This window comes from Nicotiana sylvestris, chromosome 2 (assembly GCF_000393655.2).
Source record: "Nicotiana sylvestris chromosome 2, ASM39365v2, whole genome shotgun sequence".
NCBI classification, from domain to species: Eukaryota; Viridiplantae; Streptophyta; class Magnoliopsida; order Solanales; family Solanaceae; genus Nicotiana; species Nicotiana sylvestris.
Genome location: NC_091058.1, coordinates 215070954 through 215131901, shown reverse-complemented (window position 1 = coordinate 215131901; position 60948 = coordinate 215070954). Strand labels below are relative to the sequence as shown.

Below are 60948 nucleotides of genomic sequence, written 5' to 3'. Positions count from 1 at the left end.
AAATTTGTATAACTTTTTTGTGTGTATATATATATATATATAATTTTATATATTTTTTCGATTATTATTTTTATAGCGATTATACATTGTCATTTTTTCAAAAATTAACGGCATCTTCCCCGCATAAAACTTTCCTCTCTTATCCTTATAAAGCTCTTTTGCCACCTATTAAAAATGAATCTATAAAGTCGCACACAAAATTTGTGCAACTGTCGATTTATTATCACAATTCAAAATATATAAAGGTTTGATTCCCGAGCTGTAGAGGCAGGGCCGGACCGTAGCAGTATCAGGTTCATCTGAATCCATTATTTTTGACGTGAAGCAAAAATTTATATGTAAAAATTATTTAAAATAGAAAAAAAATACCATATATATTCACATAACTTTAATAATATAATGAGTTCGAACACATAAAATTCAAATTCTTGATCCGCTTCTGTATAGAGGTTGCTTTACATCTCGAGAAAATAATTTTTAATGACAACTTAAAGTTAGAATATAAGAAATAAATATATAAAGATCTTCGGTACTTTATTTACAAAGTTATTTTTTGTGATCTCCTGTGAAAAAGTCATATAATTTAAAAAAAAATGTTTGCAATAGACTATTAAAAAAAATCTTCCAAAATTTTTTGAACGGAGCAGTGGGACCAGTGTCAGCCTGTCAGGCGTGACCGTTATAGAAAAGTGTCTTTGCCACTAGATCTACATGTGAATACAAGACCGTTCATTCGGATCGGATCGGATATCGATCCATTCAATTTCGGATTTCAGATTTCAGATTTCCGATTGGATCGGATTTTGGATTGTGTTTATTAAAATTTTGGGATTTCGGATCGGATTCGAATTGGTATATTTTAATCCGATCCGATCCAAAATCCGAAATTATTAGGCAATGTGTAAATACTACACTTTAATTTCGGATAGTCAGTAATTCCTTTAAGCAGAGACTCTAAAAGCAAACAGCTATGCAGAAATCTATATTCTTCATATTTCTCTTTTCTATTTTGAATTCTTCTTCTCTAGTTTTTTCACAAGATGCATTTTTAGCCCCTATAACCAAAGACAATTCCACAAATTTATATTCTCTCTCAATTTATCTCAAAACTCCATTGCAAATCACAAATTTACATCTTGATCTTGGTGCTTCAATTAGTTGGGTTGATTGTATTCGTCGCTACAAATCTTCCTCCTATCAACACCTTCTCTATAACACCTCGCTTTGTGAATCTCTCGAGACCCTTGTTTCTGGCAATTGCTTCAAGAAACCCGGCCCGGGTTGTTTCAACGACTCGTGCGAGTATTTTTGTGAAAATTCAGTTACACGAAATGTTTTTATAGGGAACATACTACTTGACTCGTAAGTAATTTAACTATAATTGTTACTAATTTAAAGGAAAAAAATATACTAATTCATTTGTCTCAATCAGTTCCACATTTTTTTGTCACGAAAAGATTGATAAATTTCTATATTTATAGGAATTAACATGATTTAGTGTAAATTCCACTATAATGATGCCTTTAATATTTAATAAAAATAATACATGTTTATAACTATGATACTAGAAGTTAATTTCAAAAATATATATATTTATCGCCCAAAGCTTTGTATAAATATTAATTGCATTTATTAATTTGATGTAAATATTAAGTGCAGGCTCGCCTTATCCACCACCGACGGCCGGAATCTGAGTCGACTCAAGGTCGTCAAAGACTTTATCTTTGCATGCTCTAATACAAAAATACTCCGGGGACTTCCTACAGGAGTCACCGGCGTAGCCGCATTGGGAAGATTCAACTATTCACTTCCGTTTCAGCTCAGCAGAGCTGGCTCTTCTCCGGCGGTGTTCGCCGTGTGCTTGCCGAGTTCCGCGGCCTCCGGTAATGGCGTTGCATTTTTCAACTCCGCCGGACCTTACAACTTCCTGCCAGGAATTGATGTTTCAAAATCATTGATTTACACTCCTCTGCTTCTGAATCCGGTCGTCGGAACGGTGATATTTTACACGCGCCCATCCGACGAGTATTTCATCGGAGTGAGTTCGATCAAAGTGAACGGAAAATCAGTACCGTTGAACCAGACGCTACTGAAAATCAACGAGGAGAATGGATATGGCGGGACGAAGATTAGCACGTCGACGCCGTACACGGTGTTGCAGACGGCTATGTTCAAGGCGGTAACGGAGAGGTTTGTCGCGGAAGCGAAGGCGATGAATTTGACGGTGACGACTCCGGTGAAGCCGTTCGAGGTGTGTTTCCCGGCTAAGGCAATTGCATTCACGCGCCTTGGACCGGCTGTGCCCACTATTGATTTGGTTCTGCAGAAACCGGATGTGTTTTGGAGGATATTTGGGTCCAATTCGATGGTTCGGGTTAAGGCCCAAAATGTGGATGTTTGGTGTTTGGGCTTTGTGGATGGTGGGCCTGAGCCCAGGACGTCCATTGTGATTGGTGGGCATCAAATAGAGGATAATCTGCTACAGTTTGATTTGGCCCAAAAGAGATTTGGATTTAGTTCTTCACTCTTGTTCAAGAGCACCAATTGTGCAAATTTCGATTTCACTAGCAGGAAATAATTATGATTTCGATCTATATTTTGTCAGCTAAAACTTTGCATCTATAATTATGGCCAATCAGCATAATGGTCAAATTATTAAGAAAGTCATTTGTTCACCAACTAAGAGCCCGTTTGGATTAGCTGATAAGCTTAAAAGCATTTTAAAGTACTGAAACTGATTTTTTAATAAATATTTACGTGTTTCGATAGAAGTGCTGAAACTAATAATAAGCGGTTTATTTATTTGGTAAAAAAATAGTAATAAAAGATAAGAGACTTGAAGACATGGCAATCCCACAACAGGCAAGCTGGATGGTCAGGCAGATTCTGAGTGCCAGAACAATACTACAACAGGTACAACATAATTAGCAGATCAACAAGAGCATGGTTAGACAGTTCTACCTTCAGCTACTGGGGAATAGGCCTAGAGTCAACTGGGAAGTGTATGATGTTTCAAAACAAAGCTAGACCTAAAGCCATATTCACAATGTGGCTACATTTGCAGGGGAGACTTTTAACTGTAGATAGATTGATCAAATAGGGGGTAACTATGGATTCAAAATGTTCTCTATGTCAACTTCATGATGAAACTAGAGACCACTTATTTGTGGAATGCCTCTTTACTAAGGCAGTGTGGCAGAAGGTTTTATGCTGGATGCAAAGACAGGATGTAGTTCGAGATACCTGGGTGCAACATCAACAATGGATGATACAGAATGCTAAAGGCAGATCTTATGGAGCTCAATTGTATCGAATGGTATATGCAGAGGTTACACATAGTGTTTGGATTGAAGGGAATCTGAGAATATTTCAACAGAGAAGCAAAAGCGTTGATAGCATAGCTAGAGAAGTAGCCTACATATGTAATGTGAGAGCTACCAAAGATATAGTATGTAGGTTGAGATTGTTTCTTTGAGTATTTGATAGATATAGCTGCTGAGTTTATAAAGCGGGCTATGAATTGTAAAGATTATTGGTGATTAATAAAATGTTAATTACCTAAAAAAAAATGGTAATAAACTGTTCTTTTATAAAATGACTAAAATACCTTTAAATTTTTACAAAAGATTATAAATTAATTTTTTTTTTTGGAAAGAAAAAAATGAAATTTATTTTGGAAAAGGTATTTTGTGAATTAAAAAATAGGGGTATGCATTCGATTTTGACCCTTATCGATAATTGCTTATCGATTATCAATTTATACATATGCTTATCGTTATCGTTTCAATAAGGTTTCGATTTTTTCGATTTCGATTTATCGATTTTGGGGCTTATCGATTACACCAATAAGAAAATTTGCGAGATTACGGAAAGTATATCGAGTTTTTCAAAAATTCAAACAAGTCAAAAGACTTTAATTTGTTTAAACTTTTCTTGTTTACACTTTGACATTACTATTAGACAGGGTTCTGACCATTTATTAAAGTCAAAATTTGTTATATCAAAGAGTCTTTTCTGAAAATGAAATCACTCAAGTGTATTACAATTATTGAAAGAAATATTGTATAACAATATCTTTCATTATTGTTTAGTTTTATTTCGGGGTGCAAACTTGCTTTCAAAATTATGAGATGCGTTGTGTGGACCTCTTGGATTAATGAGGCAAAAGGAGCAGACGACCTAGCAAAGCATAAAAACAATTTTAATTTTTTTTGAAAGTTTAAGTATATATTATGTGCCTCCCTGTTTTGTTTTATTTTCCTATAAAAATTACTGTTTACGTACTATGTATCCTAGACGACTTAAATTACGTAATAAATTATTTTAGTAATAATAGTAATTTCCTTATCGGTTTATCGATAAACCGATAACCGAAGAGGACAAAATCGATTGATAAATCGATAAACCGATAACAAATAATCGATTCGATTTATCGATAAACCGATTCAAATGCACACCCCTATTAAAAAAATATTATTAAGGATAAACTAATAAAAGCTTTGATCAAACTAAAAGTGCTAAAAGCTGAAAAACCATAAGTTGCGGGAGATCTACTTATGACTTAGTGTTTACCAAATGCATAGATAAGCCAAAAAGTGCTTATAAACCAGTTTGACCAGCTTATAAGCGTAGCCAAACACCCTCTAGGTTGTGTGAGCACGTATTCCATGTTAACTTGGAATGCATGTTTCTCTTTCGTATTGTATCTTTCTCCTAACATCGGTGAACTCGCGAGCTGGCTAGATGCATGAGGCAAAGAGCTTGTACTACCCCGTTTGATTGAACTAACCCTTTTGGTGTGTTTTAATCCCATAGTTTCTTATATTCTATCTGTACAATATCAACTAGCCTTCAATTCCAAACTACTTTAAGTCAATACAGAAATCTTTTGTATAGCGGGAACCTTGCCGTAACCGGTAAAGTTGCTTGTCATGTGACCAGGAGGTCACGGGTTCGAACTGTGGAAACAACATCTTGTAGAAATGCAGGTAAGACTGCGTACAACAGATCCTTGTGGTCCGGCCCTTAATCCGGACCCCGCGCATAGCCGGAGCTTAGTGCACCCAACAGATCCTTGTGGTCCGGTCCTTCCCCGGACCTTTATACTGACAGTTATATTAAGAACTCAAAAAGAAAGAGAAAGTAGTAAATAAAAGTGAGATTATCATAATCAAACTCAACCGGCCCAAAGTGCATGATAGCAAAACAAGTCAAAAATGCAAGGGGGTACCTGCAGAATTCCAAAACTTCTATATCTGTAGTCACCATATACTCAATCCAAAAATTGTAGAAGTTGTAGATCCTCTGATTGAGGGCTCATCTAGCAAAAGTTCAAACCCCCTTCTATTATCATTTCAGCAGCAGTGCCCATAGCACCAACACCACTAGTTTCCAAAAGGGCCAAAGCTAACACTTCCTCGTTCAGCCGTTTCAATCCCTTGCTCAGCCTCTTTAAAACCTCAACATCCACCTCCAAAAGCCACTTTGGTGTGCATCCGACCATTAAGCCTATGAATCCTGAAACATATGCTCTCCATGTAGCCTTGTTACAACCAAGTGTTATTTTCCCATCTAGTGCACTCGCAAGAAACTCCAGATGTGCTCCAAGAATACTTGGCCTCCATTTGGATGCGGGTGACAATGAATCCACACCCCAAGCAAATGTTCCGGACAGAAGTGCAAAGTAAGCAAGGACATAACCCCTTAACCTTGCGACCATTCCCTCTGAGACCCCACCGTTGGGCTCTGATCTATGTGCTGATATAAACCAAGATGGTAATGTTTCTTTTAGCAAAGCCTGGACCAAACTTAAACCACCTGTAATCCAAACTAATGAAGCACCCAATGAAGCTGCAAGCTTGACACGGGTCATTGCTGCAGCAAGAGAGACCTGACAAAATGCAGGGAATCCACTTTCCATGTTATGACAAGAGAGAGAACTCATCGGATTTCTGGTTTTCTTGAGTTTCTCCAATTCCTCAGCGGGGAATCCACCATCCGCAATAATTCTGACAAAATGCATCAGAAGGGTGACGACCTCTTCTGCCATAAACATGACATTTCTGACAACTCTATGAACACGCAAGTAGAGTATACCAGGGGCAACGGGAGAAATACCACCAGAAAAGTGCGAGCCAAACCCATGACCAAGAAGTGAACCGACACCACCATTGCTTTCTATAGAAGATGTACCTAGACCTAGTGTAGCTGTAAAGCAGACCCGAAGCAATTGAACTACGGCATCACTGCTGTGGTGGAACACAGTTCGGGATGCAGAGAAAACAAGAAAATCACTCCAACGTCTAACCTTTTGCATCCATAGGGCAGCTATAACAGGCATACATGGCCAAGGACAACTTGTAGCCAGGTTACTCAATGCTGTGCCCACCAAGTTCAGAAAGCGATCAGTACCTCGTTCAAGCTTATATGTAATGGTGAGGCTCACAAGGACTGCCAGGGGCAAAGGAATAATAGCTGGAGAATTTCCACCTACAAAACACATAGCATTAGCTAAGCAATGGAAACGAATGAATGAGTAGTTAAATTCCCTGCACTTAATTACTCCTACGCACAGATGTGTTAGATACACAGGCAGAGCCAGGATATAAAATTTATGGGTTCTGAACTAGCCATCGAACCCATAGCCCACAATTAAATAGTTATACATATTTTAATGGATTTTTAATACAAACACAGGGTCTAAACAAAAGCTACTGGGTTCGAACCCTTAACTCATACGGTAGCTCCGCCCCTGATTAGATAGATATGGTAGTCTAGGTCTGCCACATAGCAAAGATAGAATTGATAAACCCTTGTCAACTATTTATCAGAAAATATAATTCGATATTTCAACAAAGGAGATTAGGGATCTAATCCCCCCAAACCATACTTTAACGTCACGACAAAAGGAATGGAAAAAGAAGGGGGTGGGGGTAGATTCGTGTTCATTCTGCCACTGTATGATTCATTTAGAAATTCACACGGGGCGATTAACTTGTCACAACGGTAACCAGACCCATAGGTTAGAAGAAAGAGAAGAGGGGAAGTACGTTTCTAACGCCACAGTTCCTCTCGTCTTATAAGAAACAGGTGTCAGATGAAATCAAACGAGTACACACCTACAGAGACACTTGGTACATCTACACCAGTAGCAGCTAGGATTTTCTTAATCTGTTGTTCCACTGTTGCTAAATTTGCAGCTGGACTTGGCCAATCAGTTCCATTCATAAAAGCAGGCTTCCAAAGACCCCGTGTCACTTCAGCTGAAAAGTAACTTGCAATTGTTGCCAAAGACGCAGGAAGAAAGTCAGCTAGATCCTTAAGACCTGAGATGGAGAAAATGCAGCATTCAATATACTAAGACATAGAAATCATTAACTTAGACTTGACAGCATCATCCACGTGATAAGTTCAAGTTTCTCGTGCGAATTTTCCTCTTCTTTCTATCCTTTTTCTCTGTGTTGCGTGTGTGTGTGCATATTGAATATAAAGGATCTATCAAGCAGTGGCCGTGTGTAGGAAGGAGACACAATATATCTTACATCAAAAGTCCTCTTCTTCTCATTAAAAGGAGGTTAACGACTTCACTCTTTTTTTTTTGTTGTTGTTGTGGGGGGTGGGGGGGTTGTGTGATATGCCTCATACCTCTGACAACTGGCTTAAGTGTTTCATCTCTCTCGCTCTCTCTCAACTGACAACTGGCTTAGGATTGCTTTCGAAGCCTAAGTGTAGACATTATATTCAAATGACAATTGCACTCTAATTTTATTAATCTTTACCAAATAGGCTAACCTGTGGCTAGTTCACGTGGTGACAATCGCCCGTGAGCACAGGCTGTCAGAGCAGCATCAAGCACAAATGGAACAGCTTCCAAAACATCCCATGCAGGTAACTTAAGATGAGGAGATATATCTTCGTTGCCAGACCCAGATGAGTTACTACTACCTGAGGTCGTTGGTGTAAGGGACTGACCAGCACTATTTATTTTTCTAAACATGAAGTTCAGCAGTGCTTCAACAATCTGATGAACAGGAGTTCCAGGGACGAGACCTGAGAGAGGTGAAGCAATACATGCTTGATTTTGCCGGTACCAACATTTTAGTTTCGGAAAAGAATCCATAAATATGGGTTCTTCAGGTAATCGACACGGAGTTCTAGACAATTGCTTGCTTTTGCTTTGACCTTTAAGCAAATCTTCAGAGCATGCCAACTGGGAGTTACGAACCAGCAATAGGTATTCAGGAGTTAGATGGGATCCCACAGGAACATCTCTGGTGACATGCTCAAGTGGTGGCTGATCAAATCTCCACAACTTCAGCAGAAGTGTGAACGCATTCGAGAAAACAGCATGTGAATTAATCTTTTCCGACATTAGAGTCCATGATATATTGGGAGCACAAGAACCGAAGGCTTCACAAATTGGCATCAATGCACCAGCAAGCTGTGGAACCTGGAGAAATTTTAAGTACACCGTCAGTAACAGAGGAAAGAAGTTTGGTTTCTCCATCTTTATCTTAAGCCCAGCTCTACTCAATATACTTTTCTCAAAACCTATTTTCAACAGAACTTTAGTTCTATAAATTGTTGTTCAGGTAACCTATCTCTATAAAAGTAGTGCAACACTGCAGCTGTATGCTAGCATCTGATTCAAGTCTATGTGATTTTCACCGACATTAACATATAAATGACATCAAACATAATTCAGAATAAGAAAAGTGCAGCGGAAGTTTAACCTACCAATCCATGCAAAGAAAAGATCTGGATACAATCGATAGATGATATACCAATGAGAAGGACATTCAAAACTGGAGCATAGCTTATCAAATGGCTTTCAGTTCCACAATAATCAGAAGGAACACAAGGTGAAAGCAACCTAGTGATGAATAGAACGGTATGTTCCTGCAAGAATGTAGATGAAAATACAGTGCAAATGAGTGTGCAAAACATAGAAATGAAATATACAAGACACCCAGTTTTGAACTTGAGAATGACTTTAGAATACCAGATTTTTTAACAGGGTACCTTTAAAAATGACTTTAGAAAATATCTGAATATATTTTCACTTCAAAGTAAAATCAAATATACTACAGATATAAGGGATTAGTGATGGTGGCTAGGTGAGTGTTCTTCCGCTCCATCTTTGTTGCCACCTTTCTTTATTTTTAACCCTTTCTGGGGGTTGCTGATCTAAACACAAACGGTAATGCTTCTCAACCTAGTTTACCAATAACATTTTCACTTATTTATGTTTTTTTCATCTCCTTTTTGTTCATCCAGTTAAGGTTGTTCTTTGTGCAATGCTCACAATGTTTGAGAGGAGACTTGACCTAAGGTAATGAAGGCTCTCAAAGAGGTTTTGCTGCTACTATAGTACAAAATACTGGTTTTAATCCCAGAGAGATGGGATGTGTTACCTGTATATTCCAACCACGAGCAAGAGAGGCCCCACAGAGAATAGTAGCAGCAGAAATCTTTTCTTCATCGGAACCATCGACAGCAATCTCATATATTTTCTCTATTTCTGCTAAGCTTCCATCAAATCCATGAGCTTATTAAATTTAGTTTTCATACCACTGGATAAATATCAAGAAAGAGCATCTGATATGTCTGGCTTCAGGAAAGAAAGGGATTTTCAACCGAAGATCAGCTTTTCTTTCTACCAGAGAGCACCAGATGTGAATACTTACAATTTGCAGATGTTTCTTAAGCAGAAAATGATATGCCCATTATTTTGAAGTGATAGCTCTTTTCTTATACATCTATAACTATAAACTTCGAGTATGACCTTAAAAGCAACCATATTAACCAGTGGCATGGCGTAAAACTACTGCTTAAATCTACTGAGGCTTTCTTTAAAAGAATATGCCCGTTATATCAAGCTATGAACAAATTTCTATATTGTTTAATTCTCTATATGGAGAAAAACTCCTAATATGAACTTAAAAGCAGCCACATTTACCAGTGGCACTGGGACACCACTACTGCTTGACCAAATAACCTTGGCCGATGATGGCGTGAAGTGAGCAAACTAGAAACAAAGAAAAGCTTTCTAATTGTCAACATCTGTCATACCTTGAGGCGGGTGCTGAAACCAATGCACTGACCATTGGAGGAGTTAGGAGAGATCCCTTCATCAGTGATGACCAGCCAAGCAATGGGCCTGAAATGCTACGAGGCACTTGATTGCATTGACCTTTTACGTATCCAGGCCATAAATAAGCAGATGTATCCAAAATGTTTCTAGCAATGCAAGCCTCAACAATAAGGTGCCACAAGTTCCCGGCTACAAATAGTTACAGATGATTAGCATACTTACTAGTTAGGAATAGGCTTTAAATTTGTTACAGAACTTTTAATTTTATATATATAAATAAAACTTATTTCCCTATTAATCTTAAATTATTCTGGCATGATGACGATATGAGTTGAGCTTAAAGAAATAAGTGAGGATTCATATCACCGACCCCAACTTTGTTTGGGATTGAGGTGTAGTTGTTGATTAGCATACACTACCACTATAACTACTTATGCATATAAGAGCAAATAAGAGATGCACTATTGATTAATTAGATTTTTCGACCATACCGTCTGAAAACAATCTGCCCAAAATAAATAAAAAAGCAAAGAATTTACAAAGAGAAACAAGTACATGGGTGGGGTTGTGGGAATAAAGAGGAAGCAAACTCTAAAACTTAGTCAAATTGAAAAGAATGTAAGATAGAATGCAGGCAGCAACTGATACAAGGCTGACAAAACACAGGTCTCACTTGAAATCTACTGGACTCACCACAATTGACAGGCATGCCATTCAATTTCATCCCATCAAAGTACTCACTTCCCATACTTAGCCCTGAAAGGAACATCATTGCTTTAACAGCAGCTTGGTTTGCCAACGGAATTGCCGGCAGTGGTGGGGTCAACAAGCCTTCATAATCATGCAGTTGCTGTAAGCTAGAAACCAAGGCCTGACAACGTTTTCCCGTGGACTCTTTTCTTTGATCACTAGAGGTGCTATCATTTTCCTCTTCAATGATGTTGGTAATTGCTAGCGGTGTAATAGACAACAATAAGCATAGGCAGGTATCAAGACGAGGTACTGGTCCCTCGCTCGAATCCCTTTCCTAAATTGACCCAAAAGAAGTTATTTAGACATTTTCAATATCAAACTGACGCTATTAAAAAACTGCAGTTTCAATTCTGATAAGCTGTTTCATTTTACCTTCTATACAAAGGAATGTAAATTCTTGGCTGACAAGGAAACCCCATATTTAGCCCTTAACAAATAAATTAGGCTAGTTTCTAGAACTTTGAAACTTGGAAGCACTTCTCAGCAAAATTGTGTTAGAAAATAAGACCTAGAGCTGAAGATGGAAAATGACAAATGGCTAGGAAGCATAGGTTTTCTATCATCAAGCCGACTAGCAGAAAATGCAAGTGATCCAGAAGCCATAACAGCATGAAGATATTGCCGTGAGCTTGTTTTGCATTCCCTAGGGAGGACTTCACGGTTTTTGGATATCAATAGCACCAAAGCCTCCAGAGAGATATTCTAAGATTTCTTAGAGCTGACGAGTTTGACACTAGAAGTTGTAAGTGCTGCATGAAAGAATCCCAATTTGTGGGCCTAAAGAAAGAACAAATGCATATTTAGCTACCACTAATATCTATTAGTCTAGCATAGTACCAGTATAACTGCTTATGTATATACTGGTATTTGTTTCATTTAACCTTCTATACAAAGGAATGTAAATTCTCGGCCGAGAAGAAACCCCATATTTAGCCCTTAACAACTTACTCTATTAACAAGCCTTAGGGCTGAAATCCATAATCCAAAAAATGTGTCCTGCCATGTTGTACGGTTAGTTGCCTGCAGAGCCTTCACCAGACCTGCAAAATAACTCCATTTTAGCAGGTCAGAACAGGGTATACTAAATCACTTAGACAATACTACAGTGTTGACCAGTTAGAGTGTCAGCGGAACTTGTAGCTGCCACTTGAAGTCCATCCATGGTATCTTCTAGAAAGAGATCAATTGGTAGCCAGAGAACTGATGTACTAGCAGCATCACGCCGACTAGCAGAAAATGCAAGTGATCCAGAAGCCATAACAGCGTGAAAAAATTGCCGTGAGCTTGTGTTGCATTCCCTGGACAGGACTCCAAGGTTTTTGGATATCAATAGCACCAAAGCCTCTGGAGAGATATCCTTGGAGTTTCTTAGAGCTGCCGAATTTGACACTAGAAGTTGTAAGTGCTGCATGAAAGAATCCCAATGTGTGGGCCTAAAGAAAGAACAAATGCATATTTAGCTACCACCAATATCTCTTAGTCTGGCATAGTATGCATTTTTTTAAGCACTACTTCTCATTTCATGGCTCAATGGAACTCTGAGAAAAAAAACATTAGTAAGAAACATGTTGCTATTTGATACAGCGCAAAACTTAATGAAGGAAGCTCTATGATCTTACATGTTCTTACGTGCCAAGTAAAGAATCATGGACGTCAATTTGTCCCCAAAAAGTTCACCAATTATTTCAATAGCCAACACAGTGTTCATTCTACATAATCCTTCACGATGTTCAACTCTTTTCCCAACAAAGCCATCACGATTGCTGATTTCCATTTCTTGAGTTGCAACTGGCCACCTAGACTTCTTTTCAGCAGTCAGCTCCAGCAATCCTTCATCGTCAAGTGAGGCATCAAGTAACTGCCATACAACCATGAAAACATATCCAACCACATGCTTTCCACTTTCAGATCCCTGAAGTTCAAATATCTGGGAAAGATGAAGAGTATCATTTATCGACTCCATAATCCTGCAATAGCAGTACCAGATAAGTTAACTCTTTTACTGAAATTCATCCACAAAAATTATACTAGTTCAAAACAACATCAATGCTAATTTGGAGAATTTGAATCAATAATGAATATTATTAGTTTTCAGCTATGTTGCGCGGACTCTCCAAAATGCTGCGGCACCTGTGACGGATCCTCCAAAAGTAGTGTCTCCAAATATACACTACTTTTGGAGGATCCAACACACGCCCGGCCACATTTTCAAAGAGTCCGAGCAACATAGGTTTTCAATCACATGGACATCTGTTTACCTCCCAGGAAATATAGGAGGACAAACAATGACCAGAGCATACACTGGAAGATTATGTCAAAGAAATTTTACTTAAGATATCATTCTCACAACAGATTGAGGCATAAATTAGAGGACCTCCTTCTGAAAGAAAAATAAAACATATAGAAAACCAGAAAATGAACATAAGAACCTCTGTTGACAAAAAGAGACTATTGAACAAAGAGTTATGCCAAATTAGCCAATAACATTTCAGAGAAAAAAAGAGAATACTCTAGGAAACATCATAGATTATGCTGTTATAATTTGAAGATTAGTGTCCAAGGGAATGATTACACAGCGAAAGTGAGCCATTTCATCCAAAGTAATTCAAACTAAATCTTTTAACTTATGGGACATAATATAGAACTTGATAATATGACTGAGATGAACCATGAAGTCTCAGAACCAAAGAAGGATTTTACACTACCACGAATGACATAAAATGACAGGCATTACCATGAAGTTTCAGTACCAACGAAGGATTTTACAGGGGCACCTACCACGAATGACATAAAATGACAGGTGTCAAAACACTGATCCTAGCAACAGATAATATAGTCTAAAGCATCTAGCGAAAGAAAAAAGATTCTTATGGAATCAAACTAAAGAGACAATACAAGAAAATGGCACAAAATAGGAGAACGAAACGTACTTTTGATAATTTGGACCATTACTTAGAGATGGTAATGAAGAAGCATATCTTTTCAGGAGTTCCATATACAGCCTGTATGCCATCGGACAGCTCCTTCGGGTAGGAATTACTCTGTAAAAGAAAAGAAATTATAAAATCAACACAACAAAGAAGACTCAATCAATCAATCAACTATGGCTCAATCCCAAACTAGTTAGAATCAGCTTATTTGAATCCCCTATATCAATTCCGCTCTACTCAAGTGCATTTCAATTCTCCGTCAACCTAATGCAACTCTCTCTCTTTTATTCAATCAGCTATATGAATCCCATATATCCATTCTGCTTATGTGTTGAAGTTTGTGACTATAACATCTAAAAGCTTAAGCTGTTAGAGAGATCACACTTTTATTTTCTTAATTATGTCTTTTATAACATAAGTTGTTACAAAGATCATGCTTTTATTTTCTTGATAATGTCTTTTCTTTTCTTAATTACGTCATTTAACACGCTCCTTATTTTCTTAATTGTCTTTTATTTTCTTAAATATGTCACTCACGTGCGGGCCTGGGCTAAGCACATGAAAATTCCTTTCCTTTCGTGAGACTCGAATCTAGGACATCTGCCAGCTCTGGTACCATATTGAAGCGTGTGACCATCTAATATAAAAGTTTAAACTGTTAGAACGTGCACACTTTTATTTTTTACAATTATGTCTTCAATGTGGCAATATTTCAAACATGAACCATTGCGGACAAGTGTCAGAGCCACCGGTCCTTATTATAACCATCCACTCTTACACCATTGAAACAATGCCCCCCCCCCCCCCCCACTCACACACACAAACCCACTGCTTTTCCAACATTCAACACATTTCGTTAAATAAAAAACACTAAACAAAAGTGAAGGGACAAAAAAAAAACCTTTGATTGTTCTAATACCATATCAAAATTGTGCAACCATCTAATCTTTTGCTTTTAAAAAAAAATTTATGTCCTCAACATATTCCGTAAAATAAAAAACACTAAATTTTCATAAAATAAAGGGGCAAAAAAGGGACCTGGTAATTAAAGGTCTTTTCTTTTGTTCAAATAATTTTCTTTCTTTTATAATATTGAAAAAATGGAAAAAAAATCCTTTTTTGGATAATTTTTGTCTATAATAACCAAATAAGATTTAATTGTTAAATGTTATTATACGTGTATAACAACCAATCTCTATAAAAGCCAGAAAAATATAGTAGAGAAATTTGACTGTACTATATTAAAATGTGTGACCATCTCATATCTCATCTAAAAAGTTTAAGTTGTTAGAGAGAACACTTTTATTTTTTCTTAATTATGTCTTAAACACATTTCGTAAAAATACAATGACACAAAATTTGCAAAAATAAAATAAAATGAAGGAGCAAAAAAATGGACCTGGTAGAGAGAAGAGCGAGAACGAACAAAGGAGGTACAATTCTAACCGTCAAAGCTTTCTCTAGAAATTTCCAAGCAATAGGAACGTTATTCGACCAACATATATGATTCACTAAAATTTCGCCGACGGCGACGGACGGCATGGATACGCCGGCGGAGTTGAGACTTGAAGAAAGTTGCATGGCCCATATCAAAGGATCGGTGTTTTTCTCCTGAGCTAATTTAGTTAGCTCAGTTACTCTATCGAAGATAGAGTGTACGGTTTCCATTTTCATTGCTTAGGCGAAAAAATGGTGTGCTCCGGCGAGTTGCGCCGGCTGTTTTGACGCCGGCGAAAAACAGAATAAGTATGGACTGAGTAATGAATATGGGTGGTGTGGTGGGTCTTCTTTTCTATCTAATATTTATAGGAGAAATTAAAAAATATCAACATTTAGGACTGGTCATTCAAAAATAGTCTAATTTTAAAAGTAATCGAAATTTAGTCACTTTTCATATAAAGATAAATTTGAACGAAAACATTATTCTAAACTCGAAAAATAGTATGCTGGAACTCCAGCATATTATACGGGAGTTCCAGGATAATTATGCTGGAACTCCCGTATAATATGTTGGAGTTCCAGCATAAGTACACTAGAACTCCAACATAATATACTGAACTTTCAGTAAATATAAATGTCCAGTATAATATACTGGAGTTTGGAGCACCGGTGCTCCAGTCTCCCGTATATTATACAGGAGTCATCAAAGCATATCGGTCTAGCATAATATGCTGGAGTTCGTACAAAGATGCACCGAACTCCCGTATATTATGCGGGACCGGTCTCTGTTGCAGCAAAATAGTGGCTATTTTTCACTGACTTCGTAAACGGTGACTATTTTTGAATGACCATTCCGAAAAATGGCTATACCGTGCTATTTTAACAATATTTATATATTTATAGTTATTAATTTCAAGAGTCAAATGACATAATTTTTGAAATACCTTTTAAATATTTTGAATTTATTAATTACTATGATGTAATTTTAAATATATAACTTTTATTTCAAAAAATATTAAATTTGGTGTCATAATTTATGGTCAAAATTAAAAAAGTTAGACTCTCGATTTGAATACAAATTTATCGCTTAAAACATATAAAAAAAATTGTCATTTAATACATGTCATAAATATTTGTGATTACAAAATCATATCACAAAAAGTAAAATAGTAAAACTGTGTCCAAATTAATAGGATAACTAAGGTGTGCCCATATTAATCTGAATACCTCTATTGTTAAAGAAATAATTAATAACAATGATAATTATAAGTTTTTAACATTATAAAGATTTATTATACTATTAATATAAATCACTTATTATAGTAATTTAGTTAAGTTTTTATTACATTACTAAGTAATACTTTATTATAGAGATTATATATAATTACCTTAACTCATTTATTCTGTGAATACTTTATACCTTGCTAGTGCATAAAATTTAAACTTTAATTTATAATAGGAGTTTAAGTTTTGTACACTGATAATATTCACTCAAGTCTAGTTTAATTTTAAAAATAAAATAATTTTAATATAAAATTTTTGAAGTCAAATATACGGGTAAGAAATCGGAAAATAGTCACTTTTAACCTCTCCAATTAGAGTTTAGCCAGTATTTAAAAAGTTATTAGCAAATAGCTATTTTTTTTACACGAAAAAATATTTGGACAAAAATACCCTCAACTAAAACACGAAAAATTCCAGACTACTTTTAGTTTTGCATTAGAAGGGGCTAAAAAGGTACTTTAAGTCATATGTTTGAATCTCAACTATGATATACTAGTATAATAGTATGAATATTGAAAATTAATATAGCCAATTCAACTTATTTTGGATTAACTCGCCGTAAAAGTAGGAGAAAATGCACCAATAGCCATTTTTAAGCCCGTTGTTTAAAATATATTCACAATTTACAATGTATTTAAAGATTAGTCAATTCACTCAAACTTTAGGACTAAGTATTCTGAATTTGAAAATTCAAGATTAAGTGTCTTGAATTTCTGAACTACTAATTTAAAACTCAGGAGATAAGATTCGAACTTCTAGACATAATTTTTGAACTTTAGGATAAGATGTTTGAACTTTGAGGTTTAAACTCTAGGACGTCAGATCTTGAAGTTTGAGCGAATTAACTAATCTTTAAATATATTTTAAACAACATGCTTAAAAGTGACTATCGGATATTATTTCCACGTAAAATTACCAGTACATTAGTTGGATACAAATGTATGCTTTAGTGGAATTTCGATGGACCTCATCACTTTTCTTTTTTATAATTAAGTACTAGTAATAGATTTGATTATCTCATTGCATAATTATCCTATAAAAATTAATTTAAAATATGTCCAATTTAAGCGTGTGCACTACGCATAATTGTTGACCTTTGATGAATTAAGCACATATGAAATCAGATTATGCAAGTACACCATGATTACTTTAATGGACCTTATGTGATACGAATTCGAATAGGTCGGACTCCAAAACGAGCACCAAAATTCAGATGAGAAACCAAAAAAAAAAGTACTAATAGAAAAATGAATGTGTAATTTAGGTTTTATGATTAATTATAAAAGATTTTTGCACATTCAATGTAATTTAGAGGCCAACATTTCTCGTTTTTTTATTATCAGCCAATGCTTAAAATAAATATCGTCTTTTAAGTATTTAAATATTTTTTATACCGTCATCGAATACATTCTAAATCTGCATCAATAGCAAAAATCTATATCAATTTGCGCTGAATTTGACCCGGCAAAGGATAGAGCAAGTGTCGCTAAGTTTAAGATAAACAAAAGCTAGTTAATTTGACTTTGTTTAGTTAATTACTTACATGATGATTAAGACAATATTATCCAATTACACAAGCAAATTGTTGAAAAATTATAAAATCAGAAATTTATTATTTTATTAGCCACATGTAAAACGGAATTCTTCTTGTCTAATTAGTTAGTTCCTCAAAATATCAACCTTGCTAAAAGAAATAAAAAGAAGAACTAACTAGCTTAAAGAAAAGGAGATGCTGCAAAACATTATGGGTGTGTTTGGTATAACGGAAAATGTTTTTTGGAAAATAAATAATAGTAATTTTATTCATTTTTCGGTATTTGGTACAAAAATTAAGGAAAATAACATCTTAAGAGTGTTCATAAATAATTTACATGAAGTCATAAACTTTCGAACCAACAATCTTCAGAACCCACAAATTTCATAAACTTCCGAACCGCTAAACTTTCGGGAAAAAAAAAACTGAAATCTGAAAAAAAAGTCTTTTTGGAGAGAGGAGGTGGGGTGGGTAGGTGTGGGGTGGGGAAGATTTTCTCTTGATAAAGAAAACAAATTCATAAGGAAAATATTTTCCAAAACATTTAAGCCAACCAAACATGGAAAATTGAAAAATATTTTCCAAAAAATGTTTTCCTTCGTACCAAACACACCCTAAATAAGGGTATCACCGCAAAAATGTATGGCATTTACATTCAATTATTTGAAAACAGAATATATATACACATGTGAATGATCATCAAAAGTTCAACAAACACTGAATTCTGAACTCATAACTTTAAAATTATGACGAGTTCAGTCCTAAATGACCTCTTAAAGGATAATTGAACAATCAAGTTAATTTACGTACTGAATCCACCTTCACCTCACAGAATACTGCACCAGTTCATGGGTTCTTCTCTGATGACATGATCAATAATAATGGGTTGGTACAGCGACGACGACGACGACGACGGATCGTAGCTAGAATAAGGAGAAGAGTTGCGGTAGCTCGAACCGTAATAAGGTCGATCAACCAAGGCTCTTCTTGAAGAATAATAAGAGCTTGGCTCACCCAACCCATTGGAGTTGTGGTGGCCATAAGGTCCATCTATTGCACTATAGTTATTATTATTATAGCCATAGCCATTATTATGGTTATGGCCATAGCCATTATTTTGCCCATAGTGACTTCTTTGAGTGAGATTTGGATGTCTCAATTTCACTGATATTAATTCTGCATGTTGTCCTGATCTTGACAATGCCATTAACAATCTGTTTGGATCCACTTCTCCATAAACATTTGCTATTCCTTGTTCTGCATCTATTGTCAATGCATATACTCCTATACAAAGGCAAATTCAAAATCAAGAATGAACAAACTTATTTGAGTAAAAAAGGGTCGCTCGGTGCACTAAGCTTCCGCTATGTGCAGGGACCGGAGAAGGGGCGGACCACAAGAGTCTATTGTACGCAACCTTATCCTGCATTTCTGGGAGAGGCTGTTTCCACGGCTTGAACCCCTGACCTCCTGGTCACATGGAAATAATTTTACCAGTTATGCCAAGGCTCCCCTTCAATAAACTTATTTGAGTATGAATAAATGTTTTTAATTTTTTTTAAGTTTCTACTTTATATATATAATTCAAGTCAACAATAGGGGATGTGAACGCATGTGCGTTCGCCTATGTTCTTAATATTCTTTATGAAAATTAAAAACCTCCTTCTTTTAGATAAGAATCAACTTCATTTTTTAGCGAAACTTAATTATAAAGAGTTTAGGTTTTATGCGCTGACATTATAATTTTTTTTTATATAAACCGGTCATTTACAAGATAAAAAAGGAATTAATTACCTCGTACAGAGTGCAACACTTCCATCATTTTCATCTTACAAGAATCGCAGTTGACATTCACTTTCAAAGTGCAACTCTACAAAACAACATAAAAAAGCAATTGAACAGAAATGCAAAAATAATACCAATAATAACAAAATCAACGAGCTTAATGGTTCCAAGTAAAATATATGATCGTTCTCAATATCAATAACACATATGCATCTAGAACTTTTGTTGAAGTTAGCAAGGTTCGATGACCCCCCCCCCCTTCTTCTACTTCAAGTCCGCCTCTGCATGAAGATCATAAAATCGCACTATACAATATTGGTGCATGTTTAACCAAACTTTCACAATTTACTTATTTTGAAAAGTATTTTTCGTAGAATAGAGTTTCGAAAAGTTTACTATAACTACAAACATACAAGAAAATTGAAAGCTAAGGATATAAAAAAAAAATTACTTACCACGTCTGCGAAGGGCTCCATGGAAATCATTTACTGGTAAGTATAAAAAGAGAGATTAGTGAGAACAAAAATATATACATATACTTATATTTAACATATACAAATATATGATGAAGAAGAGTGCTAGGATTTTAATAATGAGATGCAATTTTCAAGATTTTATCACGTCTGAAAAGGTAAGTAAAGATTTGGTTTCATTTGGAGATTGTCTCAAAATGGAAATTCATTAATTTGCAGCTTAAAAGAAGAAATCAAATATCTTATCAATATATTAAGTAGTATATTACTTCAATCAAAATGGTAGCAGCTTTTACAATAAGCCACGTGATATCCTATTCTAGATTAAATTTTTATATACACTGATAATATAAAAAATTTATACTATTAGATTATTTTAAAAATAGTTATATGTAATTATGAAAATTTAACACAAATAACTTGTTACAATAGGTTACATTATACTGATAATGTAAATTTTGTATTCCTCATTTTAATTACAATTAAGATCTTTTAGAATTGAGCAATTAAGATTGAGAATGTTATTGTTTATTTATTTACACATGGTTTACATTTATAGTGTTTGTTTAATGTTTGGAACAAGTATTCTTGCAAAGACTCGATGGTCAAAATGAGTTTAACTAATATTCATCGACGTTGCACCTTTTCTTTTCTATAAAGTATTTCCAAACATTTTAATTTTTAAACTTATTAAGGAAAATAATGATAAAGGTAAGTTGGACTCTAAATTTATTCTAGACCATATTTATCAAAAAAGGGTAGATCTTGAACCACAAAAAATTAAGAATCATACTTCACCATGTGAAAAATGCTATGTAGATGATTTCTTCATATCTATTCAAACCTAAATAAACAATGTATTTCTTCATATCTATTCAAACCTGGAATGTTACCCAGGTAACATTAACCTAGTATTTGCTACCTACCGCGACCACAATAGTATACCCAGTAGGCCAGTACTATTGTGGTCGCGGTAGGTAGCAAATACTAGGTTAATCAGTCGAGACACGCGTAAGCTAGACTGAACGCCACAATTATCAACAAAAAAAAAATGGAAATGGCAAAGAGAGTGCTATCCTGAGCAGATGTGAAGAAAAAGTATCGAAAAATCACGCTTAGAACTTACTCATCAGATCATATACAGCACAATCAAATAACGAGGAGTATTAAACAAAATGCAAAGAGCATAAATCATTATTAATACAAAAAAAAAAAAAAAAAAAAGATGTGATTTATGGGCTCTAGCTTAAATAGATGACCTAGAAGATATAACGAGGTAGACTCATTTGCTGGTATATTCAAATGTCAAGACTTGGATTCTTTTGACACTGACATAAAAATATTTGCATCAAATGAAAACTACATCAGCAATTGTCAAGTCTTGTATTTTCCACAATGAACTAATCAATCTTTCTTTCATCAACCTGTCTAGAGAATAAACAAGATTGAACCTAAAATCCCCCAAAAACATGAATCCTCAGCTTATTACTTTTGAAACAACGCCAGCGCCAACCGTTCTGCCACCCTCCCTCAAAGCAAATCTTTGTCCTGCAAATTGTACACAGATAGCATTGAAACAACCAGAACTGTTCTACAATATTAGATAAAATACTTAAACTGAGTAGCATTTCTAAAATATAAATCCACTTATCCAGGAGAACCGGGACACACGGGCTAAATTGAGAAGCAAGTATTCATAAAACTTTCCAAGAGCATGTTAGGATACAAGTCAAACATTTGGTAAGCTACCCAAAAGTATCACATCTGTTTTGCAACATCAGACACTGAACACCTCATTTTATTCTTTTCATATGCAAAGAGCCAAATACCAAAGGAACAATATTTGGTTCTACTATCCAAAAGAACATTTCTTGCCCAAAGACCAAAGGAACAATATTTGGTTCTACTATCCAAAAGAACATTTCTTGCCTGATCTAGTCACAAGCTTCAGCAAAGAAATATCATGATTGGTCCAATCCCTAAGTCTTCAGATAATATAATTCGCCAGCCCCATTGCGTTATTTTTTCACAGTATTATGTCCATGATGGGGTACCATGATAATCTAGATTACGAGCAACAATACGGGAGCACCAAGTCCGTGACGACCATGAATCCAAGTATTTTGAGAGAAAAAATTGATTATCACATCAGTAATGAGAAAAAACAACAGCGAAGGCAAATCCCTTGTACAAGCAACACCATCAGCCACAACAAGTGAGGTGATTAGGGAAAATAAAGGTGATTTTGTAAAGTTAATCTTCTGCACATTTCGAATATATTATTGTCAATCTTCGAGGGGGTAAAACAAGTATAATCAGAAAATTCTAGAAGAATACTTGCTTAGAAAACCAAAAGCCTGAAGAATTTATTACCTGCATCAAGGGGAACTGGAGACATCAGCTCAAAAGTCGCAGTAACATTATCCCCAGGCATAACCATCTTGACATTTTCAGGCAACTCCACTTTGCCGGTGATGTCAGCTGTCCTCATGTAAAACTGAGGCATATAATTTGAGAAGAAGGCAGTGTGTCGACCACCTTCATCCTTTGTAAGTACATATATCTCTGCCTCAAATTTCTTGTATGTTTTCACACTTCCGGGCTTTGCAATCACCTATAAAACAAGAGGCCTATAAAAGTTTGCAACATATGTATGTAAAAGAAAGTCAATTTATTTTCTTAAGAATTCAGATTCCAACTTCATCACAAATTACAGTATCATGCTTGAAACAATCACCACAAGATTAAATTGAATTTGACTAATCCTAATTTTCTGTCGTTAAGGTGGAAAACTGAACAAAGAATTCTCTTTTTAGGCTGATGATAGAGCGTGCACCTAAATAGCAATATTGCAAAAAGGAACCTGTCTGATTCCAAAATGCTTTTAATAAATTTCAAGTGATACGGATCCAACATGAATTCTATAAAAGTAGGGCAAGCAATAAATGAAAAATATAGATGAAGACAGGTAAGAAGTTCTATAAAGAAAGTCACAGAATTTCAAACGTACCATTCCTCGCATAATGTCATCTCGTTTCAAGCCACGAAGAAGAAGCCCAACATTATCACCAGCCTAATGAGAATTTTTTTTTAAAAAAAAAAAAGAGAGGAAAGAATGATCAGTTAATGCTGTAAGAAACTCTTAGAAAAGTTATAAAGATCAGGTTAGATTTTTACTTGCCCATAATCCAAGCTCTTCTTGAACATTTCAACACCAGTAACTGTAGATTTTAAATTTCCCTATAAAAGAAAAATGATATTAGGAGCATGTGTTACAAAAAGCACAATTACATACTCTATCATGTACCAGGTATTTAACAAAGGAATCAGAGCTCTTAAAACTTCAAAGCCAACTAAGATTGGCTCAAGCATCTTAATCGTCAGAATAGTAGATAACCTCAGTCAAAGATTATGAATAGAGCATGTCCTCAAACCAGATAATTATATAGTACAACTCATCTAATGCATTGCTTGTATTTTCAACAGATAAGGTTGCATAGAATTCTATCCAGTAGCCCATAATGCCGATAAGATAAAGAAAAAGTTATATTAATCAGGTGATGACATTGACAGTCATGATTTTTGTCGTCAACAGTTTCAACCCAAACAGGGAGAACAAGCAGACCCAATCTAGATTACTGCCCCTGGAAATTACAAATTATGAAGTAATAATTGCCTCCCCAAATAAAGAATAATAAACAAAAGGATTACATGTTACCTGCATCAGCCCTAAAATCTCCACATCCTCTCCAACTTTTATGGTTCCTTGTTCAACACGGCCAGTAGCAACAGTTCCACGTCCCTATGAACCATAAACAAAGAATCATAAAATAATAATCAATACCACAGAGTCAAGCACTGAACAAGCATTAATTTATTTTTGGATTCCAGCAGACTCATTTTCCTTAGTTTTGCAGTAAAGGATTTGTTTAATATTAAAAACATAGAAATAAGATCCATACGAATTAGAAACTTGAAAGCAAAGTTGAATTTCAAAAGATGTTTCTGCAAAAACTCTTGAACAATGACAAAGCTAAAGAACATTTATAGTTACCTGAATTGAAAATACATCTTCTATTGGCATTAAGAATGGTTTATCAAGCTGACGCACTGGATCGGGGATATATTCATCTACAGCCTCCATCAACTTTAGAATAGCCTTTTTTCCAATTTCTTCATTTGTACTCTGTAAGGCAGACAGAGCTGAACCACGAATGATAGGGATTTCATCCCCAGGAAATTTGTAAAAAGTAAGCAGCTCTGCGAAACAGGAAAGCTCTTGTAAGGAAATTTGGCAAACATGTTATGGCAGTTACCAAGATATCAAAATGCAATAAATTTCACATGTCCTGGAAAACCTGGTTACCTCGGAGTTCCATTTCAACAAGTTCTAGCAGTTCCGGATCATCAACAGCATCGACCTTGTTTAGAAAGCACACAAGTGATGGTACACCTACCTGTGAAATGTGGGCACAGTGTAAAATTAGAATTACCACATGGAGCTTTCAGTTATTTACTAATCTGTCCATGAGATGACACATATTCACCTGGCGTGCAAGCAGAATATGCTCCTTTGTTTGTGGCATGGGTCCATCAGGAGCAGATACGACTAGAATACCACCATCCATTTGGGCAGCTCCAGTAATCATATTCTATGCAAAAAGAAACTATGAGAAAGCAGACAAAATGGGAGCTTGCATTAGGGGGAAAAAATTATTATCTTGTACTGGAAATCAAGTTTTGACATCGACAAACATAACTTACAATACCTGAAACAGTATTATCTAAAGAGGGAATTCAAACAGATGCATTTCTAGCTGACATGCTTTAGCTATCACACACACTGTCCCAGAAATTGTTACTTTTAGCTTCTCACGATCCAAATTAATTAAATTTACGACTAACGACTACTTTTTGAGGGATATGGTAAATCCCACCCTCCAAAAACCCCCCACCCCTGGACCCAACAATGGATTTTACCTTTTTTCCTTTTGGCGACTCGAGCTCATAATCTTATGGATAACAGTGGAGGATGTCTTCTACTAGACCACCCTTCTCTTGACTAAGGACTAGGTAAGCACCCTTTATGTTCGAACTGCAAAAGTTTTCAACTAGTAGTACTTTTGATATACTTTCAAAACCTATAAGTTTTATCTTCAAAAGAATCAAACATCATAGAATGTCATTTAAAAATTGGTCAACATATGTAACATTGTAGGGGAGAGGGCAACAACATGTGCTTCTAAAAATAGTCTTTTAGACAATCAAGATCTAAAGATTGTACTTTCTAGACTAGTTTTCCACTAACAGACAGAGAAAATGACCACTTTCAATATGGTAACAAATGGGATTTATGACTGTTATCTTTTTGCTCAGACCTTACAACTAAAAATCTTGGAGAACCAATTACAATTTTCCTTTAAATGATTGCTGTTATACGACATCACAATCCGTGAAAAAAAACCACCCATGATACAGAATTATTTGCATACAAATAGTTTCTGTTTCAAGCAAAGATAAGCTTGATACTAAGTATTTCCTGGGTTGCTGGTAATAAGCATTCCCTACGCCATAAGCATGTTTTTTACAAGTAACATAAAGCACTACATAACAAGCACTTAAAATCATTAAGTACGATAACTGAGAGTTGTTCAATATGGTAACAGATGGGATTTATGACTGTTATCTTTTTGCTCAGACCTTACAACTAAAATCTTGGAGAACTAATTACAATTTTCCTTTCAATGATTGCTGTTATACGACACTACAATCCGTGAAAAAAAACCACCCATGATACAGAATTATTTGCATATAAATAGTTTCTGTTTCAAGCAAAGATAAGCTTGATACTAAGTATTTCCTGGGTTGCTGGTAATAAGCATTCCCTACGCAATAAGCATTTTTTTACAAGTAACATAAAGCACTACGTAACAAGCACTTAAAATCATAAAGTACGATAACTGAGAGTTGTGCGTCTCACTTTAACATAATCAGCATGTCCTGGGCAATCAACATGAGCATAATGTCTTTTAGCCGTCTCATACTCCACATGGGCCTACAATACATCAGTCCCAGTGTCAAAAGAAAAAGAATTAAAAGTGAGAGTGTCAACAAAAATGGCACAACATCCATACCGTGGCGATAGTAATTCCTCTCTTTTTCTCTTCAGGGGCTTTATCAATTTCATCAAAAGCAACAGCCTTAGCCTTCCCTTCTTCTGCTAAGACCTAGAAAAGGACAGGTTCTTCTCGTGTCACGGATTGATTAGATAACTGAATGAGAAAAGGATAAATGTAGCAGACGGAAGGAAGGAAAATAACAAGTACCAAGACTAACCAACCTTACCTTTGTAATTGCGGCAGTCAGAGTAGTCTTTCCATGATCAACATGGCCGATAGTTCCCACATTAACATGAGGTTTTCTGCAGGAACCCAGAAGATGTTATTAGATGAGAACAGAAATCGGCTGGTGTAACTTTCAATTTCTGTTTGGCATAGTCGACTGAGAGCATATGAGAACAACAATATGGGCCTAAGTAAAGCAGAATACGTGGGCGTTTGGACATAAGAATTGTAAGTGAAAAAAAAATCAAGTGAAAATGGTATTTGAAAATTAGAGTTGTGTTTGGACATGAATATAATTTTGGGTTGTTTTTGAAGTTTTGTGAGTGATCTGAATGAAAATTTTGAAAAACAAATTTTGAGAGTTTTTCAAATTTTCGAAAAATTCCAAAATTCATCTTCAAGTGAAAATTGAAAATTTTATGGTCAAACATTAATTTCGAAAAAAATGAAAATTTTTCGAAAAAATGTGAAAAAATTCTTATGTCCGAACGGGCTCTAGATATCAAGGATTCATATAGCAGACCGCAACTACTTTAGGGTTAATTCGTAATTTTGTTGATCACTTGGCATTTCTCCTTGATATTTATATTTCCATCCACCAGAAAAGAGAAACTCAAAAATCTCCAAATTTCTGGAACAATATATATCAAATCAGTACAAGTCTAGACACGAAAGGAATTAGCATAATTTAAGATGGAATTGCAGAAGAAGACTCGCATACATGCATACAAGAAGAAAGAAGCATACTCGCTCCTATTCAATCAAAACAAATAAAAAAATAAATGGGGGTGTGGTCAGTGTTGTGAAAATCGCTCACTTCAGCGCTTAAAGCACGAAGCGAGGCGGGCACATGGTCGCTTTTGCGTTGTGAAGCGTAGCAGGTGATCTGAAGCGTGCACTTCTGCCAAAAAAGCGAGAAACGCGACTGAAGCGAGAAGCGACAGTAGCGAGCGCTTCACTATATTAAGTGGCTGCCAACGTTAATTAAATAAAAAAAACTGTCTTTTTTCAAAACATCATCTAGCAACAGAGAAAAACAGCGACTAGGGTTCCCATTTTCAGCACTTTTCAAGTTCAAGCCCAGGTATGTGATTTCTTCTTCCTCCTTTTACATTTTCTTTCACTGTTTCAGTCTCAAACTAGCAGCGAAATGCTGCCAATTTTTTTTTCTTTCAGTTCTTCTTTTCTCATTCTCTTCTTCTTCTTCTTCTTCTCTTCTTTCACGTTTCAGTCCTAAATTGCAGCATTTGCCCAATTTTTTCTTACTTCATTCTTTTTCGTTTCAGTTCTTCTTAGTTCTTACTGCCTTTTTTTGTTTCAATATTTAGTTTTAATATTTTTTTTAAAAATTCTGCTTCAGTTCAAAAAAGCGAGCACTTCGCTTCTCGCTTCACGCAAAAAGGGGCTTGTCGCTTTTCCTCGTTTCACGCTCTTTACAACACTGGGTATGGTTAATCTAGAGGAAGTTTAATCTTAAGTTTGAGTGAAGGTGGCTCTTAAGATTAGAACATAACTAAAGAAGAACTCATAAGCTTATTGGACGAAAAAGCAAAACAGCTATAATGGCATTCTGTTAATCTAGTGAAAATTTATTTTTACATTCGAGCAAAGGTGGCTCCTAAGATTAGAAGACCAAATAATCACAAGTCCAGGCATTAAAGGAAAATTGCAGAATAGGAAATGGAATTACAGAAGAGCTCTGTCCAACATACATGCGTATCGAAAGAGAAGCTAAAAGAGCACAATGGGTGTTCAGGCACTCCACTAGGAATTTAATGATGTAATCTAACATTCTGGTGGAGGTTGGCTCCTCATAACAAAATATAAAATCTAAAAAATGTCCAAACTTAAAGGAATTTTGCATCGTTTGAATGGAATTAAAGAAGAATTGGGTCCACCATAGATGCGTAAAGGAAGAAAGAAGGGAAAGTCAGTACACAATAAACACTCACCCTCCCCTATATCACACTAGCCTGAGGGCACTTCATACAAGCCCTTCCTTAATTTAGCCTTTTTCCCTTGCTCTTCATACCTCCATGCAACCAGAAAAACTCAAATTGCCACAGTTTCAGGAAAAAGAGATCACACTATTACAAGTCCAGGCATGAATTGGAATTTGCATAACTAAAGTGGAACTACAGAAGAGCCCAATCCAACATATACTTATATAAAGAAACAAGCAAGCCTGCTATACCTATATGTGTGCTCAGGTACTCTATTTGATAAATCAACAGAGCCTCAATCCAAAGTTAGTCAGCGTTGGTCATATGTATCCTCCATATACATCGCATGCTAATGGAACTCGTTTCATTCTAATACTAGATAATTTTCCTTCGGAGACAAATTAGGTATTCTCACCATACACCAATGTACAAGTCTCTAAACAATTAAAAAAATTCTCTACAAAAGAAAATTTTAATCTTACAAGTGAAGGTGATCATGATCTCCACCATGGGTTCAACAAATGCAGGAGCTTCATTTGCATTTAACATTTCATCAAGTAAAACTGAGAACAAACAAGACTGATATATGTGTGGTCGATACTCCAATCAATCAATCAACAACGACTTAATTCTGAACTAAGCAGGTCAAGTATAAATGTGTTCTATATACATTTCACTCTATTCGAACTCATTTGCACCTCAATTCCTGACTAGTCGAGGTCAATCCTTTCAAGACAACTTAGCGGTTCTCCTGCTTATCCCTACACTAATATACAAGTTCCTAAAGAATAACAATTTCATCTTCTTCTTTTTTCCTTAACAAAAGAAAATTTTAATCTTACAACTGAAGGTGGTCATTGATGTCCACTATGGGTTCAAAATAATACTGCATTTGCATTTAATATTTCATTTAGTAAGAACTGAGAACAACCAAAACGGATATATTTGTGATCATAATAATCAGTCAATCAACTACGTCTCAATCCCAAACCAGAGGAGGTCAAAAATTCATTCCAATACTAAATGTTTGCCTTAAATTAGGGATTCTCGCACTTATAAGCTAATATGCACGGTCCTAAACAATAAAATTTAATATTTTTTCCTCAACAAAACTGCTTTATGTGTGATCATACTCCAATGACCAATCAATCAATCAACTATGCTTCAACCCCAAAATAATCAGGCCGAGCAAATTTATTTTCTATATACATTCCTGCTCTATTGGAACTTCGTTTCATTACAGCGCTACACAATTTTGCCATTAAAAAAGCAAGTTTTATAAACACGTATTGTTAAACTAATACACAAAATTTCTAAATAAATAAAATGTTTTAAATCTTACGTTCGAGTAAAAGTGGCCATGGATCTCCACCAGTGGTGGTTCAAAAATGCGGGACTCTCATTTGCATTAAACTGAGTGGGCGCTGATCCTCTACAGCAGGAATTGTAGTAGATTTGAGGTGAAAGTTTAAACAGACGCTTTGAATTTGAGCTTCTGAAAGCTACTGACGCCATTGGAGAAGAAGAACTAAAGCTGAGAAAATGGAGAAAGTGGAAATGTTTGGAGTTTTACAGGGTTTAGGGTTTTAGCTTGAAAGAGCAGATAAACGACGACGTTTGAGTTAGCTGTAATGGGCTTCAGCTTGCAAGCCGGGTTTGGTTAAGGTTGAGCTTAATGAGAGATAGTGGTTTCAAGCTCGGGTCGGGGGTTGAAATTTTAAATATGCTATTTAAAATATATTCACTATTTATAATATATTTAAAGATTAATCAATTCGCTCAAACTTCATGCCTGAAGTTTTAAACATCAAGGTTTCGTGTCCTAAAATTCGAAAATTGTATCCAAAAATTCGAATTTTATACCCTGAATTTTAAATTAGCAACCTAAAAATGCATGACATTTAGTCTTGAATTTCGAATGCTTAAAAATTTAGGACACTAAATCCTGAATTTCAAATTCAAGATGCTTTTAGAGCGTGTTTGAACTGACTTTTAAGCTGGACAAAGCAGCTTTTAAGCCTTTTAGCTTTTTTCAGTATTTGGCAAAGTCAAAAAGTGCTTAAAACAAGCCAAAAGCAATAAGTTGGGCGATCCCAACTTATTGTTTTTTGGCTTAAAAGCTATTTCTGCTGAAAAGCTACTTGTTTAAGCCAATCCAAACGGGCTCTTAGTCTTGAAGTTTGGGTGAGTTGACTAATCTTTAACTACATTATAAGTTGTGAATATATTTTAAATGGCAGGCTAAAAAGTGATTACTGGTACACTTCGCCCAAGAAAATCATGTGTTTTTTTCTTTCATGGGCTTTACACGGATGAAATGTAGATTTTTTGGGGCCTTAATATTGGTACGGCTTTTTTATGATGGCGAAGTGCAGCAATAGTCACTTTTAAGCACGTTATTTAAAATATATTCATAATTTATAATATATTTAAAAATTAGTCTATTCACCCAAATTTCATGACTAAATATCCTGAATTTGAAAATTTAGGACTTAGTGTTCTGAATTTTTGAATTGCTAATTTGAATTTCAAGACTATCCTGAATTTCTTAACTACTAATTTAAAATTCAAGATATAATATCCGAACATCTAGACATAATTTTCGAACTTTAGGACACAATATCCTGAAGTTTGAATTATGAGATTTAAAACTCTTTGTGTCCTGAATTTTGAGCGAAATAGTTAATCTTAAATACATTGTAAAGTATGGATATATTTTAAACAATATACTTAAAAATGACTATCTAGTGTCATTTCCATTTTTTATGACGGTGGTGTTTGGGCCAGCTTGCATGAATCTTGACTATCTTATTGGATACCTATTAAAAATAGCACGGGCTAGCTAATTTTCGGACTGGTCATTCAAAAATAGTCAGCGTTTGCAAAGTCATTGAAAAATAGTCAATATTTTGCTGCAACACGGAAAGTTCCAGCATAATATACTGGAGATTGAAGCACTTGTGTATGAACTTCCAGCATATTATGTTGGACCGGTATATTATACTGGAAGTTCCGTATATTATACTGGAGTATACTGTACTGGAGTTCCAGTATATTATACTGGAGTATTTTCCGGATTTTGGACAGTGTTTTCGTTCAAATTTATCTTTACACAAAAAATGACTAAATTTCAATTACTTTTAAAACGATGACTATTTTTAAATAACCACTCATGAATCTGACTATCTTTGAATTTCTCCCTATTATCTCTCACCGGAGTAAGTATAGAGTTATTTACTAAGTGGCCCACATTACAATTACTACGTAATATATAAGTATTCATATCGAGTAAGATCTTAACCTTTTTTGAGGTGGAAACATCTGAAGCAATAACAGGTGGTGAAATGCACCGTGCCACGGCAACAATGTGTGGCTATTTGGTGCAGCTTGTATAGATAAGATTTTCAATAGTTCAAGCTCTTAAATAAAGTGTCTAAATTTTGATTTCTTTTCATAAGTTTAAGATATTGTTTGTATATTCAGCCTAAAAAAAACCAAGGAACGTGCAATCGGCAATCATATTCTAGAAAAAACGTACGCACAAAACAAAGAAAATATAATTTTTTTGGGGGGAGGGGGGAGAAATGATTAGGCGCGGAGCGTATGTGTGAGGTCAGGTGATCATTAACAACTTAGGCAGGAAAAAAGCCGTTAAAGATGTAAGAGTTTTTTCCTCCTTGTACAATATTCTCTCTCTCTCTTTTTTTTTGTTCGGCTCGATTTCATCTTATTTTCGTCTTGAATAGTAATAATAGGGGTATTGATCACGCCCAACTATATATATTATAAAACGGACTAAGCGATCGCTGTAAATATATTTTGGTTAATAAGTGCAGAGTCGAATCTCACATGAAATTAACCTATTAAGCACAACTACTAGACTCGCACAAATTCACGCAATCAATCTTTAGAAATATTTAAATAACAAATTGGATGTTTACTACTAAAGATCTAATTATGAAAATGCAGTAATGAATACTAACTACGAACAAGTTGTAGACAAGATTTGCAATGATCTAAGGTTATGATTTTCCCTATTGTCGGAATTTTTTCCACTACGTTTTCTATAAATTTGCCTAAGTTTTCTCTACCGATCATGAGCTCTTTGAGTGTCGTAATTCTGTTCCGAGTAACTACCACAATTTACTAGACATATTCTTTCGAATTATGCTATCTGACACTAAGTACGGCTCACTCAGATCGCACCAAGGTTTCAGTATTCTTAATCTCACCTTTAAACCCTCTGTATTGATCCCTCATTGTCACGACCCAAACCGATGGGCCGCAAAGGGTGTCCGAGTCCTATCTGTCAAACACCCCTAAGCATGTGTCTAAGATATGAATCTGTATAACATCTGTTGTATTACGAAAATAACATACGTGAAGGAAACCTGTCATCAAAGCATATGTACGTATATGTGCAGAATACAGTGGGCGAGCCGGCAAGACTGCTATAGACAATTATACATCCAAAACTGAAAGCCAACAAGGTCACATACAACCCAACTAGACATACATGCATACATATATACATACATACATATATACATATATACACACACACACGCACACACACACACACACACACACACACACACACATATATATATATATATATATATATATATATATATATATATATATATAAACGTATCGTACCAAAACAAAAAGTAACTCTGGATCAAGTGGAGCACGCCAACTCTCGCTGATCAAGAATCCTAAAAAGGGGGACCGTCAGCTTGCCTACCTGCGGGCATGAAACGCAAGTCTCGTGAAACAGGGCATCAATATGAAAAATGTACTAAGTATGTAAGACATGAAAATAAGTACGTAAAAGACATAGATGAAACATGGAATACAGAAATACCTTTAAATCTGAATAACTCTATAAATTTTGAAACGTTTATAATATCATGCACATGCGTATAAATGTCGTGCCATGCATAGGTATGGGTATACATAATATCATCAAGCCACTGAGGGCATCCCATCATATCGTCTCGGTCACTGTGGGCAACATCATCAACATATACTGGTTGATCAGGTGGTGGTGCGTATATAACGCCATAACCTCTTTCCATATCCCATATACAATAGTATATATACATACATATATACGCGTATATAACGCCGTTTGAATCATATTTCAGCCACTGTGGGCAACATCATCATCATATACCAGTTGATCAGGTGGTGGCGCGTATATAACGCCGTAACCTTTTTTCTGTATCCCATATAAATATAATATACATATATATGCGTATATAACGTCATCTGGTCATGGGTCATGGGTCAATGCACATGTATAAATGGGTGAAATATATGAAAAATACATAATAATCTTAATATTCCTTTCGGATAAACTGTTTCAACTGCGTATTATTCTGAGACCCATGAACAGGAAATAATAATATTTTTCATGGGGAATCAAGAATATAGACACCCCTAATAATTCTATCAATAGAGTAATTTATGAAAACTGTATATTTGCTTGTTTCTTCAATATAATTTGGACCATGCCAAAAGAAAGAGACCTTAACATACCTATTTCTTGAATTGTTTGAACGAATCTGCTTCCGCAAAATATGGACAAAATTCTGCTTGAATCTCTTAAAATTTTGAAACGAAATTTGGTGGCTTCTTCTGAAATTTCAATCAAAAATTTTGAATTGTTGTAAGGAAATGATTCTGCCTATCACGTTTTGTTGGTTTTTGAATTTTTGGAAGGAATTTGGATTCTGTCCTTTCATGTTTTTCTTAAAGGTAAAAGGTCTTTGAAACCTAACTAAGAGTCAGACCAAGTGATTTCCTATTCATTTGTCCAAAATGAATCCAATACTTCAAGTCTTTCCTTTAAAAATGACTTATCTTTATGAGTCACTAAATGACTTTATACATTATAAGCATATATGACTATGAGTCATATGCTTGAGTGGTGGCACACTACCACGTGGGGAGTATGGGTGAAGATTATTAATCTTTACCCATTTATTAGTTAATTGGGTAATGTCATGTTACCCGATAATTAATCAATTACCCGTATAATTTAAAAATTATCACAATTTACTTAAAATTCTGTTTATTTTTTTTAAAATACTTCATATATACTTTGTATATTATACTACCGTGGTCATATGGTACCTTACATGGTACTAGTTCATAATTATCGGGTATTATTGCTCGATCCATATTAAATTCCAAATTATCCACTTTCCAAGAAACTCGTTTTCTTTAATTCGTGTACTCTTTATCCTTCCTGACACTTATTTATCGCTTGTTATAAATAGTGTAAATATGTTAACCTCAAGATAATCTCATCCCCGAGTCTACGTCGGTTAACTAAAAACGAAATTTTAACGTACGAAAACACGAGATGTAACACTCATATACATTAGGAGTGATGTTATTCAACAACTACCGAAATATGCACTCTCTTCCGAGTAATACATACTAACAGACACAATCGATTGAGAGATCTTCAACCAACCACAATATAAACGTAGTGAACAAATAGAGAAAAACTATGGCAAATATATATTAACGTAACAGGAAATCCATACTTCAATAGGTTCCATCAAAACCCTAGATTAGGAGTTTAGCTACTCATTTTTTTTTGGTAATTAAATGTTTTTATTACCAAGTAAATATTTACAATATATACCAAGAGGCTAAACTTCTGTACTCTCCTTTGTTGGACATGAAGCCCCAACGTAAGGATACTACACTACCCCCTAAACAACTGTATTCCTTGCTAGATTATACTGGGTACCAGTTCATGTTACTTATGTAGGCATCCAGCTTTTTACAATTTTGAGCTCGTATATGAATCTCCTGCACTATCACTTTCACTATACTCACAACATTGACTTTTTCCTTTTGAAATATACTCTTATTCCTAACCTGCCAAACATGATAAACAACTGCAGCCAAAGTAATTCTGCATAGCTCTGCTCCAGCACTCTTTCCTGCTGCTTTCTCTACTGCCCATTGTACTTCTTTATGCTATTGTTTTTTCCTTCTCACGATCCCTTGCCACTATAACAGTTTCTGCCATATTTCCCATGCTACATCACATTCAAAGAAGAGATGTTGAATTGTTTCATTGCTCCGCTGACATAGTGAACATACTATTTCATCCATTAAGCCCCATCTATCAAGTCTTTCCTTGGTAGCTAGTCTGTCTAGGATTGCCAATCTTAGGATGAAAATCCATTTAGGCATCCCCTTGTTATTGCATACTAGCCCTCTCCATGGCACCTTTTGGAAGCCCCCTTGTAGTCTTTTGTACATCTGTTTGGTGGAAAAACTATCTAGTTGCGTCACATCTTCTTCTGAATATCCTGCCTCTGAGAATTGCGCCTTTGCTTTAAAAATCTTCTGTATTACCCAGGATGCATTCCTAGGCTTTGTGTCCTAAGTATTGTTCCCTTTTATATAATACGTATGAACCCATTGCGCCCACATTTTCTCCTTCTTTTTACATATATTCCATAGCAACTTACAAATAGCTGCTTTGTTCCATATCTCTATGTTGATGAAGTTTAGTCCCCCTGCTGATTTAGGTACACATAGTTTGTCCCAAGCAATCAGTGCCTTTCTTGTTGGTTCAACATTCCCAGTCCATAGAAATCTTCTGCATATTGTCTCAATGAATTGTATAATCTTCTCTGGTAGTATGAATACTTGTGCCCAGAAATTATGAAGTGTTCCCAATATGTTTTTGATCAATGTTGCTCTCCCTGCATAAGATAGTAACTTGGCTGTCCAACATTGCATTCTACTCAACATCTTGTCAATTAAGGGCTCACACTGGACTATTGACAGCCTCTTTGTACTCAATAGGACACCAAGATATATAAAGGGTAGATCACCTTTAGTATATCCTAGTATTTCTAGAATTCTTTGTTGCACCCTGTTGTCAACTCCACCAAAGTATACACTGCTCTTGCTTATGTTTGCTTTTAGTCCAGAAGCTTTGGAGAATCTTTGAAACTGATTATGAATTTCCACCACAGATTTCTCCTCTCCCTTGCAGAATAGCAGTAGGCCATCAACAAATCCTAACTGTATAAGGTTCAGTTTAGCACACCTTGGATGGAACTTGAAGTTTTGTTGTTTCGTAGCTGCTTGAGTAATCTACACAAGTACTCCATTGCTATGACAAAAAGCGGTGGTGAGAGTGGATCTCCTTGCCTTAGCCCTCTCTTTGCTTCAAATGGCTTGATTGGCTTCCCATTTACTATGGTTGAGTAAGATACTGTGCTTATACTTGCCATCACCCAATTTACATATTTTTCAGGAAGTCCCAGCAGTCTCATTACTTGTTCCATATAAATCCATTCTGCTGAATCATAGGCCTTCTGCATGTCTATCTTTGACATGCATCTGGGTGATGTATTCTTCCTTCCATATCCTTTGACCAATTCATGGCTCATTATAATATTATTCGTGATCACTCTTCCTGGTATAAAGGCTATTTGACAATTATCTATCACCTCTGGCAAGACTTCCTGCAATCTGTTTGTTAAGATTTTGGATATGATCTTGTATAGAACAGTGCAACATGATATAGGTCGAAACTCTTTAATATTGTTGAGATTCTTCACTTTTGGGATCAGAGTTATATTAGTACAGTTGATTTGCTTACACATTTCTGGATTGTCAAAGAATTTCAATACTGCTTGAGTCACCTCCTTGCCTATTATATGCCATGCTTTCTTGTAGAAAAAAGCATTGTATCCATCACAGCCGGGAGCTTTGTTGTCATCAATACTCTGAAGTGCTTGTTTAACCTCCTCTCCAGTTACTTTTCTTATCAAATTCAATTGTTGCTGTCTATTTAATTTGTTCCCCTACTTCATTACTTCTGAGTTTACTGCTGGCAATTGTACTGCTGCTGTTCCCAATAGATTTTTGTAGAAGTTTAGAATCTCATCTTCCACATCTGTAGCTGTATTTAGTAATTGACATGCATTATTAAACAAACAACCTATATGGTTAGTGGCTTATCTAATCTTAGTACAAGCTTGGAAATATGTTGTGTTTGCATCTCCCAAGTTGAGCCATTTGATCCTTGACTTTTGCCTCATAATGCTTTCTTCAATTTCAATCCATTTAGCTAGCTCATTCATTGCTTCTTTTTCTTGTGTTATACCTTCTGTACTGCAACCAGGTCCATCCCTTGCTTCTGAATCCCCTCCAACTTTAGTCTTGCTTCTTGAATTCTTTGCACAGTATTGTTAAATTCTTGTCTATTCATTTGCTTCAGTTTGCTCTGTATCATCTTTAGTTTCCTCCATACTCTAGTCATTGTTTTTCCTTCTTCTCTTTTTCTCCAGCATTCATACACAACATCCTTAAATCCTTTATGTTGTGCCATACAATTAAAGAACTTGAAAGGTCTCCCACCATTCTTTTGCTCATAGTCCATTGTTAGACTTAATGGACAATGATCTGAGAACCCAGGTTGCAATGCCCTTCCTTCCATTTAGGCCATTTTTGGATCCAGGCAGCAATAACAAGAATTCTATCAATTTTGTTGTGGACATGGTTGTTAGTCCACGTATACTTCCTTCCTACTGTCTTTAATTCAGTTAGTCCATTTCTCCAGATGAAATCTTTGAAGTTTTTCACTTCAAATTCCTGTACTGGTGTCCCTTTAGCCCTATCTTCATTAGTCAAGATGGTGTTGTAGTCTCCCATTAACACACAAGGATCAGTAGCACTAGCTATTGCTTTTTTCATATCTTCCCATAGTATTTTCCTATCTTGTATTGTATGCTTATCGTAGACAACACCAAATCTGAATTTATTGCCATTTTGCCTCTCTGTGACTTCCCCTATTATGTATTGTTGGTGCATTTCATACCCTTTAAAGTCTACCCTTGTTTGATCCCAAGCAATCCATATTCTACCACCTGGAGCCTGTGAATAATTTGCTGTCCATCTCCAATTATTGAAGATCTTCTTTATGATACCTTCTGCCTTTGTTTCTTTAACTCTATTCTCCAAGTCTGCTATAAGCACTACCTTATTCTCCCTAATAAATTTTTTTAGTTCCTTTTGCTTATACACCTTATTCATACCTCTAACATTCCACACTATGATGTTCATCATTATAAATTTCTTTGATTGATGTTACCCCTTCTGCCTCTATCCCTAGGCAGTTCCCTCTCTTTGTTTTGTTCCCTTGTCATTTGGACTAGCCTTTGTGCAGTATCTACCAAAGATGTGAAAGCATTGCCAGTGTTAACTTCCATCTTATTTCTTTCATCTCCATTCTTCTTTGTAGCAGATTTGCCTTTTGCCAATTGCCATTGTTCTTCCTTTAAATTGTTACTTTGTATCCCATCACTGACTTCTTCCAATTGCTCCAGGAATCTGCCTCTTGTATCAATTTTATCAGTCTTGGGATCTAGATTTCTTATAACTTTCCATATCTTTCCTTGGTTCTGCATACCATATGTTTGATGCCCCACCTCTTGCTTCTGAACTTTCTTGTTGTGGCATGAGTTTAGCTACTCATACTCATAGTAACAATATCCCAAGTATTTTGCATAAATAAATTACAAAGTAAAGATGAAGAAATATAGACATCGATGATTCTATCTCCCAACGGGTGTTCCACGAGTTATTCTTGCCTTCGGTCGCCAAAAACTCCCTCAAAAGTGGTGTTTATTATCTATTTATATGTGTTGGAAAAGCCCTAAACGACATAACCCCAATCCAAGTCCAACAAGGAGACGAAATAAGCCTTCAAAATCCGGATCAGGCTCGCCTCAAACCGTGCCTCACGAGGTAAAACATGAGATGTATCTCGCCCCAGACTATGTGACGCCTGCCTCCACGCGAGCTCAACCTCGCCTTATCCCTCGCTTTGCCTGCTCCCACGCGAGCTCAAAGGCTCGCTTCACCAGCTTCCACGCGAGCTCAAAGGCTCGCCTCGCTTGCTGCTTCATTTCTTCTGCTGCTCAATTCGTTCTTTCGTCTTTCCAACTGTTTTCGAGCACTCTTTACACTTTACATATTCCTGCTTTAATTTCATCTCCAATGTACCTACACATAAAATAGACTCCATTACGCGTAAATAAAGTATAGTTTAGCATTAACGCACCTAAAATACATTGTAAATAATGTGCTAAAATATAAAATTATAGCCACACATCAGATACCAGTAGCGAATAAAATGAATAACTTCGATTTAAAGAGAAAGATCTTGATGCATTGGAATAGGGAAGCTATTTTGGAAGGTCATAGGCTGTGTTAGACACATGTTGCTTCAAGGGTGTATTTTCCCCCATTTCTCCGCAAAAATAATGCAAATTCCCCCATTTTTCCGCAAAAATAATGCAAATTAGGGGATAATAGGATTTCCGCAAAGAAAAAGTGTGTAGTTAAAATTTCGGGTATTGATCAGGAGGTGCTTATGCATTTTTTCCAAAATAAATATTAGTTTAGAATAGAAGTTTAAAAATCCCACCACCTCCCCCCGCTCTTCCCCCCGAACCTGATTCCTCTGCTTTTATGCTGATAATGTTTAGTTATGAGAATAATAATTATATGCAGTTTCCACTTTCCCAGGCCAATCAATTCTCCCTATATCCATAATAGATGCATATAATGTCTTTTCCTTAAAAGGGATAACATGAGAAAGTCAAGAATATGATCCCTTCATAGGCCACTATAGCCAGAATCATGTTCTTAGTCTTGGATAACAAACAATACTTTTCACATTTTGAAGTAATTTAACACTAACTTTTTCATGTTGTACATAATTTTACTGACTAAGGCGGAGCTAGGATTTAAACCTTACAAATTATGAATTATAGGACAGGCCTCAAGTTATATTCAGATTTTGTTTAACCTAGATATATGGTTTCGATCAAAGCTATAGAGTTCTGCAAGACCTGATCTGCTCGTGTTTACATACATGTTATCGCATACTTGTGAGCACACACTTCCAAAGTCTTTTTTTTTCTTAAACTCCGTACCGTAAAGACCTTGCCATATAATGGAAAGGAGAGAGTGATTATTTCTTAATGGCATATCCAATGAGGAATATCCGGGGACTAATCTTTTCACCCGAACATGAGCACAACAACAATAACAGCGTCCCAATTAAATTTCATTAGTGGGGTCTGAGAACGGTAGTGTGTACGCAGATTTTAGTGTATACGAAGACCTTAACCCTACTCCCAAGAGGGTAAAGAGGTTGTTTCCGAAAGACTCTCCGTTCAAGAAGACAAAAAGAGATAATATTCACCCGTACATGAGAATCACATGATTAATTAACGTACAAGGAACTGTATTAATCTCCTCTTATTAATATGTTCTCTTCACAACAATCTCTGACCTCACAAATTACTCTTTCCCATTTCTAAAAGCTAACTTCAAGATTTAAATGGCAAAGAACCATATTACCACCAAAGACTGTCAGTCTAAAAAGATTGTCAAGATGGAGAATGCCACAAAACTGATCCCAAAGTCTGAAATAGAAAGGCAATCAAATATGATACTTATAGGCAACAAACGTACACCAGGTATTGTTAGGAAGTTAAACTTATTATTTTGTTCATGTTAAAGGGTGGTTTGATACAACAACAACAACCCAATATAATTTCACTAGTGGGGTCTAGGGAGGATAGTGTGTACGCAGAACTTACCCCTACCCTGGGATAAAGAAGTTGTTTCCGATAGACCGTTGGTATCCCTCCCTCCAACAACCCAATATAACTATAGCTTTCTTGTTAATAAGTTTATTTATTTGCAGATATGTGTAAGTCCAATCCTGTGCCTGTTTTCAACTATGTTTTCATATAGTTGACGAGTATTTTCAGTCAGGATTGTGGTGTTAATAATTCATGGTGTACCCTTTCTTTTTTAGCTGCTGAAACTTTTCTTTATATAACAGAAGAGAAGATTGACAAGATTCCAAAGAAAAGCATCTGTGCGTGTGCCATATTGTGAGATTGTAAGTGATTCGGTTTAATTTTGTGATATTGCGCGCGTGTATACAAAATCTGAGGTTTAATAAATATTCAATTAAATATTACCATTTGATTTTTTTATCTATGTCAAGCGGGTCAATATTAAAATACCTGAACCCGACCGTATTTTGGGTAAAATTAAGTCCGCTTCTTATTTACACAAGAAAATGACAACGCTGAAAATGAAATCCGATAATGGTTCACTTACTTTGTCAAATTTACACCCATAAAAGTGCCGACCTGGATTTTTTGATGTCCATGATACTTTCAGTTCAACTTGAAATTCACAAGAACAAATATCCATTCCATTATAAAAAAATAATTTTCTTTGAGACATGGATTCACTTCAAACTTCAAGTTTAGATGAAATAAACCCACAAAAAAAATCAGAATAAATGAAGGAACAATAAAATTGCAAAAACTCTTTTGAGCTTCATAAAATCTTTTTATTATTTTTAAGAGGGTAAAATGAGGTGTTAAAAAAGGGGTGTGACAGCTTTGGCGACTCTACTGGGGAGTTGCAGGTTCGAGCTGATACTACGATCTTATTGGCTTTTTAGAATATTCGTCTGAGGTTTTTATGCTTTTTATTAGTTTTATCTGATTTTTATTATGTTTTTATACTTTGTTATTATTTGCTAGTTGTTTATGTTTGTCACGACCCAAAATCCAACTAGTCGTGATGGCACCTAACTTATTCCGCTAGGTAAGCCAACTCCTCCAATCCAATACAAATATAACTTATTGAGGAAAAATAAATAATCCTTTATACATTTCCCAAGGACTGGTAGTACAAATCATGAGCTTTTATGAGTAGAATTTACAAAACTAATATGAAACAAATACATCTTCATTTTGAAAAGTACATAAACAGAGTTGAATGAATCTAAAGCTACCATGAATAAGAGGCAGCTACGACATGGATGCCAATACATCTTCCAAGTTAGCTCTCATCGAACACGGCGACATCAACATCCGAAATCTGCACGCAATGTACAGGAAGTGTAGTATGAGTACAACCGACCACATGTACTCAATGAGTAACAAACCTAAACTTAGGTTGAAAGTAGTGACGAGCTTGTACCAAGGCCAGGGTCCACACCCATATCCAGTAATACTTCACAACAATATTCATAAGCAGCACAAAGAATAACTTAATAATAAAATGCTCAGCTCGTTCACAGTTTAAGAAAAGTAAACAATTTCTTTTCAAGTATAACAGTAAAACTCAATTCTTTTTACTGAAATCACCAAAATATGAGTAAGTCTGAAGACTGTGATTTTCCCCATAAAACTTTCTTTCAAAATAGGAGATTTCATTTTTCAAATGGCATGAGGAAAGTACATCTCTATGCCTATATTTCAATGTGCATGCCGATGCAATGCAAAATAGCGACAAAACCATATGCATACTCTCAGAGTATCAATTCACTTAATCCTCCATGTCACTCAATCCTCTCAGTCACTCAGTCCTCCCAGTCACTCAATCCTCCCAAGTCACTTGGCACTCGCACTCAGTAGGTACCTGCGCTCACTGGGGGTGTGTACAGACTCTGCAGGGGCTCCTACAGACCAAGCGCTATAATCTGCATGGACAACTCACATGCTATAGTATCAATATCAGTGTCGGCACAGACAACTCACGTGCTGCACGGACAATTCACGTTCTATAGTATCAATATCTCACAATCTGGCCCTCGTCCTCACTCAATCATCAATCTCTTCAGTCTCTCGCGCTCAAAATGTCATGAAAGTCCGCCCAAAAATAATGATATAATGTATCAATAATAGCAACTGAGACTGAGATATTATATGAATAAATGAATATGACTGAGTATGAAATATTAGTAAGATAACAGCAAGAAACGACCACTATGGGTCCCAACAATATCGGCAAAACACCTAAACATGATATCTAGCATGATGTACAACTTAATTTACTTATCACATGGTGAAAATACAAATATCAACAAAGTAGGACCACTACACAGTGTCTTGGAAACAACAGAGTCACCATTTACAGGGTGCACGCCCACACGCCCGTCACCTAGCATGTGCGTCACCTCAACATCAATCACATAACACATAATTTGAGGTTTCATACCCTCAGCACTAAGTTTAAAAGAGTTACTTATCTTGAACAAGCCGACTCCAATGCCGAACAAGCTAACAATACTCCGAAAATTCCATTATACATTTATCAACCTCTGAACTCCTTCCAATCTCCTCAATTCCAAGCCAAATAATTCAAGACTGGTCAAACAACGTACAAATTAATCAAAACACACTCCAAATTCTTACAATTTAATAATTTATGAAAATTTCCAACTCCGCTCAAAAATTTGATAGTGGGGCTCACGTCTCGAAATCCAACAAAACTTATAAAATCCAACAACCCATTCGATTACGAGTCCAACCATACTAATTTTACTCAAATCCAACTCCGGATCGATGTTCAAATCTTGAAAATTCGTTTTATGAAATTTTAGAAAATTCCTCCATTTCTCTTGAAATATCAATAATCTAACCCCAAAAATGAAGATTAATTCATGGAATATAATCACAAGGGAGCTAAGAATACTTACCCCAAGTTTTGTGGTGAAGTTTGCCTCTGAAAATCGCCCAAACCGAGCTCCATAGCTCCAAATGTGTAAAAATAGCCGAAAACCCCCGTTTTATAGAGTTTTATCATTCGGGCACCACAGGTGGCGCCGAGCACTGCGTGTGGTGCTGGTTCCAGTAGCTAAAAAAATCCTGACGCCAGGGATAGCGCCCAGCGCTACCTGGGCGCTCACGATGGGTAATTATTTTTCCTCGACACGAAAATGGGCATAATTCTCTCATACGATGTCCGAATTCAACGATTCTTTTTGTTATGACTCCGAAATTTCGATACGGATCTAATTCTTCAGTAAAAACGGAATTTGAAGCTCATTTGCTTAATGTGATACCACTTATTCTTGAAGAAACGTGTTGAAACATTCTTGAGATGCCCAAATCCAACTCCGTTACCCATCCGAAATTCACCCGAGACCCTCGGGACCTCAACCAATTATACCAACAAGTCCTAAAACCTTGTACAAACTTAGTTGATGTTTCTAATCAGATCAAACCCCAATAAAATACAAATCACACCCCAATTCAAGCTTCACGAGAACTAACGAATTCCAAATTCTACATCGATGTCGGAGCCTATCAAATCAATCCGGAATGACTTTAAATTTTTCACACAAGTTATAAATAACATAACGAAGCTATTTCAATTTCTGAAATTGAATTTCGACCCCGATATCAAAAAGTCAACTCTCGGTCAAACTTTCGTATTCCATTTTCCAACTTTTGTCAAAATGCTTCAATTTATTCTACGGACTTCGAAATAAGTATTCGGACACATTCCTAAGTCCAAAATCATCATACAGAGCTATTGGAATGGTCATAACTCTATTCCGAAGTTGTTTACACATATTTCACCTTCCGGTCAATTTATTCCATTTAAGCTTTAAATTTTTTATTTCATTCTTCCTGTTGATTTCAAAATACCTAAACACCAAATCCGAAGATTCACACATATCATAATACATCATAGGAGGATATTTAAGACTTAAAATAGTTTAAAGGAGTGTAAATGTCCGAAACGACCGGTTGGGTCCTTACAATATGTTTACAGTTTTCTTTTTATGTATTTACTGCTTTATAATTGTCATCATATGCATTACCTGGTCAATTCTTTCTGCAGCAAGTCTCGGAGTATGTGTCGCATACACGAACTCTTTGTTGAGTCATCCTTATTTTAGGAGGGGGCCGTCGAACGTATGAAGTGGGTGAAAAGTTTGAGCATCCACCATCGACCATACGCTCCCCCGAATTACCTTGTTAGTGAACCCCAAACTTAGGTCAGCCTTTAGGTCATTCTTATTTGCATCATGTCATTTAGACTTAGCAGGGCTCGGTCCCAAGTACCGTGTCCCATTGTAGAAGACCTATCCAAATGATGTCAGAACGAGCCCATGGCCCAAAAAGACATTTAATCATCTCTATGTGCTACATGTTGCATTCTTCAAGGGTAAAGGGGTCATTTGACGGACCAATAATGATTTAAGGTAAATGAGAAAGAAAGAGGTTGAAAAATGAAGTAAGAGAGATTATTGAGGGTTTATCACTTTTATTTTCTTGCCCAATTTTCTAAAAAGATTTAAAAAAAAAAAGAGATAGAAAAAGAATTTTTTTTACACTTTCTTATCATTTTTCAAAAAAGGACAGAAATAATTTTTCCAAATTAGTTGCATTTTTTTTAAAAGCTTTCTCCCATATCCAATCCTTCCGAACAACGCATACCTGATTCTTGTCTTTCGGGGCGGGATACGTAGGCAACCCACATAGGGTTCGGTCTTCCTAGTGAGTCTTAAACCTTGGCTTCGAGGGTCGTAGCCACATCTTGCATGTCTAGCCATTTTTGGCCACATCGGTCGTTTTTTGCAAAATAGTGCTATTTTTTCAAAGTAGTTTGTTATCTCATGTCTTAGAACCCCAAGTCCACAACAAGGTGTCCTCTCAGTTTTAAGGTCCATTCCTGTTGAATTTGCATGTCTGACCACTTTTGGCCACATCGGCCATTCCTGCACAATGGGGTCATTTTTGCAAAAGTGGTTCAATGGCTCATGTCTTATGATCTTGAGTCCACAACTAGGTTTCATATTACTTTAAGATCCGTCTTTTTTGAGTTTGCATCTTTAGCCACTTCTGGCCATATCGATTGTTTTTGCAAAATGGGTCACTTCTGTAAATTAATTTTGGGCCATGATTATTGGGAGTTTGAATCCATATAAATCTTAGTGAGGTATTTCCATATTTTTGAGGTCACCTTCATTGATTTTGTACTAATAGCTACACTTGGCCACGTAGGCCATTTAGCAAAATAACCCAATCATTTCTTGCATGTGTCCAATAGGAGGTGTTGTGGTCTCACATAGTGTCTCGAGTCACTAACTCTATTTGGTGTTACTTTTCTTATTCAGGTATGGATATATTTGTCAGAGCTTGAGCATGACAAACGCCCCAGGGCTATCCAGTCAGGACCAGTGCATTCAAGAGTTACTTGAGGAGCCTTTTTATATTTTTGATTTTGTTTCCATGTTTTCTTTTACTTCTAGTCTTGTCCAGTAATATTGAGTCTTTTAGGCGGTGTCAGAGTTTGTCATAGTCTGGTTGAGTCTGTTAAATCTTTTGTCATCGTACTTCCCATTTTGTATTTGAAAACAAAAAAATAGTTATAAATGAAAAATCTAAAAAGATTTTTGTTTTTAGTTTATTTTGTCCATTACTTTTCCAGAATTACGCTTGGTCTGATTCATGTGGAACATGATACGTAGGCAACCTACATAGGGTTCAATCAAATTATTTTTAAATTTTGTTTAAAAAAGAAGAAAAAGAGAGAGATGAAGTTGTAGGATGTGATAAATGAAAAGAAACTGCGAGATGCAATAAAAGAGCGATAATCAAAAAGAAAATAGAGGAAAGAAATGAGCAAATAAAGGAGCGTAAAAGAGGAAATGAAGAAGAAAAGGGCAAAGAACAAAATTGGGATGATGCCAAGTGGCCTTGTGATCCTCAAAGTCATCCTAGAACCGTTAATTATTGCTAGGTGCATTGCACGCAATGTGATATTTCTATATGATAAATGCTCTAACGCTAACATGTTATCTTTCTTTTGCTCCTCTTTGGTATTTTAATTGTTATCATAACAGAATGTGGTTAGTTTGTGGCATTCTAACGAGTCATCCATACAACACAAGGCCAAAGAGCAAGATAGCCATGACTAGCAAAGACTTGGACACAGGAGTTGTAGACCACCAAGGGAGATTGTAGAATCAGAATCAGAATTGAAAGAGGAGGTCCGAAGGATAAAACATCAAATGGAGGAAATGTATCAGGCCTGGATTAAGGGATATCCTCCACCTTCATTCCCTGCCAACTATACAGAAAACCCTGCCTCCATTCCACCACTATCCTAAGCCCAAATGCCCATTACCGTTAATCATTCCCCTCAACATGCACCCTACTTCACCCCTGACAACTCCTACCCCAGCACTTCGTCCCAAATTTTTCATGTTCCATCCCCCAAAACTACCTCATATCTCGCTCCTTTTACCACTCATGTTTTTGTAGCTCATCCACCACCTATTCTTCCTCGATCCTCTAGCGATACTGTATTTAAAGTCCCCGATGCCCAATACTATGTTCCAGTACCCACTTTCAAGGTCTCAGATCCATACTCTTACGCTCCTTATTTTGAACCTCCCGGTGAAATTGAAATGCATGCTAAGACAGTGGAGCAAAATGAAATATCCAAAAAGGTAAAAATCTTAGAGCAGTCTTTAAGAAACATGCGAGGGATAGGGATCCAGATGAGCGTGTCTTACAAAGACTTATGCTTGTTTCCTGACGTCCAACTGCCTGTTGGGTTTAAGATGCCGAAGTTTGATTTGTATGACGGATATGGAGATACTGTAGCCTACTTGAGAGGTAATTAAAGTAAGATGAGAGGTGCCGGTAGGAAGGACGAGTTATTGATGGCGTATTTTAGTTAGTTTGAGTAGGGAAGCTCTGGAGTGGTACACTCGCCAAGATGCTAGCAGGTGGTACACATGGGACTATATGGCTCAAGCCTTTGCCCGACACTTTCAGTACAATATAGACATTGTCCTAGATCGCCTATCTCTGACCAAGGTGGAAAAGAAGCCTAATGAAAGCTTTAGGGAATAAGTGCTCAGATGGAGAGAGAAAGCTGCCCGAGTCAATCCCCCGATGGAAAAAGACGAGATGGTCGAGTGATTTCTTTAAGATCAAGAGCCTACTTACTTTGGGAATCTGATGTCGGCTGTGTGTAAGCCTTTTAATGATGTGATAAATATTGGAGAAATGATATAAAATGGGCTAAGTCAAGTAAGATCATGAGTTATTCTACCTTAAAAGCCACAACACAAGCAATTCAGAATGACATAGCAAGTTTGCCGGGTCAAAAGAAAAAAAATGATGTTGCCATGGTTTTCTCAGGATCACAACATGGACCAACGGGTCCGCCTCACGAATATACTCAGCCTCGACCCCGACTTAAACCCCAAACCTATCCCCGAGCCCCACATAATCCACCTCAATATTATCCTTCGAACAACATCCGATCCTCTGTCCAACCACTAGGTCACTTCTTATGGCGAGCACCAACACCACATAATACACTCTTACCTTTACAATATTTTCGAGCATCCAACAATCCTAGAAACAGGGGAATGGAGGAGAAAAAAAGGCAAAGAAGCAGTTTTACACCAATCGGAGAATCCTACACAAGCTTGTTTGAAAAGTTAAAATAGTCTAGCCTGATTGAGCCGCTCCTCGGCTATACTCCTGACCCATATGCAAATGGTTTTGATCCTACTGTACGGTGAATGTACCACTCTAATGTCCAAGGGCATATCATTGAAGATTGTCGTGCTTTGAAAAGGGAAATATAAAGAATGATTCAAGAAGGGATAATTGTGATCCAGGACAGTGACACCCAGAATATCGCGCCGAATCTTTTACCTGCACATGATGATGCATACTTTGTAGGGAGGATGCGTGGTGACAGGGAGTATGAGAATCCTCTTGGGAACTTGCTGACTAAGGTTAATGATATTGAAATTGGTGAAGGTCCCAGTAATTTTGATGTGCAACCCAATGGCTAAGATGTCGAGATTGGTAATTGGAAAGACACTCCTTTCTTGGTTAGTTAGGGAGGAGTTTTGGTGGTTTATTTTGTTGTCATTTTTGTTGTCCGGATTATTTTAGGGTTGTAATACGGATATTGTCTTGTGGCTCAAACCCTTCTTCTTCTTCTTTTGCCTAGTTCGTTTACTAGTAGTAACTCGTCTAATGTTATCTAGGATTGTTCCAGAGTTGTAATCCATGTCTATTTTGCTTGTTTTGTTCAATTTTTTTTCACCATATGTCTAATGCAATCTCTTATTTTCTATTAGTTCTAGTCAGTTTTTATTTAGGCTACTTTTCCTTTTATAGTTCTTGTCATGTTGGCCCTAGTGACATAACATGCACACATAATTCTCAGTCTGGTCTTGAAATTTAGTCTAATCATGAAGCAATGGCAAAGTTTTGAATATGATAAGGATGCATTTGAGGGAACAAGTAAAGATTCACACATTCTGAGATAACATGAAGCTTGAATTGAGTGAAAGTGAGGCAGTTAGTCTGAGAAATCAAGAGGTTGATAAGAGCATACAACAAGGAAATGTCTCTCAAACAGTTTAAGGTAGATCAGTCAGTGTTGAAATGCATTCTTCCACATCAAGGTAAACTTGAGTCAAGTTTGCTTCGAACTGGCAAAGATCATTCACTGGGACAAAGGTATTGCCCATCGACACTTTTTGTTTGTGCTGATGCCATCAATAGATACTATGTATGATTTCTTTGCTTATCTTCAATTACATGTTTGTACTTGACATTTTTAAAGTTCGATATGACGAAAGCATTTTATTCTACTACCCAAACACCTTTATCTTTTGCTACCCCTTTTGAGCCTTAATTTGTTTTGTTTCATACTCCTCTTTTGGAATCAGAAGTAGAGTTAGGAATTAGAAAAAAAAGAAAAAGAGAAAAAGAACAAAAAAAAAGGTAAAGAGAAAAAAGGAAAAAAAGAGGAAAAAAAGGAGAAAAGAAAAAAAGAGAAAAAAGGAAAAGAAAAAAAAACAAAATAAACCAACCTTGTGCTTGAACTATGTTCGACCCGATTCCTTTTAAGGATACGCAGGCAGCCTTACTCTGAGGTTCGGTCCCATAAAAAAAATCTCCAGACTCCACGAAACTGGGGCAGAAGTTTTAATTTTGCCAAAAGATCGGATTCCAAAAGTTGTAATTTTGAACCCTTTCATTTTAAATTATTTTGAGCCTTCATGCCAGCCTTTTCTTCCAACCCTGTCCAAATGCCTACATTACGGTCTAAAGAAAGACCTTCCGATCAATCTTTGAGGATGCCCAATCAAGTATGTGGTGAAAGTATGATCTTCTTGCATCATGGGTAATACTTTGTTCTCATCACGAAGAGAGAAAATGATAAAATGAGAGTCTTATCGATGAAAACCCTCATAGGCACCGTAAGGCGACAGTGAGTTGAGAAAAAGAGCAAAATGAGAGAAGCTTGATGGTGAAAACCCTTCAGGGCCCTACAAATCGACTGAGGATTATGGATCAAATAAGACAATTGGAGCGCTGAAGCATAGTTTCACAACTTACAGGCAAAACAAGAGTTGAAGATTAGACTCGCATGACAGATCAGGCCGCTTAATCCAAAATGCATGTCATGGTCAGTAGAGATGGCCTTCAAATCAGATTAGTTTCTACTTTGTTCTTTTTCCTATGTAATTTTTTTTTCTTGTTAGATACCATATCTTCTCGTTTTTTCCTTATTTTGTTCCTCTTATTTTGTTTGAGTCCCTTTTGAGTCTATTTTGTCAAAACAAGTGAGAAATGACTTCAAAATCTTCTACTAGCTTTTTAATCACACAAAGCTGAGTCTGGCAAACATATCAAAATGGCATAAGACACAGGAGAATAGTGTGTGCACTGAGTTGGTGATGATAGATGTTTTTGGGGATTGATGTAAAATGCAAAGATTTGGTGAATGTTAGAAAACGAGTGCAATGCATTCGGGCATAAGGTATTGGACTTGAACGAATCGAGAATATTTCTTGTGATAAAGGTTGTCCGAAAAATTGGTTGGTCGATAACAAGCATTATCTCCCAAGTGAAGTCCAAGTTGATCATGACAAGTGCAAGAGAAATTGCCCTCATAATCAAGGCCACAAACTAACCACCATATTTTGAACTTACAAGTTTTCTTTGTCTGAAACAGGGATGGAGGTTATGTTCGTATCAAAGCTTGGAAGCTTGAATTTTTTAGGTTTAATGCCCCAATTCTGCTTACGTAAATGCTATTGAGAAGATCACACATCACTTCTAGAAGATGCACTTTCTAGTCTGGGTCTTTCATGTTATATTTTGCTTTAGGATACGCACTTCCTAAATTGAGATTTTGCCCCTAAGAGATTCACTTCCTAGTTTTGGTTCATTCAAGTTTTACCCCTAGGAGACGCTTCCTAGTTTGAGCCATTTAAGTTCACTCCTAGGAGACACACTTCCTAGTTTGAGTCATTGAAGTTTCCCTCCTAGGAGATGCACTTCCTAGTCTGGGTCTTTCAAGTTATATTTTCGTTTTAGGAGATAACTTCCAAAATTGAGATTTTATCCCTAGGAGACGCACTTCCTAGTTTGAGTCATTGAAATTTCACTCCTAGGAGATACACTTCCTAGTCTGGGTCTTTCAAGTTATATTTTTGTTTAGGAGATGCACTTCCTAAATTGAGATTTTACCCCTAGGAGACGCACTTCCTAGTTTTGGGTCATTTAAGTTCATCCCTAGGAGATGCACTTCCTAGTTTGAGTCATTGAATTTTCACCCCTAGGAGACGTACTTCCTAGTCTGGGTCTTTCAGGTTACACTGTTTAAGAGACTAGGAGACACACTTCCTAGTTTGGGCCATTTAAGTTCATTCCTAGGAGACACACTTGCTAGTTTGAGTCATTGATGTTTCACCCCTAAGAGATGCACTTCCTAGTATGGGCCTTTCAGGATATACTATTTAGGAGACACACTTTCTAGTTTGAGTCATTGAAGTTTTACCCCTAGAAGACGCACTTCATAGTCTTGGTCTTTCAAGTTATATTTTCATTTTAGGAGATAAACTTCCTAAATTGAGATTTTATCCCTAGGAGACGCACTTCCTAGTTTTGGGTCATTTAAGGCCATTCCTAGAAGACACACATCCTAGTTTGAGTCATTGAAGTTTCACCCTTAGGAGACACACTTCCTAATCTGGGTCTTTCAGGTTATATTTTGTTTTAGGAGACGCACTTCCTAAATTGAGATTTTACCCCCTAGGAGACGCACTTCCTAGTTTTGGGTCATTTAAATTCATTCCTAGGAGACACACTTCCTAGTTTGAGTCATTGAAGTATCACCCCTAGGAGACGCACTTCCTAATCTGGGTCTTTCAGGTTATATTTTTATTTTAGGAGACACACTTTCGAAATTGAGATTTTACCCCTAGGAGACGCACTTCCTAGTTTTGGGTCATTTAAGTTCATTCCTCGAAGACATACTTCCTAGTTTGAGTCATTAAGATTTCACCCCTAGGAGACGCATTTCCTAGTATGGGCCTTTCAAGATATACTGTTTAGGAGATGCACTTTCTAGTTTGAGTCATTCATGTTTTACCCCTAGGAGACGCACTTCCTAGTTTGGTTCATTCAAGTTTCACCCTTAGGAGACGCACTTCCTAGTTTGAGTCATTCGAGTTTTACCCCTAGGAGACGCACTTCCTAGTTTGGTTCATTCAAGTTTCATCCCCAGGAGACACACTTCCTAGTTTGAGTTATTCGAGATTTACCCCTAGGAGACGCACTTCCTAGTTTGGTTCATTCAAGTTTCATCCCTAGGAGACACACTTCCTAGTTTGAGTCATTCGAGTTTTATACTTAGGAGACGCACTTCTTAGTTTGGTTCATTCAAGTTTCATCCCTAGGAGACGCACTTCCTAGTTTGAGTCATTTGAGTTCATCCCTATGAGAGCACATCCTAGTCGAGTCTTTAATTTTACTCTCATCATTGCATCATTCATCAATAGCATAGGTGATTTATAGTTTCTGCTAACAGCTCACAAATCTTCCCAGTGCAAACTGGGGCAAAATTTTTTGTTTGTTTTTGTTGTTTTGATTGAAGACACCCACCTGGAAAACGAGAAAGTTCTTTTCAGAGTTACTTCAAATTTCAAGTGAGTAGCAGGCGCCCATCTGAAGAACGAGGGCATTCATTTTAGAATTCAATTCAAGTTAGAAGTAGTAGAAGCTCGTCTCAAGAATGAGAATTGACAGTCCAAAATGACTAAAAGAAGAAGTTTTAATCCAGAATGAAAGAAAAGAAAAAAATCCAAATATAGAAGCAGATGAAATATGTGAACTACTCAAGACATGGTTGAAGTTACAAGCACTTCATGTCCGGTCTTTATCCAAAGAAGTCGTGAAAGAATGAATCAACACCTGTAGCTAGCAAGCATCAAGGTTCAAATCAAAAAGTCTGTATGAAGAACCATTCAAAACTCAAGATCATGCTTCAGTAGACTTATAGATAGGAATCTTGTAACTCATAGCTGATAGACTTGCTTGGTTCTTTTAGATTTTGATTTGATGTAATAACAAGACCGCGGACCGGAACCTCGATGGCACCTCAATCGACTCTTTACCTCGGTATACTCCATCGCTCTTCTCACTTCTAAACTTGTCACGACCCTAAAACAGACCCGGTCGTGATGGCGCCTATCGTAAAACTAGGCCAGCCGACACAACTCCCAAATAAACCATTTAATCAATAACAATTGTTTTTAAGCCTTTAATTAATCAGATATCTCATAATGTAAGTCTAAATGAACAGTGCGGAATAAATACACAAGCCCGACATCGGGGTGTCACAAGTCACGAACATCTACTAAGGTCTGAAAATATACTAAAACAATTTAAAGAATACAAGAAGGAGAAGAGTAAGGCTGCGAACGCCGGGAAGCTTCCTTGCTAACTCCAATGACTCTGCCACTGAGCAATCAACACCTGCTACCGAGTTCAGAAATACCTGAATTTGCACACAAGGTGCAAGGAGTAATGTAAGTATGCCAACTCAGTAAGTAATAAAAGTAAATTAAAGCTGAGCAGTAAGAAAATACTTAAGCCACGTGATAATGCTACAACAAATGCAATACCTTTCCAAAATAGTACATAAATCATTTACTTCGTAAATCACGCTCAGTTTCAGTAAAACCCTTTAAAACAACCTTCAATAGTTTCAAACGAGTGATAAAACAATGAATAAAAAATGATAGGAATGTAAATAGCCCCTCGGGCAAAACATGTACCATAAACCACCCCTCGGGCATAATATCAACAGAACCAGCCCCTCGGGCTACCTCACAATCACTCGTAATCAGCCCCTCGGGCATAACATGAATCAAGAACCGCCCCTCCAACAAAACATGGATCAAGAAAAGCCCCTCGGGCTATAATATGAAACAACAACAGCCCCTCGGGCTATATCATATCACTCACACTGGGTACCCGCGCTCACTGGGGGTGTACAGACTCCGAGAGGGGCCCCTTACGGCCCAAGTGCAACAACAAGCCATCTCGTGGCATAATCAAACAGGCTCTTGGCCTCATATCAAGTCACCTTGTGGCGTAACAAATCAGGCTCTCGGCCTCATAATCATAAATCAATACCACACTGTTGTGACGAAAAGCCCGATCCCATAATATCCTTATAGGCCCTCGGCCTCACTCAGTCCAAAATCTCTCAAGCCACTCGGGCAACAATTGTCACACCTCTTTTTTCCTAGACCCCCGAGAAGGGGTGTATAAGGGAGTTTTTCCAATTTAAGTGACAATCGAAACGGAATTATTTTTTAAGATTCAGAGTCGCCACTTGGGATAATTTATGGTGTCCCAAGTCACCGGTTCAAATCCCGAATCAAGGAAAGATTGATTCTGTTTTACAGTCTGCGAACACAGAAATCCGGGTAAGGAATTCTATTAACTCGGGAGAAGGTGTTAGGCATTCCTGAGTTCCGTGGTTCTAGCACGGTCGCTCAACTGTTACAATTGGCCTATTATTTAATTTTAATACATGTTTTAGCCTATGGTGCAATTTTAACTTTATAACCGCTTTTATTTAATAATTTTTAGGAAGATTTCAATGTTATTTAAAACATGTCATGAACCACGTTACATAAATGCACCCGTGGTCCCCGACATATTGTATTTAACGTTGTTGGGATTTGGATTTGGGTCACATAAATGCACACTCGAGTTTAAGAAAGTAATTTTTAAAATAGCGCGCCTAAAGCAACTACGAACTTTCAACTTTATGAGGGCCATGAAAAATTCAACTAAATGGCACGCCTCGATTTCTAATAGTCATGCCCATATTTATTTGTTATTATTATTAGGCCGAGCCCGATATCTAAAGCCTGGAACAAATTAATTGCTAGTGGGCCTCGATCTTTATCCGATCCCCACAACCCAATATCCTCTAAGATAGTCCAATCAACCTAAATAAAAATGAACATTCAACCAATGAGCATTCAAATTGGATAACAAAGTTGCCAACTGAATTGAAGAACAATAAAGTAAAAATGAACCGAAGCCATTGGAAGAGCCGTTTAAAAATATCCCTCATCACCCCATTCTAACTTGCAGACTTGGATTCAATCCTTGGAGAATACTAATATTATGATTACGCTACTTACTTATTCCAACCCAAATCACATGGACCTCTCTTTCATTTTTATGCTTACTAAATGATTCTAATAAAGTGATAAGACAGTATATTTACCAATAATTTGGCACATAATATCCCTTAAAACACCAAATAATTCTAAAATGCCTTTGAATTCAATTAACTGAAGTTCTACTTTAATACTAAATTAGGGGAAATTCACTTGGTTAAACTCAAATTGTGAATGAACTTGCAAACAAGGTAAGAAAATCACAACTAGAATATGCCCATTTCGTTAATATACTGTCCATAGCCTGTCTACTTAACATTATTACAACTAAAATAAGATAAGAAAATTATTGTTTCAAAATTTCATAAAGGCAGACAAAATGATGAGTTTAGAAGGCAAAAGTTTACTACAAACGATATCCCAAGAAAAGAAAGAAAGCTAAACTAAACTAAAAGATTGAGTTGAAAATTCACACCAATATTATTGGTCTCAAATACTGAAGAATGGAACAGGAACGAACAAATTCCTCCATATAACAAAGCTGCCTTAATTTTGAAGATTGGGATTAATAATAGAAGACTAATTATAGGTTGGTTTCAGATCACCGATAAAGCAGGAAAATAACTAATACTACAATCCAAATATTCAAACTAAAACGTATCGAATAATTAAACCAAAGAAGTAGAAAATCAGAATACATCTTGAATCTTCATCATCTTAAAGCAACATGAACTAATGTTTTAAAACCCAAACAACCAGATACTAAATTAATCTCTCTTTAAACGGCCTTTTCGAGGATTCTACTCACTATAAGAAGATTAAGATAGAATAGTAGGAAAACAAACCTGTTGAGCAAAATCTTTCAATAATAACAGAAGCAATCAACAAATACAATCTTGGCTCCAAATCCAAACGAGAAAGCAAAACATAATCAGATAGAGCCCGCGAACTCGAATCGGAACCACGAACGTCGACGAACTAACGACAACGAACTTGAGCCGGATTCAAACTCAAGCAAACTCCATGACTTCATAATAGAACTTCAGAGGAAGAAATTAGAAGTATTTTTGTATTTTTTGAAGTAAAATTAGGGCAGAAGAATATGATTTTCTCTATTTTTTATGTATCAAAAGTTAGAACCAAAATCAGAGGAGGAGAAAAAGTTAAAATCCAAACCAAAACCCTAGTTCTTCCTTTTTTTTTCGAAGATCTCCTCTCAAATTCTCTCTCTCTCTCTCTCTCTCTTTTGTTTCAGGCGAGGTCAGCGGCGACGACTGGCTAAACGAAGTTCCCGGCGATGGCTGCTATATCTCTTTGTTAGCCATTAGGCATTACCCATATTATATAGATCTAGGTCTAAATGTGTATTTTTGTGTTAATTGCTCCTAGGTTTTTAGGGTCTTTTTATTTATTTTTTGTTCCAAAGAAGAGTCTAAAAGGGTCCTTAGGATTAGCTTAATGGGTATTGGGTATTGGACTTAAGGAATGAGCCAGAAACTTGGGCCTTTATGGCTAGCTATGCTTAAAATTAGTTTAATTAACTAAAAAATTATCCACATAGAAATATTATCAAAAATATTAATTAACCCTACATAAGTAAAAATAATTATTAAAATAAGACTAACGGTTAAAACAAAACTATTTTTTGGTATTTTTTCAAGATTAAAAATGACTACAAAATATTAATGAAACTATTTTTTGTAATTTTTGTTTTCTTGTAATAAAATAAAGTAAAAGAGTAAAAATGAGTTGAAATAGCTATATTAGGCCTAAATTAAATATTTACGTGTTAAAATATGAAAAATCTTGGGGAGAGTCAAAAATCACATGTCTACAACAGTAAAACATGATGTTCAACCCAAAATATCATTTAAAATATCAAAAACGAGTAAATATAGCTGAGTTATGAAAAACAATAGAATACAACATGACTAAGTACAAATATGAAGCCAAAACAGTAAGGAATAGTAAAAATCCCCTAAGGGTCCAAAACATTTGGCACTGGGCCCAAATATGGCATTCTGCCCAAAACATGGTAATAATTTCCAAAATACAATAATATCAAATAGTTTTCAATCAAATACGTGACTTAACAGTCATACGGGACGGACCAAGTCACAATCCCCAACGGTGCACGACCCCACGCTCGTCACCTAGCGTGTGCATTACCTTAAAGTAGCACAACAATGTGAAATTCGGGGTTTCATACCCTCAGGACAACATTTACAATCATTTCTTATCTCAAATCTGTCCAAACTCTAGCCCGCGATGCCTTTGCCTCTCGAATCGACCTCTAAATGCTCCAAATCTAACCAAAATCAGTATATTATCATCAATATACGCTAAAGAATCAAAGCCCAAGCGAAAATAATCAAATTAACTCAAACATTCCGAAATTGGCTCAAACTCGGCCCCGGACCCACATCTCGGAATCTGATAAAAATCACAAAACTAGAAAACTCATTTGCTCACGAGTCTACCCATATCAAATTCACTAAAATTCGACATCAAATGACCATCCAAATCCCCAAAATCAACTCTCCAAACCTTTCTCCATTTTTCCCAATTTTCACCCCAATTTCCCAAATTAAATGATAAGAATCAAGACATAATCATGAGATTTAACCAAATTTAAGTGAAGAACACTTATCCCAATCAATCCTCTGAAAATCCCTTAAAAAATCGCCTCAATCCGAGCTCCATAGTTCCAAAAATGCAAAAATGGCCGATATCCTCGAAATAAAGTACTTTATAATCTGCCCAGGCAGTTACCCTATGCTATCGCGGACAAACTAATGCGATAGCGAAGCACAAAATTTTCCAGCCCTTTATTTACCCTATGTGATCGCGGCCATTCCCCCCCCCAATCGCGTAGAACAAATTTTTCCAACAGCCTTCTTCAACTTTTCTGGATAGCCTCTGGTTTAATGGTCCTAACTTTTTTTACAAAACTCCAAATTACAATTGGCTTAACTTTCTGAAAATTAGACATCAAGGGCTACAACTTTCGTTTTCAGATCATCTGCAAATTCCTTATAGATTGTGAGATATAAGCTTCCAAAGTTGGATCAGTGCAACAGAGATTTTACTCTATGCGATTGTGGGAAGACTTATGCGATCGCATAGCACAACTCCATTTTTCCAAATTTTCTCTATGCTAACACGGTCAGATCTATGCTAACGCACTGTACACCCCTGAAGCCAAAAACCAACAACTAGAAATGGCCTAGAAATGGTGCGAACCACCCCGAAACTCACCCAAGGCCCTCGTGACCTCAACCAAACATGACAACACATCCCATAACATCATTAAAACTTGTTCCAACCTTCGGAACGCTCAAAACAACATCGAAACATCGAATCACCCTCAGATTCAAGCCTAAGAATTCCAAAACTTCTGAATTTCGAATTCGATCAAAAAGTCTATCAAAGCTCGTCCGAATGACCTGAAATTTTGTACACACATCACAAATAACACAACGGACCTACTCCAATTTCCGAAATTCCATTCTGACCCCGATAACAAAATTTTCACTGCCGACCGAAAAATTTCAAATTTCCAATTTCGCCAATTCAAGCCTAAATCTACCACAGAACTCCAAAATACATTCCGGATGCACTCCCAAGTCCAAAATCACCTAACGGAGCTAACCAAATCATAAAAATCTAAATCCGAGATCGAATGCTAAAAAGTCAAAACTTGGTCAAACCTTACAAATTTAAAGCTTCAAACTGAGAATTGTTCTTTCAAATCTATTCCGATTATCCTGAAAACGAAAACTGATAATTTACATAAGTCATAATACAACACACAGGGCTAGTCATGCTCGAGAACTAGAGAGCGAAATGCAAAATCTCAAAACGACCGGTCGGGTTGTTACATTCTCCCCCACTTAAACATACGTTCGTCCTCGAACGTGCTAGAGTTGTTCCGAAACCCATCAAATCACCGTGTAACCTTACCATGCACATACTCGGGGGTGATCCCACGTCACCCTATCTCATATAGGTTCGATAACACAATGTAACTGAAATTTCGCAATTCAACCTAGCCCATAAACCTTAGAACCATGTTTCCACTTCTGAAATCATCTACAAGATCAGAATCTCACATCTATACTCTGAATAAGCCCGAACAAGCTATAACAAACCATTCCTGCAACCTCAGATCTAATTACGTGATATATCACATACTCAAACACTCGTAGTGATAACTTTTAATCACAATAGTTGCTCAAAATAACTGAATACCAATAATAATCTCTTATCAAACAAAGCCTCATTCCAACACCTCTGTATACTGCCAATGATAAATAAAACACGCAGTAAATCATAACCATTACTCAGATCAACCATTCATGAAGCCACTCCTCCTTTGGCAAGGACCCTAGCAAATTTCTAAGCCGAACATCGATATTATCCTTCCAACATGCTAAACCGAATTCGTTTGTATTCATTTTAGATCCCGACGATCTCATCTAATCCAACACAGCTACTCTGGTGACATGACACATCCATACTATCTGAAGCCACAACTCGTGCAATCCGCACACCAATAAGCAATAATCCGAACGTACTCAATTCATGAAAAATAACTCAAATGAAATAGCTATATTGCAAGCTCACCACTACCACCACAACACAATGTTGAGAATCTATCACAAGTCGTAGAAACAGAACACACGAATCCAACCCGAAGGGTCATACCTCCACATAACTTCACTGCAACGTGCGACCCTATCCAAACACTGGTCCACATGAAACACCTCAAGTCACTATGCTCAAAATCGACAACCACGCGCAATTTGATGGCTAGAACCAAAGTAAATCATCATACCACGGTGACGCAATTGACATAACATTACACAAACCTGAAAGGACACAACTGATACGCCATCCGCCGAGCAATACCCAATACTCTTCCTGCTCGAATCCCACTGAGAGACCCTAATAAAACTGCACCACATGTGCCTATAACCAACAAATCCTAATGCCTCGCAACGCGGAA

General features: G+C 36.4%; 5 protein-coding genes and 2 long non-coding RNA genes across 8 annotated transcripts in view; 2 read left to right on the top strand and 5 right to left on the bottom strand.

Moving 5' to 3' along the window:
* The first annotated feature begins 875 nt into the window (after positions 1-875).
* Positions 876-2663, top strand: LOC104235240 (probable aspartic proteinase GIP1). Its single transcript, XM_009788959.2, has 2 exons — positions 876-1362; positions 1660-2663. Exons 1-2 carry the CDS (start codon positions 971-973, stop codon positions 2576-2578), a joined length of 1311 nt encoding a protein of 436 aa, XP_009787261.1. The 5' UTR covers positions 876-970; the 3' UTR covers positions 2579-2663.
* A 2483-nt stretch (positions 2664-5146) lies between these two features.
* LOC104235239 (mediator of RNA polymerase II transcription subunit 33A-like) lies at positions 5147-15541 on the bottom strand. 2 transcript variants are annotated; one of them, XM_009788958.2, is made up of 12 exons: positions 15176-15541; positions 13777-13887; positions 12466-12813; positions 11960-12279; positions 11795-11886; positions 10787-11120; positions 10072-10282; positions 9414-9528; positions 8737-8898; positions 7792-8449; positions 7119-7325; positions 5147-6489 (listed from the first exon to the last, which is right to left on the bottom strand). In XM_009788958.2, the coding sequence occupies exons 1-12, from the start codon at positions 15448-15450 to the stop codon at positions 5321-5323; spliced, it is 4002 nt and encodes a 1333-aa protein (XP_009787260.1). In that variant the 5' UTR covers positions 15451-15541; the 3' UTR covers positions 5147-5320. The 2 variants fall into 2 exon arrangements, with proteins under 2 accessions (XP_009787260.1, XP_070024593.1); XM_070168492.1 differs by lacking the exon at positions 15176-15541 and adding an exon at positions 13581-13620.
* Positions 15542-18860: 3319 nt separating this feature from the next.
* Positions 18861-20295, bottom strand: LOC104235243 (heavy metal-associated isoprenylated plant protein 32-like). The gene is made up of 3 exons (XM_009788964.2): positions 20275-20295; positions 19829-19904; positions 18861-19318 (listed from the first exon to the last, which is right to left on the bottom strand). The coding sequence occupies exons 1-3, from the start codon at positions 20293-20295 to the stop codon at positions 18861-18863; spliced, it is 555 nt and encodes a 184-aa protein (XP_009787266.2).
* Positions 20296-21561: 1266 nt separating this feature from the next.
* On the bottom strand, positions 21562-30144 carry LOC104235238 (elongation factor Tu, mitochondrial-like). Its single transcript, XM_009788956.2, has 12 exons — positions 29922-30144; positions 26638-26713; positions 26427-26519; positions 26273-26347; positions 24840-24944; positions 24659-24749; positions 24347-24552; positions 24011-24094; positions 23470-23532; positions 23303-23365; positions 22666-22906; positions 21562-21840 (listed from the first exon to the last, which is right to left on the bottom strand). The coding sequence occupies exons 1-12, from the start codon at positions 30092-30094 to the stop codon at positions 21770-21772; spliced, it is 1341 nt and encodes a 446-aa protein (XP_009787258.1). The 5' UTR covers positions 30095-30144; the 3' UTR covers positions 21562-21769.
* A 7873-nt stretch (positions 30145-38017) lies between these two features.
* LOC138886273 (uncharacterized) lies at positions 38018-38692 on the bottom strand. The gene has a single exon (XM_070167339.1). It carries the CDS (start codon positions 38690-38692, stop codon positions 38018-38020), a length of 675 nt encoding a protein of 224 aa, XP_070023440.1.
* Positions 38693-40939: 2247 nt separating this feature from the next.
* On the top strand, positions 40940-46868 carry LOC104235237 (uncharacterized). Its single transcript, XR_713143.1, has 3 exons — positions 40940-41118; positions 41490-41549; positions 46581-46868. It is a non-coding gene; the product is annotated as an uncharacterized lncRNA (long non-coding RNA).
* Positions 46869-58825: 11957 nt separating this feature from the next.
* Positions 58826-60948, bottom strand: part of LOC104235236 (uncharacterized) — a 12519-nt gene continuing 10396 nt past the window's right edge. The window contains exon 3 of the long non-coding RNA XR_011405601.1: positions 58826-60948. This exon is cut by the window's right edge and continues 3374 nt beyond it. This is a non-coding gene — a long non-coding RNA (uncharacterized lncRNA).

Bases quoted from the DNA above. Each gene is read 5' to 3' on its own strand.
- LOC104235239 (XM_009788958.2), bottom strand. From the start codon at position 15,450: ATGAAAATGGAAACCGTACACTCTATCTTCGATAGAGTAACTGAGCTA. The intron at 13,888-15,175 runs GTCCATTTTTTT...TTTCTTTTACAG, and splicing joins CTCGCTCTTCTCTCTACCAG to AGTAATTCCTACCCGAAGGA. The intron at 11,887-11,959 runs GTCAACACTGTA...GTTATTTTGCAG, and splicing joins TTCCGCTGACACTCTAACTG to GTCTGGTGAAGGCTCTGCAG.
- LOC104235238 (XM_009788956.2), bottom strand. From the start codon at position 30,094: ATGGCGTCAGTAGCTTTCAGAAGCTCAAATTCAAAGCGTCTGTTTAAA. The intron at 26,348-26,426 runs GTATGGATGTTG...GATGTATTGTAG, and splicing joins GAGGAATTACTATCGCCACG to GCCCATGTGGAGTATGAGAC. The intron at 24,750-24,839 runs GTGAATATGTGT...CACATTTCACAG, and splicing joins ATATTCTGCTTGCACGCCAG to GTAGGTGTACCATCACTTGT.
- LOC104235243 (XM_009788964.2), bottom strand. From the start codon at position 20,295: ATGGAGCCCTTCGCAGACGTG. The intron at 19,905-20,274 runs GTAAGTAATTTT...GTTGTTTTGTAG, and splicing joins TGGAGCCCTTCGCAGACGTG to AGTTGCACTTTGAAAGTGAA. The intron at 19,319-19,828 runs GTAATTAATTCC...GCCTTTGTATAG, and splicing joins AGTGTTGCACTCTGTACGAG to GAGTATATGCATTGACAATA.
- LOC138886273 (XM_070167339.1), bottom strand. From the start codon at position 38,692: ATGAACATCATAGTGTGGAATGTTAGAGGTATGAATAAGGTGTATAAG.
- LOC104235240 (XM_009788959.2), top strand. From the start codon at position 971: ATGCAGAAATCTATATTCTTCATATTTCTCTTTTCTATTTTGAATTCT. The intron at 1,363-1,659 runs GTAAGTAATTTA...TATTAAGTGCAG, and splicing joins GGGAACATACTACTTGACTC to GCTCGCCTTATCCACCACCG.